At 46.3% G+C, this 72,089-nt stretch overlaps 1 protein-coding gene across 2 annotated transcripts; it reads right to left on the bottom strand.

Moving 5' to 3' along the window:
* Positions 1–16,498: 16,498 nt before the first annotated feature.
* FIBCD1 (fibrinogen C domain containing 1) lies at positions 16,499–69,971 on the bottom strand. 2 transcript variants are annotated; one of them, XM_066579733.1, is made up of 8 exons: positions 69,900–69,971; positions 67,483–67,560; positions 30,217–30,684; positions 27,812–27,956; positions 26,948–27,084; positions 21,547–21,643; positions 18,505–18,684; positions 16,499–18,423 (listed from the first exon to the last, which is right to left on the bottom strand). In XM_066579733.1, exons 2-8 carry the CDS (start codon positions 67,552–67,554, stop codon positions 18,164–18,166), a joined length of 1,359 nt encoding a protein of 452 aa, XP_066435830.1. In that variant the 5' UTR covers positions 67,555–67,560; positions 69,900–69,971; the 3' UTR covers positions 16,499–18,163. The 2 variants fall into 2 exon arrangements, with proteins under 2 accessions (XP_066435830.1, XP_066435831.1); XM_066579734.1 differs by lacking the exons at positions 67,483–67,560; positions 69,900–69,971 and adding an exon at positions 42,825–42,887.
* Positions 69,972–72,089: the final 2,118 nt, after the last annotated feature.

The raw sequence follows: 72,089 nt of genomic DNA, 5'->3' as shown, positions 1-72,089 counted from the left end.
TAGGGGGCAGTATTATAGTAGTTATATTCTTATACATAGGGGGCAGTATTATAGTAGTTATATTCTTGTACTAGGGGGCAGTATTATAGTAGTTATATTCTTGTACATAGGGGGCAGTATTATAGTAGTTATATTCTTGTACATAGGGGACAGTATTATAGTAGTTATATTCTTGTACATAGGGGGCAGTATTATAGTAGTTATATTCTTGTACATAGGGGGCAGTATTATAGTAGTTATATTCTTGTACATAGGAGCAGTATTAAAGTAGTTATATTCTGTACATAGAGGCAGTATTATAGTAGTTATATTCTTGTACATAGGGGGCAGTATTATAGTAGTTATATTCTTGTACATAGGAGCAGTATTATAGTAGTTATTTCTTGTACATAGGGGGCAGTATTATAATAGTTATATTCTTGTACATAGGGGGCAGTATTATAGTAGTTATATTCTTGTACATAGGAGCAGTATTATAGTAGTTATATTCTTGTACATAGGAGGCAGTATTATAGTAGTTATATTCTTGTACATAGGGGGCAGTATTATAGAGTTATATTCTTGTACAAGGGGCAGTATTATAGTAGTTATATTCTTTACATAGGGGCAGTATTATAGTAGTTATATTCTTGTACATAGGAGGCAGTATTATAGTAGTTATATTCTTGTACATAGGAGCAGTATTATAGTAGTTATTTTCTTGTACATGGGGCAGTATTATAGTAGTTATTTCTTGTACATAGGGGGCAGTATTATAGTAGTTATTCTTGTACATAGGAGCAGTATTATAGTAGTTATATTCTTGTACATAGGAGGCAGTATTATAGTAGTTATATCTTGTACATAGGGGCAGTATTATAGTAGTTATATTCTTATACATAGGGGGCAGTATTATAGTAGTTTATTCTTGTACATAGGGGGCACTATTATAGTAGTTATATCTTGTACATAGGGGACAGTATTATAGTAGTTATATTCTTGTACATAGGGGACAGTATTATAGTAGTTATATTCTTGTACATGGGGGCAGTATTATAGTAGTTATATTCTTGTACATAGGGGGCAGTATTATAGTAGTTATATTCTTGTACATAGGGGCAGTATTATAGTAGTATATTCTTGTACATAGGGGGCAGTATTATAGTAGTTATATTCTTGATACATAGGGGGCAGTATTATAGTAGTTATATTCTTGTACATAGGGGGGCACTATTATAGTAGTTATATTCTTGTACATAGGGGGCACTATTATAGTAGTTATATTCTTGTACATAGGGGGCAGTATTATAGTAGTTATATTCTTGTACATAGGGGGCAGTATTATAGTAGTTATATTCTTGTACATAGGGGCAGTAATATAGTAGTTATATTCTTGTACATAGGAGGCAGTATTATAGTAGTTATATTCTTGTACATAAGGGGCAGTATTATAGTAGTTATATTCTTGTACATAAGGGGCAGTATTATAGTAGTTATATTCTTGTACATAGGAGGCAGTATTATAGTAGTTATATTCTTGTACATAGGGGGCAGTATTATAGTAGTTATATTCTTGTACATAGGGGAGTATTATAGTAGTTATATTCTTGTACATAGGGGACAGTATTATAGTAGTTATATTCTTGTACATAGGGGGCAGTATTATAGTAGTTATATTCTTGTACATAGGGGGCAGTATTATAGTAGTTATATTCTTGTACATCGGAGCAGTATTAAAGTAGTTATATTCTTGTACATAGGAGGCAGTATTATAGTAGTTATATTCTTGTACATAGGGGCAGTATTATAGTAGTTATATTCTTGTACATAGGAGCAGTTGTTATAGTAGTTATTTTCTTGTACATAGGGGGCAGTATTATAGTAGTTATATTCTTGTACATAGGGGGCAGTATTATAGTAGTTATATTCTTGTACATAGGAGCAGTATTATAGTAGTTATATTCTTGTACATAGGAGGCAGTATTATAGTAGTTATATTCTTGTACATAGGGGCAGTATATAGTAGTTATATTCTTGTACATAGGGGGCAGTATTATAGTAGTTATATAGGGCAGTATTATAGTAGTTATATTCTTGTACATAGGAGGCAGTATTATAGTAGTTATATTCTTGTACATAGGGGGCAGTATTATAGTAGTTATATTCTTGTACATAGGGAGCAGTATTATAGTAGTTATACTGTTGTATAATGGGGGCAGTATTATAGTAGCTATATTCTTGTACATAGGGGGCAGTATTAAAGTAGTTATATTCTTGTATATAGGGGCAGTATTATAGTAGCTATATTCTTATACATAGGAGGCAGTATTATAGTAGTTATATTCTTGTACATAGGGGGCAGTATTATAGTAGTTATATTATTGTACATAGGAGCAGTATTATAGTAGTTATATTCCTGTGCATAGGAGCAGTATTATAGTAGTTATATTCTTGTACATAGGAGGCAGTATTATAGTAGTTATATTCTTGTATATAGGGGGCAGTATTATAGTAGTTATATTCTTGTACATAGGGGGCAGTATTATAGGAGTTATATTCTGGTACATAGGGGAGCAGTATTATAGGAGTTATATTCTTGTACATAGGGGGCAGTATTATAGTAGTTATATTCTAGTACACAGGAGGCAGTATTATAGTAGTTATATTCTTGTACACAGGGGGTAGTATTATAGTAGTTATATTCTTGTACATAGGGGGCAGTATTATAGTAGTTATATTCTTGTATGTAGGGGCTGTATTATAGTAACTATATTCTTATAAATAGGGGGCAGTATTTTAGTACTTATGTTGTTGTCCATACGGGCAGTATTATACGGTAGTAGTTATATACTTCTAAATAGGAGCAGTGTTATAATTTTCTTACTGTGCCATATTATTAGTTGTGTTGTGATTGTATCAGGGTTTGTGTTGGTTCAGGAAGTGTTTCAGCTTCTTCCTATAATTCAATTCTTGGCTGTTGCCTTGTGTCTTTTAGATTTACTTCTGATCCCGTGTAACTATGACTCCGAACATGCTGCTTTTATTGCTAGCCCTCCGCTGGGCGCTGTTATGTTGGTTCTTTTCATTGCGCTATCAATATTTCTTAAAACGCATTGTCGTCGTGGAGCCAGTAGACTTGTATAAGTGGCTTCTTGAACACTTCTCCACATTAAGACTCTCTCAGCCTTTTGTCTGCCTTGTAAGTTTTTCTGGAGAGGATTCTTCGAGTTGGCAGCTTAATCTACTCCAGATGGGAGTCGGGTGATGTCCCAAGGCTTTTAAATGGTGCTTTACCCACGCCAGCTGATGCCCTCATTAGCTGGTGGGAGCGAATGTGTTACTGTAAATTGTGAAAGTGCCAGCTCTTCTCATGCCCCCTGGTACTTCGGCATACTGTATGCAGCAACTACATGTTACATCATGTATTATACTCTAGCCAGATCCAGAGCTGTCCACTATTTTGTCAAATGCCATGAACATGCCACAATGCACTGCACTCTGGTGTACTGCAGTGTAGTATGTGTAGTAAGTTCTATATCAAACAAATGTACAGTACCGTGTAAATGCACTACATCTCCTACAATGCAGTACAACAGCACATGCTCTGCACCTTTTCTTTTCCGCAATGCTTTTTTGCCTCTTTTCCTCCAGCATGCATTCACACCAGCGTGCATTTTTGTCACCCCTGCGTACGGCACAACTCCTCTACATGGAAGTATGGGAAGACAAGGGAGAGAATTATTTGGGTAGTAACAATGCTGCAAGTGTGACAGCAATCTACAAGGTGAGCCATCTACCTCTGCAAATTCGAGAGTCCAGGGTTTTGTCAAATATATATTTCTCCTCCCCTTGGACTTTTACTGGTGGAGGAGTTGGCTGACTTCTTCCAGCAAATGTGTTCTCTATGAACGGTTTTAGTAGCGACACATGGAAGACCGGGTGAATCCTCAGGCTGCCCGGAAGATTCAAGTGAAATGTCACCTGGCTGATCCTCCCTGAGATTGGGAAGGGGCAGATGAATCTTTTGAAGGGGTACATTGGCCTTAAGATTCTTAGTCGACAACCACAGCTTCTCTCCAACCTGGAACATAGGGGCCACCTGGCGGTGTCTGTCTGACATTTCGGGTATACAGGCAGGTAGGAACTATTAGGGGTTGATCCAGGGAACAGTCTGATTGCCATTAGGGAGTCGGGAAGGAATTTTTTCACCCAAAAGGGCTAATTGGCTTGTGCTCTTGGTTTTTTTTTGCCTTCCTCTGGATCAACAAAACAGGAGGCTAGACAGGCTGGACTAGATTGACATTGTCTTCATTCAGCCTTACAAACTATGTTACTATGTTATAGACACCCTGGGCTTCCCATCAAATTTCCTTCAACCTCTTCTGAGTTTCAGCTAACTCTGTCAGTCTGTGATTGATAGTTGAGACAGGAGTGTTGATCCAAAGGTCAGGAATGAAGACTGGATGGGTACCATAATTGGCGTAGAATTGGCTCTAGGCGGTTGAACTGTGCTTGGTGTTATTGTAGGTGAACTCCACCGTTGGTAGGTAGTCCGCCCAGTCGTCCTGGAAATGAGAAATTAAGCATCCAAGATACTGCTCCAGTGTCTGGTTCGTCCTCTCGGTCTGGATGTTACACTGGGGATGAAAGGCATAAGACAGATTTACAGTGGCTCCCAGGGCTGTACAGAAGTGTTTCCAGAACTTTGAGCTGAACTGGACCCCTCTGTCAGAGACCACAGCATCCGGAATTCCATGTAAATGGAAAACTTCCTGGATCATCAACTCCGCGGTGTGTTCGGTGATGGGAAACGTTTCTATGGGGATGAAGTGAACCATCTTCGTAAGTCGGTCCACGACCACAAGGACAGTATCATCCCTTTTGAGGGGGGGGAGATCCACTATGAAATCCATGGATATAGATCCCCATGCTCTAGATGGGACAGGAAGAGGCTGTAGCAAACCCAGAGGGCGAGCTTGTGGCGTCTTCTTCCGAGCACTTATTTCGCAAGAGGTGACTTCTTCACATCTCTCCTGCAGTTGGGCCACCAGAATGAACAAAGTAAAAGTTCTGCAGTCTTTGTGACCACATGGTGACCAGCAAGCTTGGAATCGTGGACTAGTTTAAGGACTTTGAGTCGACCAGCCTCCAGAACATATAGTTGGTTTTCTCGCCTCCAACGTCCCTCTGTAAAGAAAAGCTTTACATCCTTACATCAAAAGGATGACTCAAGAACAAGTCTTTTTTTATATCCTCCCTTAAGCCTTTTTTAGAAGGTCTTCAGAGTGTAGGATGCCCCCAAAAATTTTTGAGGACTGAATTGTGTAGTCTGTATTTGCCATCTCTTCAGGCTCTGAAAATATCCTGGACAATGCGTCTGACTTGCCATTTCAAGAACCGGGACACGATTAAATCAAACCTGGAGAAGAACAAGGCCCATCGTGCTTGTCTCGCAGATAACCTATTGGCAGTAGAGAGAAAAATTCTAAATTCTTATGGTCTGTGAGAATCTTTACTGGATGATGAGCTCCTTCCAAGAGGTGCCTCCATTTGGTGAAAGCCACCTTGATGGCCAGAAGCGCCTTGTTCCAGATGTCATAGTTTTTCTCCCCAGGTGATAAGCTGTAGGACAGAAATGCACAGGGATGTAGTTGCATCTCATCTCCGACTCCTCATGACAGGATAGCTCCACTGTGGAGTAGGCGACGTCAACCTCAACAACAAAAGGCACTTCTGGTCTTTGGTGAATCAGTACTGGTGCTGCAGTAAACAGAATCTATAGTTTCTTCAAAGTGACTTTTACCTTTGGGGGCCAGGAGAAAGTACGTGCTTTCTTCATGAGGGAGGTAATGGGAGAGATGACCTTTGAGAAGTCCTTAATGCATTTTCTTTAAACTGGTTCTGGGAGGTTGTGGACATGCCCAAATGGAATAGAAGATCAAGGGAGTAGCTCAATAGGACAGTCATACAGCCGATGAGGTGGCAGCATTCTTGTTGCTGCAGACATCCTTGAACATCTGGTATTGAATCGGTAACTTCTCAAAGTCCTGTTGACCATTTGCGAAGTATTGTACTGGTTTAGGGGCAGAAGGTGCTATTTGACAATTCTCTTTACAGAGTTCTGAAGGGAAAGCTATGGTCCTTGATTCCCAGTTGATAGAGGAATTATGGGTAGAGAACCAGCGGATCCCGAGAATTACCGGAAATTTAGAGGACGAGATGAGCTGGAAGCTGATCATTTCTTAATGGTCTGGTTTCATGCGGAGCTCCAGTTCGACTGTCTCCTGTGTGACAGGTCCTGAGGACCAGGGTGAACCATCCATGGTTTTCATATCAATCGGTATGGGCTTCAGTCTGGTGGCAATGTCTTTGTCAAGAGCAAATTTTAAATCCATAAAGTTTCCTCCTGCTCCTGAATCCAACATTGCTGAACACTGCGTCATCTGATTACCTGTGAAGATTTCCATTGGGAGAGCAAGATGGTGGAGCGGTGGAAGGGTCTTCACACTGTCTTGAATTACTGGTGCAAAGGTATGTTTGGTGACATCCCCTTGTTCCGTGACAGCTAGATTGGTTGTGGCCTTGACATTGGCTTTGGAACTTGTTTGGACAGTTTAAAGCATATAAGGCACAGATTATCAACATACCGTCTTTCCTTGGTTCTAGTGCAGCTTCAGTCTTTGGCGCAGGACTCAATGTGGATTGGCTGAAGGAACAAGGGGTGTTAGTGCCTAAAACCCGCAGTCTCTCTTTTTGCCGTTCGGAAAGTCTCTGGTCAATCTGGATGCACAGCTGAATGAAGTCTTCAAGGTTTTCAGGAGTCTCCACTCTGGCAAGTTCATCCTTGACTCACTCAGATAATCCATGACGAAATTAGCTATGTTGTGCAGTTGGATTCTACGTGGCATCATTCGCCCAGCGATGAAATTCTACCGTATACTCTGCAACGGAATGTCGCCTCTGTCGTAGGTTATGTAACCTCCCTTCGGCCGTGGCACAGCAGTTCGGATAATCAAGGCATAGAGGCTATCAAGCAGATTACTGTTAGTCTCTATGTATGGCGAAGTCCATGCTCATCAGTGAGGGGAGGGTAATGCTGAAAAACACCTTCTTCGTGTCACTGTTAAACAAGGTGGGCTGCATCTGGAAATAAATCCGGCAGCAAACCTCGGTATTGGTGATGTTCTCCTGCAAATTTCAGTGGCAATGGCATGCGGATATCTGGCCCTGAATTGCACATCTCCAAGAGTTGCCTCTGTAAGCCTCAATCTCTCGTTGCATAGCAGCAACCCTTTCCTGGTAGGAGTCACAGAACTCTTGGAGCTCTGTGACCTGTTTCCTGAGCATGCCCACTACGGACTGCATTTTAGGGTGTCATTATCTTGTAGTGTCTTACCGGCACTGGATAGGAGCCATTGGTGTAATAGCCGAGCGAGACTGGAGAGTAGTCAGGTGGAAGCCGGAGTCATTATCGGGTAGTCTTTGTGGGAATAACAGAGGAGCAGGTAATGTGCAGCTTGACTAAACAGAGCTGTGAAGCAGAATAATCATGCACTGAGGGAGTGGTAGGGCCAGGCTTTTATAGGAAGTGCAATCAAGGCAAGAGGCGGGGTCAGGACCAGGAGGCAGGAACAAGATAACTGGGATCGAAGAACAAGGCTGATAGTCATGCAAGGAAAGTGTCCGCAGGCTGGATAGCTCAATAAGTAGGGCAGTGCAGGAGGTTATCAGTTTGAGTCCTGACACAGTCAATGTATTTAGTGTTGTGTCTGATCCTGTCAATGTAAAAAACAAACAAAAAAGTTTCTGCTGTGTTTCTGACCCTATCCTGTGGTCACCCCATCCTGTAGTCACCCACTCAATGAAAAACATTTTTTGTGCTTTTCTGGGTGCGTAATAAATGTATATATCAGTAGTATGTCCCACAGGAGGTTTATTGCAGAGGAGGCTTACGCAATTATTGCGTCTGAGTCAGACTCGGCTAGTAAGGATGACCCCACTTTTCTGGCATTATTCTCTTCACCAACAAGCAGGTCTGAACCACTTGTACCCCAGGGGTGTCCAAGCACTGCCACTTCAGAGGACCTCCATTCACCTGATGCTCATCGGATTACCACAGAAAGTTTTAGACCGCAGATCCGTGATTTTACTGGGAACTCAGAGATGCGATTAATTACAGCAGGGCTCAGAGGGGTGGAATCTTGTTACCCAAACCAATTTATATGCCCAGAATGTCATCCAAGAAAACCCCAACTCCAGTTTTGTAAAACCCCACAGGTGGACCCCCATGGGTGCATCAGAAATTGCAAAATTTGGGGTAATTCTATTATGTTATGGTCTACTGGAGCACAGATATTTTATACCACACCCAGATGTTCCCCATGACTATGTCAAGCACATGTCTTGAAGCGAACATACAATTTCGGCATTATAATGACAATATGCAGTGCCTACCCAGCGGTGACCCCAATTATGAGCGCTTATATAAAATCAGGCCGGTACTAAAGCATTTTAATGCCAAGTTTGCCGAGGCGTACACCCCTGAGAAAACATTTCTGTAGATGAGTTCCTTGTAAACTTCAAAGGTAGGCTTCGACTCCGCTAGTACCTTCCCAGCTGTGCGAGTGTACATCAGGGTAAACCCAGAAGTTCTAGATTTATGAAGGGTAGGATCCCAAAATGAGCCCCCAGAATGCCCCTCTTTGCTCGGAATTATAGGAAAAATTGTATGGGAATTGTTGCCCCCACGACAGGACCCGGGTTACCACCTCTACCTGGGCAATTACATGAGTGTTTCCCTATTCCAGAAGAACTGCGGCATGTGGCACTGTTAGAAAAATTAGAGAAGTCTTCCTAAGTTCCTGCTTGAGCAAATTCTCAGAAGGGGTGGGGGATGGGCACTATATAGCGACAAACTATTATGTGTCAAGTATAAGGACAAGGGGGATGTCATATCTGGCCATAGCAGTACCGCTGCCCAGTACGAGGTATTAGTACAGAGACCCCCAAGGCAGACTGCGTCCTTGACTACAGTAGGTACCTGGGAGGGGTTGACCTGTCCAATGAAGTACTAGGGCCATACAATGCCATGTGGGAAACAAGGGTGTGGCATAAAGAACTATCCGTGCCCATCATTTAGGTGGCACTGTATAATGCCTACATGTTATATCGATGTGCAGTCCAAAGGGGCATCTTTCTTGATTTCTGGGAGGAGCTCATCAAGCCCCTAATATTTTGGGACCAGGAAGGAAAGGGGGGAGGCAGTACTTCTGGAAGTGAGGCACCATGTACTGTACCAGGGTAACCCTTTCCTATTGACGTTCCATCCACTGGTAAGAATGGAAGGACCCAAAAACAGTGAAAGTCAGTTACATAGGAGGGACAAGGAAGGACTCCATTGATCACTGTGAAACCCTAAACAACCCATCTGTGCATGAAAGATCGCTTCACAATATATCGCATGTCCTGGGAATTGGAATCCTATTATAGCATTGAACCGCCGTTATATGATTTGCCCTGATGTACTCCGCACAGCTTATACATAAAGCCACGTGCTGCTCCTTCCCTTCTGAGCCCTCCCATGTGCCCAAACAGCACTTTACGTCCACATATGGGGCATTTCCGTGGTCAGGAGAAATTAGGTAACACATCGTGGAATGCTTTTTCTCCTTTTGACCCTGGCAAAAATTAAAAACCTGGGGCTCAACCTTCACATTACTGGAAAAACTGGGATTTTTAATTTTCAAATCGAACTGTTAAGACCATTCCCGAAACACTTGAGGTGTCAAAACGCTCACTACACCCCTCGATGAATTCCCTAAGGGGTATAGTTTCCAAAATGGGGTCAGTTCTTGGGGTTATCACATGTACAGGTGCTTCAGGGGCCGCAAACACAACTTGGCGTCTGAAAAGTATCCCAGCCAAATCTGCATTCCAAAAGCCAAATATTGCTCCTTCCCTTCTGAGCCCGGCCAGGTACCCAAACAGCAGTTTACACCCACATATGGGACATTTCTACAAAAAAAAACTGCCGAATCCAGGTAATAAATTTTGAGTTTTGTTTCTCGGCTAACTCCTTCTGTGTTATAGAAAAAAATTGGTTTTACATTGAACATCTGCAAAAAAATGGAACTGTTCTAATTTCTGATGCATTTACCTTTAACTCTTGTGAAACATCTAAGGGTTAATAAACTTCCTAAATATCCGTCTTATATCTGAACTGTTCCTGAAAAAAGTCAATGGTTGAAATTTGCTAGTAAATGTGAAAAATTACTGCTGAACTTCTATACTTTGTCCAAAAAAATAAAATAATAAATTAAAAAAAAAATGATTGCAATATAAAGTCGCTTATGGTAAATGTTAGTCACAAAATAGTCAATTATCTGTCTCACAAGGAGAAACACTCACTTTGACAATTTTGAATTTTTTCTAAATTTTCAGTAAATTTCAGTAAATTTAAATTGTTGTCTTTATTAAAAACAAAACTAGTAAACCTTTAAATCTGGTAAATTTTCAACAAAAAGATTTTATGAAAATTTACCAGATTTGAAGAATAAGGCTTGGTCCTTAAGGCCAAAATAGGCCGTGTCATTAAAGGGCTAAGGAACAGCCCCCACGGTCCTGGCGCCCTTGTAAAGACGTCCAGGAAGAGAACCCAAAATGTGTCACATGGAACCAGTATAACCTAGTATGTAAGGCCAAAAAAGATATCTGTCCATCTAGTTCAGCCTATTACCGCCAATGTTGATCCAGAGGAAGGCAAAAAAAACCCAATGAGGTAGAAGCCAAATTTCTCCATTTAAGGGGGAAAAAATTTCCTTCCTGACTCCAATCTGGCAATCGGAACAATCCCCGGATCACCGAGCCTTCTGACTTACTCAGTGAATATAACATGTAATATTGTATCGCTGAAGGAAGGTGTCTATGGCCCTCTTGCACTCTTACCAAATTTGCCATCACCACGTCCTCAGGCTGAGAGTTCCACAGTCTCACTGCTCTTACAGTAAAGAACCCCCTTCTATGTTGTGTTGAAACCTTCTTTCCTCTAAATGTAGAGAGCGCCCCATTGTTACAGTACAGTGTATAAATAGATGAAGAAAGACGGTAGAGCCATCATGACCAGGCCAAACTATACCCCACTGTCTCCTAGGCCGTGGCCTGCTCCTCGATCGCTGCACATGGTTATAAATAGATGATGGGAGAGATCTCTGTATTGTCCCCTGATATAATTATACATAGTTATTAGAGCGCCCCCTTGTTACAGTCTTGTGTATAAATAGATGAAGAAAGACGGTAGAGCCACCGTGACAAGGCCAAACTCTAACCCGCTGTCTCCTAGTCCATGGCCTGCTCCTCGGTCGCTGCACATGGTTATAAATAGATGATGGGAGAGATCTCTGTACTGACCCCTGATATAATTATACATAGTTATTAGAGCGCCCCCTTGTTACAGTCCTGGGTATAAATAGATGATGGCAGAGATCTCTGTACTGACCCCTGATATATCTATACATAGTTATTAGAGCGCCCCCTTGTCACAGTCCTGGGTATAGATAGATGATGGGAGAGATCTCTGTAATGTCCCCTGATATAATTATATATAGTTATTAGAGCGCCCCCTTGTTACAGTCCTGGGTATAAATAGATGATAGGGGAGATCTCTGTACTGACCCCTGATATATCTATACATAGTTATTAGAGCGCCCCCTTGTTACAGTCCTGGGTATAATAGATGATGGGAGAGATCTCTGTACTGACCCCTGATATATCTATACATAGTTATTAGGTCGCCCCTCAGATGTCTTTTTTCTAAACTAAATAATCCTAATTTTGATGACCTCTCTGGGTATTGTAGTCCGCCCATTCCATTTATTACTTTAGTTGCCGCCTTTGTACCCGCTCAAGCTCTGATATGTCCTTCTTGAGTACCGGCGCCCAAAACTGTCCACAATATTCCATGTGTGGTCTGACCAGTGACTTGTAAAGAGGAGGAACAATGTTGAGTGTGAGTCAGTCATGTGTGGCATGCATATAAGATGCAGCAGCTGCACCACATCACACCAACCTTCCACACTTCTGCAAGATCCTGTTCTCAGATGAGGCCATGGTTATATGAGCAAAGAGGTAAATCGGCAGGAACCCAAACTGGATTGTGCCAATGAAATCCCAGGATGGTGACAATGTCATGGTGTTGCATCTTGGACATTAGGCTGATTAGCCCCATCTTCATCGATGGCACACTCAATGGTAACTAATACTTACAAATGTCGCAGGACAAAGCAATGCCAAATGTCCTAAAGGAAGATGAGTTAAAAGGGTTGTCTAGCTGTGAACTACTGATGGCCTATCCTTACAATAGACCATCAATAATAAATTGGCACTGGCCTGTTGCTTACCGGTCCCGCCCCCCCCCCCCCCCCCCCACACACACTGATCAGCTGTTCTTTGGCCCGTTGTGATCATGCACTAAGCTGATTTCTGCTGGAAGTAGACAGCTCCATTCCCACTACAGTGGCCAGGCTTGGTATTGCAGGCCAAATCTTGAATGGCCTGTAACATCAAATCTGCCCACTACTGTGGAGATGGAGCTGTCTGCTTCCTGCAGAATTCAGCTCACTATGCAAGCACACTAGCCACGTAAACAGTTGATCAGCGTGGGTCCTGGGCAATAGATCACTGCTGATCTACTTATTGATGGACTATCCTAAGGATATTCCATCAATAGTTTGCAACTGGACGACCCCTTTATTACCACAGTTCTTCCAACAGGATGGTGCCCCACCACATTACGCATCAATGGCTGCAGCAACAATTCCTGGGAGTGTGGATTGGTCGAAGTCTCATGGGGTGGCTGCCGAGGTCACCTGACCTGACACCTCTTGATTTCTATCTGCGGGAGCACCTGAGGGCCATAGTTTATCAGGAAAAATCCAGAATGTGAACCACCTAAACTGTCATATCATGCGGGTCTGCAAACGGATCACCCCAGACATTTCAAATAGTGTGTTGCAGACTGGGAAGAGTGAATTGGCCTATATGTTGATGTTGGCGGTGCACACATTGAACACGTTCTTGAGATGTATCCTGTAAGGTCTGCATAGGAATAAACGTGTATGTAGACTGTGGAGTCTTCTAATTCACCTTGTATGGGATCATCTGTTACAGCACTGGTGGCCGAGTGCAAAGACCTCCCAGCAGGACGGTGGCCTAAGGGCAGAGCTGTCAGTCACTCTGTAGTACCGCCCCCGCGGAGCTGCTCAGCACTGCAAACACTGGGCAGAAGTACACCCTTTTCCCACAGAACCACATGGAACAAAAGACCTCGAATGTTCATTGTTTTTCTGTCAACATACCTTTAATTTGCACAAAAATCATTTTCATTTCATCTAATTTGAGAAATCCTCAAAACACTGAAACTGTGTCAATAAAAAAAACATCAGAAACAGAAATCGCTTGTCACATTTCGCATCTCTTCCGCCGTGTTTATCTCCCACACCTCACTGCACCTCCCCGAGCCCTCATAGTAATCCTAATTAGTTTGTTGCATGCCGTAAACAGAAATTAGTCAATTTCTTTGGGCACCAAATTCTACTCCATCTGCACCTCCATCCCTGGGATCGCCACTATCTTTCCCAGTCACCTGCCTGAGCCGAGGGCCATTTCACTGCTGCATTGTAAACACACGTCTTTAGTTTTTAGAGACTACATCCAGCTCCATCTGCATCTCCAGGCTTTGGCTGACAACTATAGTTGCAATCAAAATGATCCCCCCCTCCTTTACTAATTTGGTTTATTTGTCAATTTACACACTTTCAGCTGTTTACAGGAAACAATAAAAAAAACTATTTAAAGGGCTCAACACAACTGATATAACAAGCGGTTTCTCCAAATTCATCACAAAATGCCGCTCTTACCATCTCCTGCAGCCTCAGGATTACACCCCCTCCCCACGACAGGCGTCTTTAGTATTTAGTAGAGCCCCTTATGCTGTTATGACCGGCTGCAGACGTGATGTACAGCCAGGCAGCAGCTTCTGACAGCGTTCCTGGGAATCCTTGCCCGTTCCTCATGGACAACGGCCTCCAGGTCTCTAATATTCCAGGATTTGTGCGCTGCAGCCGCTGACTTCACGTCACCAGAGATTTTCTATGGAGTTCAAGTCAAGTGACTGTGATGACCACTCCAGAATCTTCCAGGACTACTTCTGAAGCCTTGGTGGACTTTGATGTCTGCTTGGGATGGTTGTCCTATTGGAAGGCCCAGTGACGTCTGAGGTTCAGCCTCCTCACAGAAGGCATGACGTTTTCCCCTAGGATTTCCTGACACCTGATTGAATCCATCTTATCTTCTGCACGTTGCAGGTTTCCAGAGGAAGCAAAGCAGCCCCAGAGCGTCCCCGAGCCACCGCCATGCCTCACTGTAGATGGGGATGTTGTCAGCGTCTTCCTCCTCCAGACATTACACCGATGCATAGTCCTCAAAAGTTCCAGTTGCATCGCTCCACAGAACAGAATCCCCAAACTTCTGTGGGTATTAATCTGGTTTTGACTATATTGGAGCGACTTTTCTTGTCTTTTGGATCAGTAGAGGTGAACGTCTTGGAGTTCGGGCATGAAGACCTTCAGCATTTAGTAGGCGCCTTACTGAGCAAGCAGAAACCTCAGTGCTGCTGCCACCAGATTTTGCAGTGACGGGAGGGTTTCCTCCCCAGGAATCCGCTGGTAGTCGGTGATGACTCTCGTTCTGCCACGTCCAGGTAGTGCAGCCAGTCTTCTGGTAACATTAACCTTGGGAACGACTTCCAGCTAGATCTCTAGGGACATTCAGCACCTTTCGTATGTTTTTGTGTCCTTTCCCTTGTTTGTACAAGACAATGATCAGTTCTCATAACTTCTTGCACTGCTCTCTTGACTCTAGGCCTTTTTAGGCGAGGCGGATTCCATGCATACCTGCTTTCTTGACCTTCATCTGTACTGTGGATGATCCACATGGCTCCTCCTGCTTTTCCCACGGAGTCTGCGGCCCATCTGAAATGTCAATTGTGGACGGGTTGCGGGTCGAACAGCTTCTGTAGACTTCAATAGAAGCCGTCCGTGCGGACACTGCAGGAAAATGGAGCATGCTGCGATTTTTCATTCGCGAGCGGAAACCGCATTTGGATTCCGCTCATGTGCATGAAGAATCCATTTTGCATAGCATGCTATGAGCAGTCGCCCACTCCGGATTCCGCAATTTAAATCCGCCCGTGTGTATTCAACCTTACACGGGCCTGATAGTTGTTTAGATGTCTGTACAAGGGCTGACATCACCGCTAAGGTCGTCGGCGCTCGTGCAGAGCATTCAAACAGAAAGACTTGTCGGTCACTCGCTGGCTTCTCGTCTGCTTCTCGCTCATTCCTCCTTCCTATGGGAAGCGCTGGGCTTGAAGCATTCACATGGAACGACAAGCCAGCAAGGTTTTTATAAGCTGACTTTTCAGTTAGCTCAAACAACCGCGAACAACAATTGAGCAATGGTTTTCCGCTTTCACACTCAACGATTATCACTCGCTTGAACAACTTTTGAGTGCTAATTGTTGTGTGTAAACGGGCCTTTAGTCATATTTCTAACTTGCAATCAAACATCACAGTCCGAAAAGCGCTCACCAGTCCAGGTACGTGATGTATTTGATCTCAAGCGCACCTGATGTAATAATGAAGCCCTTGATTAGTTACACTGGGTGCACTTGAGATACATGATGTGCACATGTGTGCTCTTATGAAGGGTTCTATTCAAGGGATGAATAACTCTGAGACCGCAGGAGTTGGTATAAGAGATATTTTGTGTAGCATTTGCTTGTTATATTGGTTGTGTTCAGCTATTAAAATTGTTCTTGTACGACTGTTTTTTGCAAACTGCCGAAAGTGTGAAATTTTTGCAAGTAATAGTTGTTTTAGTGCCGCATTAACACAAGTCTTCTCCATCTGAGCCTCCAGACTTGGGTCTGACAACCGATCTTCACAAGAAACATCGCACCTCTCGCATTCCCATTGTGATTTGTAGCGCTGCATTGTAAACAGAAATCTTTTTTTTAGAACCCAAATTCTACCCCATCTGTGTCTCCTTTCCTAGGTCTTGCTACTATCTTCCAGGGATCTACCTGGACCTTTTTACACCTTCAGTCCCTTTTGGTGTATCGTTTAGATATCGTTGGGCAAAACATCCTACCCCAACAGCGCCCTAGCCCTAGGAGCCTCCGACATCTTGAAGGATGAGTAAAGAAGGGCGGAGACAATGCTGCTTTCTTAGTTGGTGTCTCTCCATCTCTTACCCGATTCATCATCACTCTCATCCTCCTCCCATCTGCGCGTCTCTTTTTTTGGTACGTCTCGCTCAGTGTTTGTTTCAGCGAGTCTCTCTCCTCCATCTGTCTCCCTCCTTCCATCTGCATCTTAATTTTCCTTCATGCGCTGTAAACATGGCCCCCTCCCATACTTGTATATAACCCCCCGACCTCATTCATATGAAGCCCCCCCCCCATGTCCCTCATTGCCAGGGACCGCAGTTAACTCCATCTCAGGTGCTCACGCTGAGTTATGGCTCCTCGTACGTCTTAAGAACGGTCTTCATGCTCATTTAACCAAGACATTAAATGCAAATTATTTTACTTGTCAAGATTGGGGGAGGGAACATTCTCCGGTGCCAGGATGGGGTCTTTAATGAGGAGCCTGATAATGCAACGCTTTGGGCTTAACCAACCAGATGAGGCTTCGCTCCATTAAGTCCCGGGTTATATCTGCCTGGGTTCTTCTAATTTACAAAACACTTGTTTACAATATCGGCTGCCACGGAGCAGGTAACGTGAAGACTGACTGCTTGAAGGAGCTAATAATGGCAGCACGAATCCTATTCATTACCGAGATTCCGGCTGTGCGGTCGGGAGGTGAGCGAGCCCCCGTGGGCTTATTGATGTCCCCAAAAAAATAACAGCTTTCTCCCAAAGAAGCAGCTACCTGATGCTGAGGCGCTCGTGTTGTTTTCTTTTTATTCTTCTCTAAATGACCAACTAATTATCCGGCGAACGAACATGAAGACGATTGAGGACAACGCGGAGAAGGTTTAGCAAGCTGCGATGCAAATTGTATCTTGTCTTTGGTAATTGAGCTTGCGCTGATCATAAACTTCTGCATTAAGCAGCTGTCCACCTTGACTTCTCAATGTCATCCACAGAGAGAGTCGGAAAAAACAAAAATATCTAGAAACTCGATGAGGATATGGGAAATGACTGGGTCTTGTCAAAGCAGTTAACGAGCCAGAGCTGGGGGGGGATGAGGATTAGCGCCTCTCTCAGGTTCTGGAAGTCCTTTCATCCATTTCAATTATGGACGGGTCTCGAAGTCTTGACAAGAGCTCAACACACAGAATCCATTTCAATTTTCTTTGTGGTCTGGATAACCTGGCACATCTTATATCACTGAGCACCACTTGAAGCTGCCCGATCCCTCAACGATGGGGAAGTTTTTGAAAAGTTACAAAAAATGTCAACTTTGTAAACCTTTAGGAAAACTTTAAGAACTGAGTATTTTTGAACTCTACTTCTTGACTTTCGATGGCTTACTCGCCTGTGCTCTCTACCCAACCAAACCCAGTTTTCAGTTCCGCGTTAAGTAGCTCCTTGGACCCTGTTAAAAAATTTATCTTGTGCAAGTTTCAGAGGCAAAGACGACGTAACTAAATATTCATAGTGCAGTTGTGATGTAGGACGTATCAGGAGGTATCACCAAGGTCAACGGTAGAGGAGATTTTCATCGAAGGATCCACAAAGTCAACGACTTGTCTATCGGAGGAGATGCCAGCCACACACAAGGAGTCATCCGGACTACTTACAATATTAAAAAAAACATTGCACCTAGGACGTTGGGGAGAGTTGTGTGCGCAGGTAGAATCAACCGCAATCAATCCATGAACTCATCTACAGTCAGTGAGGAAACATCGAAGAAGGTCCATCCTGGCAGAGCATTCATTGTATGGTCACCATCTTTTCTGCTCCTAAAGAGTTGGCCAAGGAGATACTCCATCCACAACTCTCTGATTGAGTGCATTGGCATCAAACTGCCGAAAAAAGTCCCCCCTCCAAAGAAAAATGGGTAAGTCCGTAATCCCCCCATAAAAAAATAGAACAAAAAGTCCAAGAAAGAAGAGACGATCACTTATCTTCCCGGTGGGGACGGATCTTCATCTCTGTGAACTTGAGGGAATACTGCCAGCCTGTCCAAGAAGACCACTCGATACCATCGGCATAGGAGGCGTGGTGCCCGCGAAGATACTGCCCATTCAGGTTGGATGTGTGGCAGTTGCGGTACCACCAGGCACCATGATAAAAACTTGCACAGTTGTTTTCCGAGTGGTCATTGTCCAAGTCTTTGGTGGTGAACTTCATCCCTGTGTGCTTGCCCAAGGAATCTCCTGAGGAGACAAGGAGCACTGAGTCAATGGAAGACCAGGAATGTCCCATGGTGGAGGTCTGACCATGTATGGTGGACTTACCTGCTGTCCCGGAGTAGTCGGACACAGTGAGCGGGTAGCCATCGTCTTCTGGGTTCACAGAGTACAGGCCCACGCCAAATGTGTTATACTGGGCGTAAGCCGTGGAGTTCTCAAAGTCTGATAAGTCGATGCGGAGCTGGTAATGTGTCTGCATGGTCAACAAGTACAGTCGTTGGAGGCCTACAGTGGAAGGAGCAAAGCTTTAGTTGGTGGTAAATGACATTATGCGGTCCATAGACCCTGAATGACATGTAGATCAGCTTTATATTCTTCCACTCCCTTTTCTATGGCATTTCCTGTGTGTCAGTCTATACTGAAGTACTGATATTACATTCATAAGTCAAGAAACTTCAAACCACAAATCCCATTGTCTTGTATCTTCCTCTCCATAGACCTTGAATGACCTCTAGTTGTGTTATACAGATTGACATCCCCCTACTGCCATTTCTATTACTCTACCTGTGTGTCAGTCTACACTGAAATTCTGGCATTCGATTTACGACTATTATAAGCATAAGTCTTCTCATCTAACGTCTTCTGGAACTTTCTTCTCTGCACATATTATGTAACTGTAAGAAGTTCTGTGGCTTCTTGTAAGACTTTCTTATTCTGCTGCCGTCGCTGTCTGCACAGAAGTCCCAGCGCGGGGGTCGGACTCCATTTCCACCATCTTAATGAGGACGCCAGGTGAATGCTGAATGCAAATTGAGGTGCCCTCCCAGTCTGCGGCCTCCATCCCCCCGTTTACTGATTTCAATTAAGATTCCTTCCAAGGGTCCAGCGAGGTTGGCACAGAAATCCCTGAGCGCGCAGATCAGCGGCCAATGATGCCGCTGCCCTGAAACACCCGCTGGTCTCCTGTCACTACTGATGGAGAAGGCTGAGAACAGATTGATGGGTGAAGGGAGGGTACCCTGCATGGTGATCGGACCACCCAGAGCTTGTTAAAGGGGCACTAAACCTGCAAAATGGACCTTCTCTCCATTTCTTGTGCAGGTGAATTCAATTCACTGTTCCCTGTTATCAGCCATTTCAGATTGGGGACAGGTTGAATGTAGGACAGGAGAATACATTCTATTGCTCCCTGTTATCAGCCATTTCTATATGAGTAGATGCTGACTGTAGGACAGGTGAATACAATCTATTACTTCTTGTTATCAGCCATTTCAGGCCAGGGAGAGGGTGACTGTAGGGCAGGATAATGCAGTCTATTGCTCCCTGTTATCAGCCATTTCTGACTGGGGACAGTCAGGCTGTAGGAAAGGTTCTGTGTTCCTTTTTTTTTTAAGGGTGCCTTTACACTTGCTATAACGCTTCATTTTTTAACGCAAATGTGAAGATTACCACAGTTACGTGCAATAAAAACAGATCGCAATCACATCAAATGAGTGCAATCATTTTTTTTTAAGCACACCCATAGACTTAAATTTTTACTCTCATGATACAGACCGCCTACATCACCACGGATTTGCGCTGCAGTATTAAGTTGTACGTTTTTAATGCACGTTAAAAAAAAAAAATCGCAGCATGTCCTGTTTTGGTCCGAAATCGCTCATTAAAGTCTACTGGGTCGAGTAAAAAAAAGCAGCACACACAGTCGTGGGCGCATTCACTGCCGTTTTTTACACGTTGCCAGGTGACAGTGGGGAACAATAAAGTGACATCGACTGCGCCTTCTTGCATGCTTTTGCGTGAAAAATGCAGATGCAACACAGACATAAAAAAACCCACATACACGCCAAAACCGCACTTCCACATGCAGTAAATACGGTGCCTGTTTACATGGAGCAGAACGTCATACATCCGTGGGAATAAGGCCTCAGGCTGACTCACACTAGCGCTATGGATTCCGTTGCCCTGCTCAGAAATGGAACCCACGGTCCAAACGGAACCGTCATATGACGGATCTGACCGCGCTGAACGGACCCCGCTGACTATAACGGAGTCTGTTTGCTTTCCATCCGTCTGGCACTTTACAGGATGTGAATCCGGAAAATCCGCTGCAGTTTGCAGTGCAAGCCAAGTCAATGAGGTTTGGCGCAATGTGGTTCTCACGTAGCGGAAAATTTACGCCAGTTCGCAGTGCGGAAATGTTGTGGCGGTGCGGATTTATGATCTGCAGTGTGTCAATTTTGGTGACATTTCGGCGGCGTTTCTTGGTCCATAGGCCTCAGTAGAAGTTGTGAAATCTGCTGGTGATTCTGCATGTCGGCATTGTGATGCGGAAAGCATTGCGGATCGGCAATAAAAAAAAAAAAAAGAAAAAACATACAAGCAGCTGCGGATATAAACACTCCTTTCTGCTACGGAAATTCTGTGTGGAAAATACGCATAAAACACGCGCTAATTAATGCGGGACTCCTGCTGAAGTTGGACGCTGATTTCACTCGCATAAGGTACATGCGGAAAATCGGCGGGAGTTCAGGGTTGGAAAAAAAAGCAGCAAATCCGCCCATGTGAACCCCGTCCTAATACCCATTTACACGCAACGATGATTTTTAGTTGAGTTTAAAATCTATCCTTGGGATGGAGAGCTGATAGCAGGGACTGCACGCTGTGATTCTCCGCGGGAGTGCTGATAACATTGTATTCAGCTGCAGTCCCACTGCAGAACAAAGCAGACCACCTGCTGTTCTCTGCATACAGCTCAGGGAGGCTCATTTACATGCAAATAAAACTAATAAGCTACTAATAGGCATTAGTGCCCATTAGCAGCTTATGCAAAATGATCCCTCAAACTGTCATTCTCCCTATCTTTTGAACAAATTTGTAATGCTCATATTAGCGTGTAAATGGGCTTTACACACAAATATGTTGGGGAGAGGCTGACTGCACGCCATTTCATGCTGGGGAGAGGCTGACTGCAGAGTTCATGAATGGAAATGCAGAAACCTTCTTCTTTTTATTGTGTGACTGCTACTGCTCTTATTACGCTCCTGCACTATTATAAGCTATGTTCCGGTAACCGGCCCTTTAAGAATTGATGATGATATTAGAGCGCTGGATGTGATGCATCACCATGAAGAATTCGCAGCACCTTACCCAGCCAATGTTCCCCTGTCAGCTTTCCGAATCCATCCCTGTACTGCTCCCACCCACGGAAGAAGTTCACGGATCCGTCCTCCCTTCTCTGGAACACCTGGAAGAAGAGCGAGATTGACATGTAATGAGATGTACAACCAGAAGTCCCTGACACTAATGAGGCTCGGGGCACCTCGCGCCTCTCTGGATTTACGGGTTTCCACTGAATTGATTAGTCATCGGTTTATTAAAAACTGGATGAAGGGGGATGGGAAGTCGGACTTCCCCGCATGCTGCAGAATGGCTGATAACACAGAAAAATAGCTGTTATCTATTGGCAGCGCACGTGGACTGTGACAGAGGCCCCAGGCGACTTTAATAAGATCTCGGAAGGATCGATGTGACGGCCCTCTCGGCGGCCCATTACAAGCGGTCGGTATTTGTCATGCATTGTCTCCCCTCTCGCGGGCGCCGCGCTCTGCCTGATCCATCTATAAAAGGTGCGCAGGGAATTATGTATCAAAGATTTCCCGAAGCAAAGAGACTCTTCCATCTATCAGAGAAAATAATCTGGCGGCAGCGGCGGCGGACACGGTCGTTCCTTTGATTTATCGAATGTTGCTCCGCGCTTTGTGTTTAGCGTCGGGGACAATGGAGATTACATCTCGGGTGGGTGAAAGGGTTAAAGGTTTATGGAGTTTTAATGTAGCTGACATCGGCGCTCGTGTCCCAGAAGATTGTCGCGGCTTTGTAGGAGGTGGGGGAGGGATCCAAACGCACAGGTGTCTGCAGGACGGAGGAGGCGAGAGGAAAGCCCTGCTTAATCTGATCCGACCTTGTGCGGCTGAAGTAGGGCAGCTCAGGCCGTGGAATGGAGAAGGCAAGGGGGACGAGGCGGGGGAGGGGCAAGGGCGACATTTAATAAACACCGCCATTCATTAAGGGTTAATTTACACGGGTGTCTGCAAATCTGGTGCGTGAAAATCGCAGCGTTTTCGCTGCATGTGCGTATTTAATGTGGTTTTGGTGCGGATGCGTTTTTTTTTACCTGTTAGGCTAATTTCACACATGCGAGTGTGATATCGCGCTCGCCAACATGCGATTTTCCCGCGGATGCGAGGCGTTTTAATATCCCGCAGAGTTTCTCCCATTGTTTTCAATGTGAAACTTTACATTGCACCGTGCGCAGCTAGCGCGTGATGCCATGCTGCCGATGCCACCCTATTGACAACAATGGCAGATGCGATGCGAGACCACGCCCAGAGATGGGACATGCCGCGATTTGTTTCCCACATCGCTTCGCGTTGCCATGCGGGAAAACATCGCTCGTGTGTGACCCAATTCAAAAAAATGGGGTTCATATTTGTGCGAGATTTGTGTGACAACGGCCCAATTGATGCCGCAAGTTTTTTAACCCACTGTCTCCTGGCAAAGTGGGAAGATATAGTAAACGCGAATGCAACCGTGTGCTTGCTGCGTTTTTACACGTTCCCATAGACTTCTAATGGGCGCTTTCAGTCCGTGATGCCAACCACAATAGAACGGGCCGCGAGTTTTTGTCTGATTAACCCAAATCCATGGGGTTTACGCTGTCCAATCCAGGTCATAAAGGGACCGAAGACCGCGCCAGATATGGTTACAGGGTGGGAGGAGCCGACTCCTGTAAGCTCTCATATATATATATGTTTGTGTCGTCTATACATCCACAGTTCTGGTCCGATTTGAGTGACATTTTGCCTGAGCGTTCTTCAGCACCCGGCGACGAACACTGGGGGAATTAAGAATCAGAAACTCACCGACTTCCCCTGTAATTTTTGTTGCCCATAGCAACCAATCACAGCTCAGCTTTCATTTCTTATACTGCTGAGGTAAAATGAAAGCTGCACTGTGATTGGTTGCTATAGGCAACACAGTTTTTCTTCATACAAGTGCGGTGCGGGGCCCATTTTTGTGGCCCACTTTGTATATTTCAGGTCTGCTAGTCACTAATAATATCCAGCCATGATGTCACCGGTCACCACATATAACCTCCCTGAATTTGGCCTCCGCTATGAAAGCTGTCTCACAGTAACCACCAATCAGAGCGCAGCTTTCACTTTACCTCAGGAATGGGAGCTGTACTCTGGTTGCTACGGGCGACCAGGATAGACTTTACTGTTAGACAGGCTGATCAATGAGGCCCATAATGTAGATGAATTCCCTCCCAGATTATTGGAAATGGTGAATTTATGGTTGTTCGGACACCTGTAAATACATGTACATAATCTTAACCAGATCACTGATGGTGTCCCTGTAGCTCCGTGCTGTGCGGCTGTATAAGGTGCAGGTGTCAGAAGGCTAGGAGAGCTGTACAGCCGGTGCCAACGACTCTGCCCCGACCACTAGTAACCAGCTCGGCCCTGGGGCGGAATGAGCCTGTTAGGGAAGGAAAGGGCCCCTCCGAGACCTCCAGCGGAGAAACACTTTAAACTATGCTCAGGAACATTATTACTATATGAGGGCATAATAGGGGCACTATTGGTACATACTATAATTGTAAAGGGCACTATCACTATAGGGGGCACAATGAAGGCACTAAAACTATAGGGGGTGCAATGGTGCAAACACTATTACTATATGAGGGCATAGTAGGGCCACTATTCGTACATACTATAATTGTAGGGGGCACAATGAAGGCACTAAAACTATAAGGGGGCACAATGGTGCTAGCACTATTACTATATGGGGGCAATAATACTGTGTGTGAAAGCAATATTACTGTATGGGGTCCAATGGGGGCACAAATACTATATGGCGGCACAATGGGAACAATGTTACTATGTGGGAGCACTAATACTATAAACTGTCTCTGTATAGTGGGGGCACTTTATTATTACTACAGCATTGGGGGCAAAATGTATATATTTATATAAATATATGTAATGTATATTTGTGTAGAGATGAGGATGTGCTGGAAAAGCGAGGACCCAAAGACGACTGTGTGTGAATCTCTACAGAGACAAATCATGGCTGAAAGAAGTCATCATGGCGGTCTGGATGGGTGTAGAAGAAAAGGGATAGCGTACCACTGAGGAAGTCGCCTGTGATCACTGGAGGTAACTGCACTGTAATCACTTATAAAGTCAGTAGACTAGATGTGTTATGTGTATATATGTTGGGGAGGAGGCATATATCTTAATAAGAGACTGAGGCAAAACCTCTGGGACCCGTGCGTCCAAGCAACAATTTTTCTTTTGGGGGGGGGGGGGAAGGGGAGGTAGGTCCAAAATTTGCCCCGAAGAGCACATAGGACTTTAGTTGTACCCCTGCCACCCACACAGATCAGAATCAAACTGTCAGGTAACTTCCTACTAATTTGGCAATGAACTATTTTTGACCTGTGTCTGATTAGCAAGATTTCCGGATCCTTGTGCTGGATGAAAGGAATTTCACTATAAGGTATTGGTTGGTGGAGCCTGATGACATCATAGGTCTTATGTATATCCCTCAATCTTGATGCCCCCACTCCCCCTATAGGAGCCCCCAGGAACTACTGTTATCTCTGCTGTAGCACACCAAGAGTGGAGGTGATGAAGAAGGAGATGAAAGAAGGCGGCAGCGAGATCTGACATAGGAGGTGACGGCCAGAGGGGATCTGACTCAGGTTGATGGTTGATGTGATCAGTCGCGGCGGACGAGGGGGTGGCGCAGGGTCACACTTGTTTGTGTACTCATCATTAAATATGAATTCTACCCTAAAGCGAAATAAGATGGTTCGTGGACCGAGGCGCTGAAATATTAATCCGCTCCTTAGCTGACAGCGGTCATGGACCCGGCTCTATTGTTGCAGGAGCGTTATCCCCTCCTATGCTGAAAAGCAACAAAATCCCCTTTCCCCATAAGTCCAGGTGTACAGAAGATAATATATCGCCATCCTGTACTTAGATCCTAAATTTCGGTGGTTTGTAAGGGATTTTACAAAGTCATATTAGGGCCCCTGGGGCCCTTTCCAGCACTTACCTTACAGCTAAAGGGATTGAGGTTAAACTTTCCCTTAAAGTTGAGAAACTCTGCATTGACTTTGCTCCAGCTTCATTATATTGTTCAGGAGTTACATCATGGCTTCTACTCTAGCCACATCTAAAGCAGCATTTAGAATTCTGCCTGGTGCTTGGAATCCAACAGCATTCTGCTGACAGGCACAGTTCCTGGTGGATTTTGCTGTATGAGACAAGCCATTCTACTGTGCAGAATCACAACATCTCCTGCAATGCAATGCAGCTGAGCATATATAGATGGCCCACTACTGACCCACTACTGCTGACTGCTATGGTATTGGTCTGGCCCCAAGTATAAACCCCCTCCTAGCAGTGGCCAGAGTGCTTGGCAGTGTGTTCAGCGAGGGCGAAGACTAAACAGGAAAGTATTGAGATGGAGAGAGCTGTAATCATCTTCTGTACTATAATAAGGTTCAGGCTCCATGTTGTGTGTATCACAGGGTATCGGCCATAGTGAGAGAAATAGGAGATTTAACTATTGATTATCTTTATAAGCACCAACAGAGATTCTCTGGGGTGGAGCATATCTACTCAGAGGTGGAGCCCACATCATAATCATATCATCGCATGAACTGGACAGACCTGCTGGCCCCTGTATGTTTGTGTCTACAGGTTATCCCAGTAAAGCTGGCAGCCAATCAGGAGGCTAGAAAATAGCTTGTTATATTTGCCCCTCCCATGAGGACCCTCTCAGCAATTAATTAAGTTATAGGGTTACATAACACTTTTTATAACCCTTGTAGTTTAGAAGCAGGAAGACTCTTGGGTCTTAGGAGTCGTCGTGAGAGCACGGATTATGTCATATCCTCTGATTCCTTATATATTGGTGAAATTGCGCCCCCTTGGTTCAGCTTTGAGGTACCCACAAGAAAAGTATAATCTGCTTAATGTACATGTATGACGTTAAACTGCCTTTGAAATTCTGCCAGTTACCCCTGTCAACGTCTGCTGGCAGACATTTACTCCAGCAGCTTGGGTATGGATGCAGAAGCTAGAAGCAATATGAATGCAGCTCTAGCTATGACTGGAGTAAGGCTGGTCTCACATGACCGGATTAGAATTGTAGTTCTGTAGTAAAACGCGGGCATTAAAAGACATGCAGTTTTGAATTTTCCTTCACTTGCGATACGAATTGCGAATTTCGTGAGCGGAAGAAAAATCACAGCATGCTCTATTTAGTAAAAACTGTACTGCGCATGACTGCCTGTGAGCCTTGGGCAATACAATAAAGTGCCGTATGCAGGGTCACCGACTGGGCTCACAGCCAGAATCCGCCGCCTGTGTGACTCCGGCCTAAATCAGCATTTTGTTTGCAGCTTTGGATGTGACTGGAGTAGAAGGATGAGGAATCTCACCCTTAAAAAAAAGAAACGTTTGAGACTCACCGTCCAGCCTCCGCCGTCCGTCGTCATGTCACAGTAGACCTGGAATCCGGTAGGATAGTGAATGGGGAACACGGAATAGACGCCGTCCTCCTGCTGCCCGCTCATAAAGATGTCATAACAGTCGCGCGGTTTGGAACCTGCGGATAAAGTGGTGGTGTTATACGGTGCCAGGCAGAAAGTGATTTCATCATCTCGGAGTCACGGCGCTGGATAATTCTTTTCCCGGTCAAATGCGCAGATTAACTCATAAAAAAATTCCCTTGAAATTGCTACATCGCTGCGGAAGACTCCACCGCCAAGATTTATGATGCTGTCAAGATGGCAGAACTACCCGGAGTCGCAGTTTTCTGGTTTTACACTCAGAAAATCAGGAAGGGGAAGGGAAGCTGTGCTCTCATCTAGAAGACGATCCTGGAAAGGATCCGACCGTTTGTATTTACGGGGCAATGAAAGGGGCAAAGGAACGCTGCATATGCTGTTGCGCAATTTTGTATCCCCGGACGGCATCTTGCATACCCGTACTGAAAAGAGCCGCATCCCATAATTTACAATATATACGATAAGGCAAATCGCAATTTACAAAATTCAATAAAAAATAAGATGGCGTTACTTAGTTGCGCAGAAGAGTCATGCGGTATTATTGTATCTTGACTCCACCAGAGTCATGCCATATTAAACTTCCCCATTTTCACCCTGAATCCCATATAAATCTGAATCGCATCCGTTCTCCCAGTGTACACATTTTATTATGTGTTTTGTGTCAGTTTGTACCGTAGTTCTAGAGTTCTTTTCATACACCAGGATGAACACCGCTATAGGTCCTTGCCTATGGAGGCAGTAGATTACCAAGGATGAGGGTCTTACCGTTGGTGCAGCCGCGGGGTCTGGAGCTCTTCGCTGGCGTCCGTATGAGATCACCCTTTCCACGGGATCTTCCATGGACCGAGTCCAGGACTTCGCTTACGGAACTGACCAGCTGAGCCACGTGACTGTGACCGTCAGACAGAAGCTGAATGGTGGGAACAGAGGAGACTTGACAGCGAGAGTAACTTTGCAATCTTTCTATAATTATCGAGTTGTCAATGATAAAATCTCTGCTTGCTGGCATGTGCCACACATTGGTATGCAGCAGTGCCCATCATGACGCAGGCTAGGCTAAAATAAAAATTATGTTCAACAAACAGGTTCCACTGCCACCTCTGTTACAGAGGTGGTCCAGTTGCAAAACTATTGATAGCCTATCTGCAGGACAGGCCATCAACATTAGATTAACAGGAGTTTGCTGCCCAGGAAGCTCGTGGATCAGCTGCTCTCACTGTGCCAGGGTGCTTCTGCACTGAGCTGATTTATACCGGGTTTGGTATTACAGGTCAAGATCTCTAATTGCAGTGAATGACCTGCAATACCAAGACTGGCCACTGCAGTGGGAACGGCGCTGTCAGCTTCCTGCAGAAATCAACTCTGTGCATGAGCACACTGACACAGCAAACAGTAGCAGAACCCCACTGGACAATCCCTTTAACTTCTATACAGAGAAAAGGAAACGTGGGCAACCCCAACTCAATGAAATTTATCTGGTAGAAGACTGGCATAACATCGCGCTACTAACTGTGTTGTCAACCAGCTTTCTCCATACCCTGGATGACAAATAAATTTTTATTTTTATGTAGATTTACAATGTTCGCATCCCATGCTCCCTGTGTCAGTCTTCACTGTAGTGCTATCATTCCATTCACGATACCTACACATAAAGTGACACACCCTCGTGCAATTGGGCCGCTTTCACACGACTGAGAAAATCGCGCAAGATTTGTGCGCTACGAGATACACGAATCTTGCACGAATATGAACCCTATTCTTATACATGAGTGATTGTTTATTTCCTGCATTGCAGTGCGATAAACAATTGCGGCTTGTCCTATCTATGGGTGTTTCTATGGAACGCCTCGCCCATTATTTTCAATGGGGCCGGAAAAAGCATCGCTACTTCTCTGAAGTGATGCGAGGTGTTGTTTTTATGTAAAAAAAAAACTAAAAAAGTCTCATATCTGTGGGTGCCCAATATCGCCCTCGAACATGGGAAATTAGCTTAAGTGTCAAGCTCCACGCTTATGACTATAGTGGAAGTAAAAAGCTCCTTACACTCATCACCATGCTCTTCCCTCATGAGCAGGGTCAGTGAAAACCTCCGCCCATGCAGAGTGCGAGGCTCCACCCCCAAGGATCTTAGTGCGTAGCACTGCCCACACACAGTTTATATACATCGATAAATAGTGCCTTTACTCCCTTCCACAACGAGATGATTTATGCAAATTAGAAATGTTGACCCCTCCCATCTCATTAATATGTAAATTTAAAAAGGAACTTCTACCTATAAGTGGTAAGTCAGGGAACAAGGTTGTCATTTCCATAGTCAGAGTCCTGCAGACGCTTAGCCTGGGTGTAGGGTGACGCCTGACAACCTTTTTCCCACGCTCCTGCTGCAGCATCTTTCCTGTGGCGGCGCAGCGGGCACCTCTGGGCACGTTGTTCTCGTTTAATTGAAAATCGTTAATGAAAGTCATCCTGGAGGTTTCTGCCCCTCACTCACAACCTGCAGCAATTACTTGGCATTTGTCCTGAAGACTGTACCAAGTGCTTGTGCCAGATGCCGGTTGGCATAGGTCTGTTTGTATGGGCAAGGAGCCAGCATAGCCATGTGTTCTGTAAGAAGCGGCGTCAGGGAGCGCTGCACGGATCCTGCCGCTTCGCATCTTTGCAGAACATGTAGAGGAACATTATACAGGGTGTCTCAAAAGTTTGGAAACACCCATTGGAATGAAAACAGGTTGGCAGACGGTGATGCAATTTTGCATACAAGCTATGGGCGAAGGAGAAAACCATGTTAGGCCGTGTCACAGCCAAGAGTTGAATCCAACATGGCCGGCATATTGGTCACATGGCCTAATAGGTTTCCCCCTTCCCCCACAGCTTGTATGCAAAACTGCATCACTATCTGCTAAACGGTTTTTGTCCTATACGGGTGTTTCCACACTTTTGAGACCCCCTGTAGTCACTAAATTGAACTCTGACAACCGGGAAAGTATTTGGCAGAATTTCATCATCCAGTTGTCAAGGGGCTGTATCTCTGAATAACTGGATTGGTTTTACCGTTCAGGACTGTAGGCCAGCTGGATGACTACCTTTTAACAGTGCTGTGGGCAACCATATTGGTTGTCGTCCAGCTTTCACAGATATGACGAGGATGTGTTGTGATTTGGGGGTGATACCTGTATGAGTCTTCCCTGCTCACTCTGCAGCGTCCCGAGCTCAGACACCAGTCCATTCTGCCCTTTGCGCAGGCTCTCCCAGTCCACTCGCTGCCGGGACACTTGTGATAACATCTGTGACACTTGGTCAGCCAGTCCTGCCAGCAGTGCCCGCTCCTTGCCCACCGCCGCTTTCATCTCTAAGTCATGGTCAGCCATTGCAGACATCACGGAGGACTGTAAACCGTCAAGGCGCGGCATTGGGTCGGGGCAATTGGGGTCAATGAATATATTGATATGGGAGCTGTCTGCCCTCTCGATGGTGACCAGCGCGTTGGGGTCTTCCATGTTGGTGGTGATGACTGGTGGCGGCTCGGTGGAAGGGGCATGGTAATGATTCATAAACAGGACAGCTCCGGTAACGGTGACAGCCAGCAGGACGGCCACGGACAGCAACACGGTGCAGAGGATGTACCCACAGCTGGTCCTCTGCAAGAAAGAGAAATCAGAGGCTTAGTCAAGAGCTCTGCTACTGACTGCCCATCTTACTGCACTCACATCCAGAGCTGCATGCATAATCCTGGGCGAGAGTCACATACTAAAGAATAACAGAGTATGGCCCCAGAAAATTAGGGGTGCTGGATCCAGGGCCGTACCTCACCACCTGCAACTACAACCCTCGCGGTCAAGTTGGACAAGATTTGGTGTAGTGGTTGGTGATTACTGGAGCTGATGGAAAGGCATGTTCCTCTGGGGAAGTCCCTGTTTGGTGTACGCCCCCGCCTAACTAATGCGCAGGTGGAGTAACCTGTTACACTATGGTCATGTGACAATTCTGAGCCAATCATGAGCCTGTTTCCCTCTCTACATTGTTTTCAAGATGTTGCTGATGTCACTGGATGTCATCCAGGACTTTGGGGGGCTCCTGCCAATTCATAGGTTGTTCACTCAGACCCCGGTCACAAGATATCATCATAGAGAGTGCCAAAATATGGCAACAAGATGGCGACAGCGCTGGGCGCCATCACCATATTATCGGTCAGGTGCAGTTCCCATACGCAGTCATGCGCCCCAAATGATGTGAAGGCAGCCCCTTAGCTGTTGGGGGTCACCTGTGGTGCTCGGGCAGCAGTGGACGGGCTCCTTTATTTCAGTATTTCGTGTGCGTATGATATGACCGCGAGCGTTTGGGATTCTGCTTTGGTTTTTATTACTTTTTTTTCACCTTCTGTACCGAAATTGAGAGGATTCTGCTGAGCGGCTTAATAACGGGATCTGCAGGGACTCGCCGCCGACGAACGATCTGCCCTGAAGTTGCAACAACTTATAAACCATTAAGTATGTGTCCCCGGGGAGACCGCGATCCCAGAACGTATTAATAGTTATCGCCGCGGTATATTCTGAGTTGACACTTAGGATTTCTCTGTTTGTCTCTCTTCCTGACTCTCTATGGGGGGAGGGGACGCGGCGAACGCGTTTGGCACAGCAGCCGGTGAGATTCCAGTAATATCAGTTTTTTACGACGACATCACAAATCCGTTCCTGACAGCGCATGATGCAACGGTCGGCGTTGCTATGTTACGGCAGTCGGTAAAGTAAATGCAAGAACGCCATGAAAGCATCCGATGATCGCCTTTTCATGGAATCAACCATCTTCCCTGACAACCATGAGAATGACAGGTAGTCACGGCCCCGCCCCCTGGAGCGGTTATACGGTAATTATACTGGGGCAGAACCGGATCTTCGATGAAGTGAGAAACATCTGAGACTTGGCGGAGGTTTCGTGTTTTGAGGATCTGTTGCTGCGGGGCTCCGCAGGAGAAGTTGGAGCTGTCAGACAGGAGGGTAGAGGCGCTCGTTTCCGAAAAACAAAAAACGGACGGCGTACGGGCTGTATGGTCGCCATGTGTGACAGGTTTCATTAGTCAGGGAGTTGTCACCGCCCGCTGCTGAGCTGTCACATTTGCCATCCCTTCATCAGACGTCGTTACCTTTCCTCCACATCAACAAATCTACATGCGGCCGTTGATGTCTCTGCGCAAATCCCTTCCCCCATCCTCCAGACGTCTGCGACTGACAGGAGGTACCTCATCTCTCGGTTCATCTCTTGTCCTGAATGCCCCCCCAGCTACAGATCCGCCGCTACCGATGAGATGGAATGTATCCACGTTACCCGGCCGGATGACGAATGTTGGCGAGCTATTTTTTGTCAGCGATGAGAACAATTTTTTATTTCGATGTATGGCTAGAAAATAACGGCTGCCGTCAGAGTTCTGATTAGAAAGACGCTCGTTTACAGGTCGTGGTCACATGATCACAGACATCGCAGAAAGTGTACGTGGAGACCGCGGTAGCTGGTGATGGCGGCTCTAGATGACCATGTGAGTGAGTAATTCTGCATCCGGGACATTTAGGGTTAATGATGCTGAACTTTATAGCACCTGAACATAAAGACATTGTGGATTATCAGGTGCCGGACTGCTGGAATTGTGGAATAACGAGCAACAGAGGCGAAGCCTGACAACCTCCGAGATCAGAACCTGTTGGACGAATTATAAAAAGTTGTCAGTGAAGAATAACTGGGAAAATCTAAGTTGTGATGAAGGAGAAAAGGAGAGAATACTGGGGGGCGGGATACCTGATACTGGAGACCCCGGAGCAGCAGACGGGGTGGCAGCATGCAAGATTCATCTCTTATACTGACATTATTGACTCCTCTCCTGTCCCCCAAGTGTCAGCGTGTCATTATCCCGTCCCCCAAGTATCAGCGTGTCATTATCCCATCCCCCCAAGTGTCAGCGTGTCATTATCCCATCCCCCCAAGTATCAGCGTGTCATTATCCCGTCCCCCAAGTGTCAGCGTGCCATTATCCCGTCCCCCAAGTGTCAGCGTGTCATTATCCTGTACCCCAAGTGTCAGCGTGTCATTATCCCGTCCCCCAAGTATCAGCGTGTCATTATCCCGTCCCCCAAGTGTCAGCGTGCCATTATCCCGTCCCCCAAGCGTCAGCGTGTCATTATCGCACCCCCAAGCGTCAGCGTGTCATTATCCTATCCCCCCAAGTGTCAGCGTGTCACTATCCCGTCCCCCAAGTGTCAGTGTGTCACTATCCCGTCCCCCAAGTGTCAGTGTGTCACTATCCCGTCCCCCAAGTGTCAGTGTGTCATTATCCCGTCCCCCAAGTGTCAGCCTGTCATTATCCTGTTCCCCAAAGTGTCAGCGTGTCATTATCCCACCCCCAAGTGTCAGTGTCATTATCCCGCCCCCAAGTGTCCGCGTGTCATTATCCCACCCCACAAGTGTCCGCGTATCATTATCCCGTCCCCCAAGTGTCAGCGTGTCATTATCCCGTCCCCCAAGTGTCAGCGTGTCATTATCCCGTCCCCTAAGTGTCAGCGTGTCATTATCCCGTCCCCCAAGTGTCAGTGTGTCATTATCCCGTCCCCCAAGTGTCAGCGTGTCATTATCCCGTCCCCCAAGTGTCAGTGTGTCATTATCCCGTCCCCCAAGTGTAAGCCTGTCATTATCCCGTCCCCCAGTGTCAGTGTGTCATTATCCCATCCCCCCCAAGTGTCAGCGTGACATTATCCCGTCCCCCTCAAGTGTCAGCGTGTCATTATCACATCCCCCAAGTGTCAGCGTGTCATTATCCCGTCCCCCAAGTGTCAGCGTGTCATTATCCCATCCCCAAGTCTCGGCGTGTCATTATCCCGTCCCCCAAGTGTCCGCGTGTCATTATCCTGTCCCCCAAGTGTCCGCGTGTCATTATCCTGTCCCCCAAGTGTCCGCGTGTCATTATCCCGTCCCCCAAGTGTCAGCGTGTCATTATCCCGTCCCCCAAGTGTCAGTGTGTCATTATCCCATCCCCCAAGTGTAAGCCTGTCATTATCCCGTCCCCCAGTGTCAGTGTGTCATTATCCCATCCCCCCCAAGTATCAGCGTGTCATTATCACATCCCCCAAGTGTCAGCGTGTCATTATCCCGTCCCCCAAGTGTCAGCGTGTCATTATCCCGTCCCCCAAGTGTCAGCGTGTCATTATCCCATCCCCAAGTCTCGGCGTGTCATTATCCTGTCCCCCAAGTGTCCGCGTGTCATTATCCCGTCCCCCAAGTGTCAGCGTGTCATTATCCTGTCCCCCAAGTGTCAGCGTGTCATTATCCCGTCCCCCAAGTGTCCGCGTGTCATTATCCCATCCCCAAGTCTCGGCGTGTCATTATCCTGTCCCCCAAGTGTCTGCGTGTCATTATCCCGTCCCCCAAGTGTCAGCGTGTCATTATTCAGTCCTCCAAGTGTCGGCGTGTCATTATCCCGTCCCCCAAGTGTCGGTGTGTCATTACTCAGTCCTCCAAGTGTCAGCGTGTCATTATTCAGTCCTCCAAGTGTAAGCTTGTCATTAGCCCGTCCCCCATTATACATGTAGTCTCTTCCTGCTCTCTGCACTTATCCCCAACTTCTTGTCTTATGGCCCCGGTGACTTATCGGCAGCGGCCTCTATATTGGGGTGCAGTGACGGCTCCCCTGCAGCTTTAATGCTTTTTCTTAGCTGCAGCAATGTAATTACTATAACGAGGAGATGGGATTTAGTGTACCGGAGTCGTTTGTTTTTCACCGCTGCCCAGTAATCCACCGGCGCCTGCCGTACCAGCAGTTCTCTATTAGCGCGGCTGAACGACGGCGGGTCTGCTGCTGGACACAAATCATTCTGGGGTCTTCAGGAGCCCCAAAACAATAGCCAAACGAGGACCCCCGACACTGGTTCATGGCAAGAGAAGGCCCATAACACTAAAACCACTTATGGGTGAAGTGAATAGCGCCGATTATCTGGTGATGATGGTGCTCAGTCAGATGTACCAGCCAGCGAGGGATCAGCCAGTTCTTGAAGATGGAAGGATCTGAGTGACTGTGACAATAGTGATGTGCAGACGGGGCCGGATCATCTCCAGAACAGCCGGCCTTGTGGGGTTCCTGGTATGTAGTGGTTAGTACCTACCATAAGTAGTCCAAGGAAGGACCGGTGACAGGGTGAGTTCTCCTCCAATGGAAGTCTTCAAACAAAGACTGGACAGACATCTGTCCGGGATGATTTAGTGATCCTGCACTGAGCAGGGGATCTGACGCTTTATTAAAACCTTACCAAACTCTTATAAGTAACCGACACAGACACCAATATTGGATAAAGAAGGTCGCGGTGTTTATTAACGGGGTTACCAACATTTGGGGAGAAATGTAACCAATAATAACCATAACATTCCCTGTAAACTCTGTCTTACAGACACGAGCTTACCACCACCAAACTCTCCCCAAGTTACCTGCCCCCCCGCCTAATGCGGGCAACAATCCCCCATAACTACACCGCGTCAAACCTAAGGGAGGGAGGGCGGGATGCTGCTTCCCTTCTAGATGATGATGGCCCACATCTCTGCACCTCCATATCTCACTGCTGCTCCTCACAGCCTGCTCCTCTGGACCAATCACCAGCCACTGTTAGGCCACCAGATTCTGCCTGACTACCACAGGCATTTCCCGCCATTATTCTTCAGCCAATCATTAGCTGCTGCCAACCAGTCCATCACTGGGCAGAACTCACTCTGTGCCATCTCATCTGAACCAGTAATGACCTTTGTAACATATCTTCTCCATAGAAGGTGACATATCATCCATCCATCATGTACATAAAGCTCCCAGATCCCATGAGGCTCCATAGAAGGTGACATATCATCCATCCATCATGTACATAAAGCTCCCAGATCCCATGAGGCTTTCCCTCCTAACTGTCCCTCAAGCCTTACATGGGGTTGGACCTGATGACCCCGGATGACCCGATGTCCCTTCCAACTCTAACATTCTAGGATTCTATGAGGGTGATGGACACCCAAGGCTCAGTGATTTGTGGTGTGAAGGCCGCCCGTCTGGTCTGATCTCACAGAAGAGCGACTGCAGGGCGCATTACTGATAAAGATCCTGCTGGCGATGAGAGAAGGGTGTCCGATCACAGAGGACATCGCAGCGCACTATGTACGGGGCTGCAGACCGGTCAGAGTGCCCATGTGACCCCTGTCCACCACGGTAAGTGCCTACAATGGGCACATGAGCATCAGAACTGGAGCGTGGAGCAATGGAAGGAGGTGGCTGGTCTGATGGATCACGTCTTACATCATGTGGACGGCCGGGTGTGTCACTTACCTGGGAAGAGATGACACCAGGATGGGAAGAAGACAAGCTGACAGGGGCCGTGTGATGGGCAATGTTCTGTTGGGTACTTGTGTCCTGGCATCATGTGGGCGGCCGGGTGCGTCACTTACCTGGGGATAAGGTGGTATCAGGATGGGAAGAAGACTAGCCAGCCGGGGCCATGTGATGGGCAATGTTCTGCTGGGTACTTGTGTCCTGGCATCATGTGGACGGCCGGGTGCGTCACTTACCTGGGGATGAGGTGGTATCAGGATGGGAAGAAGACAAGCCAGCGGGGGCCATGTGATGGGCAATGTTCTGCTGGGTACTTGTGTTTTGGCATCATGTGGGCGGCCGGGTGCGTCACTTACCTGGGGATGAGGTGGTATCAGGATGGGAAGAAGACAAGCCAGCGGGAGCTGTGTGATGGGCAATGTTCTACTGGCTATTTGTGTCCTGGCATCATGTGGGCGGCCGGGTGTGTCATTTACCTGGGGATGAGGTGGTACCAGGATGGGAAGAAAACAAGCTGGCAGGGGCCGTGTGATGGGCAATGTTCAGCTGGGTACTTGTGTCCTGGCAGCAGGTGTATGTGACATGTAGTACCTACCTAACATTGTACACACAAGTACCTCCTTCATGATAGCAGTATGCCCTAATGGCAGCGCCCTCAGCAGGATAATGTGCCGCACTGCAGGAACAGGACAGAGATGATGGTGATGACTTCTCGCAGATCTCATCCGATCCAGAGATGCCGGACCGCGCAACTTCCAGGATCTGCTGCAGATACCGCAGGACTCCTGTGAGGAGTCCTGCGGTTCAGAGAGGAAGACGTATATAATATTCAGAGGGGCTTTAGTGCTACGGCTGACGGTGTAGGTATATCGCCTCTCCCATGATTATGTTCCCGCACTATAATAGTGTTAGCTCCTGACTGGGGGGTTAGTGGCCCTTTAAAGAGACAGAGCAGCCAGCGTGAGGTTATAATCACCGGGGGGATTATTAATGGCGCCGGTAGAAGTGCTGATGTTGTTGTGTTGGTGACTGACAGCGAGCGGTATAATACAGCAAATTATTATGGACGGATACACAAGGAAATGACCGCGCAGCACGGGGGAGACGAGAACACCTACCGGGGGATAAGTGACCTTGTGCAAATCACTGCGTCCTGACAATCTCCATCTCCGCAGATCGCGCACCGGCTGACTCATAGATTTACTTACATTATGCTTAAAGGGACAAGCGCCTACTTATCACAATCTTTCGATGCAGTGAGGATTTTGCAGCATATTGACTTATGGCCGCCGTGTTCTCACCTGCTGAAGCAGCAATCCGCACTTATACGTGGGCGCCATTTATATGTCCTCCGTATCATCACGCTGCCCGTAGACATAATACAGCCATCAACCGGCTGACAGCCATGTTCTCCGACTCCATATTAACGTGTCTGTTCTGCTCTGCTGAGCGCGCCTATTACTTTTAGGGAGGGAGATAAGTGGCTGTCAGACATATCTTGCGTCGCTTATCTCAATGCAAACGGAGGAACCCTGTAAGAAAGACGGGTGGAGATTGCTGATGGTTCCCCTGACTCGTCGCAGATGATGGGAGTCCTAGTCGGTCTGCTCCCCAAGGAGTAGGGGCAGTGCCAACGTGCCAGCAGCCAAAGCACTGCCGTCAGAGCCGTACATCACAGTAGAGGAGGTATCTGGGGACTGGGAATATACAGAACCGCCATCGCCTCGACACTACCCGCCCGGCGTCAGCAAGTTTCAAATCACTTGAGTGGATACATATTAATCAAAGCACAAAATATCGGTGACGAGCGAACGCTGCGTCCGTCTGCTCCGCGGAATGAGATGCATATGGGAAGAACACCAAAAAGTTAGACTTATCCCTTAAAGGGGAACTTCATGCAACCAATCGATCATAATGCTAGGTGTGCATCATGTGGCGGTACTATATTATTATGTTTGCACCATATGGTACAAGTGTGAAGGCACTCTGATCTACTGTGATGCTTCTAATATATGGCGCTACTATGTGAGCAGTTACGGTTATGTGCACACTGTATTTCTTGTGTACTGCTGTATGTGCACTTTGTGGCAGTATTATGTAGGTACTGCAAGATGCTGTTTTCTTTGCACTGTATGGTACAAGTATGAAGGAACGCTGAAGTACTGTGATATAATGCCAACATACGTTGTTCTAATATGTTATTACATGACCAGTGTGTGGCGATATTCTGTGGGTACTATTGAGTGGCAGATGTTGCAAAATCCTATTATGTTTCCACCATATGGTATAAGTATGACGGCACTGAAGTACTCTGATGCTTTTAACATATGCTGCTATTATATAAGCAGTGTGTGTCGGTGTTATATGGGTACTATTATGTGTGCACTGTGTGGCAGTAATATGTAGATGGTGCAAGATACTATTATGTTTGTACCATATGGAACAAGCATAAAGGCACCCTGACATCCTGTGATGCTGTTAACATATGCTACTATTATGTGTGCACTGTGTAGCGGTATTATGTAGGTATTGGATGATACTATTATGTTTGTACCATATGGAACAAGCATAAAGGCACCCTGACATACTGTGATGCTGTTAACATACGGTACAATTATGTGTGCACTGTCTGGCGGTATTATGTGGGTACTATAGGATACTATTATGTGAACAGTGTATGATACGATTACCTGTACAGTACTAGTATTCATTGTGCACATCGGCTCATCCCCCCCGTTGCACACTAAGCCCGAGCGTCCGGCGCTCGTGGCGAGGAACCCGCATGACTGATCACGGACTCCGCACTCCAGAGGATAGAATTAGATGATTTCTGCTTAACTGCTGATAAACAGGAGACACAAATATAACTGCCACACCGGTCAGAGCACTTAAAGGGGCCGAGACTGCGCCAAAGTCATCCTGTGCCCGAGAATGGCCGGACTTCATGCAACGTAGTAGATGTGACCTACAGTCCCAAGTAACACCACAGGTATCACGGTGCTAACTCTCTGAGTACAGATAGTATAGTAGATCTGACCTGCAGTCCCAAGTAACACCACAGATAACACAGTGTTAACTCTCTGAATACAGATAATGTAATAGATGTGAACTGCAGTCCTATGTAACACCACAGATATCACGGTGCTAACTCTCTGAGTATAGATAATGTAGTTGATGTGACCTGCAGTCCTATGTAACACAACAGATGACATAGTGATAACTCTGAGTATAGATTATGTAGTGGATGTGACCTGCAGTCCTATGTAACACCACGGATAACATAGTGATAACTCTGAGTATAGATAATGTAATAGATGTGACCTGCAGTCCTATGTAACACCACAGATATCACGGTGCTAACTTTCTGAGTATAGATAATGTAGTGGATGTGACCTGCAGTCCTATGTAACACAACAGATGACATAGTGATAACTGAGTATAGATAATGTAGTGGATGTGACCTGCAGTCCTATGTAACCCCAAAGAGAACACAGTGACAGCTGTACAGCACATGCACTGAAGTGGGTTAAGTGCAGTCCCATGTAACGCTACAGCTACTGTAGCACAGGGCTGTTCCGTTGAGCTCTGCTACATCTGTGTATGATTTCATATCCCATTACATTATATCTCGCACACTTTGACTTTTTAATTGTTTTGCAGTTGATACCATATGGAGAGCGGCGCGGGTGATATGCGGCGCACCGGAGCACGGAGAGGAGATGATGGAGCGTGGCGCATTGTCTGTGAGTGTGATCCATCTGTCTGCTGGAAGGATCCATGATTGCTCTGTATATGTGACCCATCCCCCCTGCCATTCGTTATGTGCCCGCAGCGATGAGCCTGGCACTGCGGGGGTTAACCTAAAAAATGAATCTAGCACTTAGAGGCGACACGAAGAGTGAAGGCTTTCTTGTTGGTGGCGCAGAGCTCCTTGTAATACATCTTGCCAGCCGGAGGCAGGTTGATGCCAGGGGCTCCATATTGGCCCATATGGCCCTCATTTCTCTTCTGTATCTGCAGTCTCCTCCTGTTCCCGCGAATCTGCACCCACCTTCCCGATGTGCGGGTTTCGGTTACGTAAATACGCTGCATATTTTCATGAGTGAAAACCGTATTTGCCTGCGTGCTTCGCCCGCTGCCGCGGGGTTTTGTGCGTGCAAATACACTGGGAAAGTACGCAGAACGGCCCATTGATTTTTTGCACAAATACGGAGGTGTCCTGTATATTCACTGTATTCATGCCGACCCGTTCACTTGTGGCATGTAATACGCACCAAAGTAGGTCATGTCACATATTTTTGTAATGCGATGGAACACCGCATGAAAAAATACGTGAATGTGAATGACGCCACTGACATCAATTGGCTTTATACACTGTGTATTACACGCATGAACATTAAAAGCCTATTAATACGCCCGTGTGAACGAGCCCTAATGCTTCAGTTATTAGTGTCATACTGTGCCGGTTATATTTACCACAGCAGTCACATAATACCGCCATATAATAAATAATACTGCCATATAGTGTAATACCGCCATACAATAAATATAGAATACTGCCATACACTATCCACATAACATTGCCATATAATATTGGCTTTTACCTCATTGGAGTTTTTTTTTTACCTTGCTCTGGATCAACATTGGGGGGTAATAGTCTGAAATGGATGGAAACAGGTGTTTTTTCAGCCATACACACTATGTTATTATGTTAATATGATTCTGCCATCCAGTATCCACAACACATTGCCATACAGTAAATATATAATACTGCCATGCAATGTCCACATAATTTTGCCATACAATAATAATGCCATGTAGTATACATATAACAACACCATAGAGTAAGTATATATAATAGCAGTGTACTGTATGACATAACACTGCTATAAAGCAAATATATACTCCCACATAGCAACCACATAACATCACCATACAATAAGCATATAATAATACCATACTATTAGATAACTCTGCCACACAGCAAATACAAAATACTGCCATACAGTATCCACGTAATACTGCCACCCAATAAATCTATAATATTGCTACACAGTATTTACATAACATCGCCATACAATAAACACCCAATGCTGCGATACAGGCAAACAATATCCACGTAACACTGCGATCCAATAAATATAGAATACTGCCATATAGTATCCATGTAACACTGTCATAGAATAAATATATAATACAGCCAAACAATATCCACAACACTGCCAACCAATAAATACATAACACTACCCATTAGATGTTTATATATATATATGTCGCCATACAATAAATACTACTTAATAATGCTCACATAGCACTGTCATCCAATAAATATATAACACAGCCACATAATGCACATAAAATGCTGCCATTCAATTTATATGTAACCGCACCATATAGTATATACATACTACCGCCATACAGTGTCCATATAATTAAGGCCTCATTCACATCTCTGTTGGAAGTTGCGTTTGGAGCCTTAGATTCCAAAAAAATTACTGGAAACATTAACATTGGAGATAGCGCTATTTTTTTTTGGCAGAACGCAGCACACCCTGACAGTAACAACACGGACTCAATTATATTCAGTGGGGTCCGTTAGGCATATAATGCATCTGTTACCGCTATTACTTTCATTTTTCAGCTCCTATAACACAGCAGAGCAACTGAAATTGCTAATGGCGAAGTAAACAAGACCATAGTAGCGCCACACAGTGCCCACATCATACCGCCATACGTTGCTGACATAATTGTATCATTAAGTGCCCAGGCAATGCCAGCGTGTGACTGCAGGTAGCACTATTATTACCGCCCTGTTTCCAGATGGTGTCCACCAATATGACCACCATAAAGGGATTGTCACCCAGCTTTCCCAGAGACCTGAACAGACATGTGAGGGGCGGGGCTTATCTGATGAAGGCCTCTGTCAGACCGGTCCTTGCAGCCGCGGATAACCCTGGACACAGCTGCACCGTCAGTAAAGTCGCGGTATCGCAGCCTGTCAGGATATTATTCTTCGCCGTACGGTATACATAAAAACCGTAAAGCGGTCCCAGCGTGCGCCTGCCATTGCCTCCACCTCTCCCTGGCGGGGTCATGCCGCACGGCGGAGCAGATTGTTAGCACTGGTAAATGTTAGTCTTCCAAAGGAAGCTTTTAGCACTGCAGGAGCGGGCTGGCGATGATGGGGGTTAAGGCGGCCCCCCGCTGCTGTTTGACACCGCCATCACGCCACTCCCCAAGACTATTAGGCGGCACATGCTGGGCAAAGCTGTTATTACAGGAGCCGGACGATCAGCCAAGCAACGGGAAAGGCATCAGGCGCCCAAGTGAAGGAATAATACACGGCGAAGCTTGACAAGGCGGCTGTCAGCGACCGGGCGGGGGAAGAGGACGCCGCCAGACAGCGGGCTGTGTGCTCTGCACCGTTAAGAAGACACTCACCTTCATCTCCACAGTCACACCGCGCTTACATGACATTGCAATCCACCATGCTAAACCGACCGGAAAAAGCAAGCGTCTCACACAGCAGAGGCACCTTGTGCCTCACGCCTCGCGAAGACTTTCAGTAGGGCAAAAATCTGGAAATTCCTGCTGGGTCGGAGGGTACCGCATTCTACCCGTGCGCCCGGTGGCTGCAGGTCACCCAGCAGAGACACTTTGTGCCTCGCGCCTCAAAACGTCAGTTCATACAGAAGTAACAGTCTTAGCGGCTGCAATAATGTCCAGTTGGGGAGCAGTGATCTCCTTCAGTTCTCGCGGCGGAGGCATTGTTTACCTCGCGCCTCAAGTAGATGGAAAGATCCAAGAGTGAAGTACTGGTCGGAGGAGTTTCATCGGAGTCTGAAACTAACGGCTACACCGTACCCCCCGTGCATGGCACGGCCAATCCATTTTGGAGGCACATTGGACCTCGCGCCTCAGTGATATCTAGTCGGAATTTATTGTGTTCTGCTTGTGTAGAATAGTTGCTTCCGTCCGGTGAGCGAGGCGCCTCGGTAATATCTACAGTGTTAGCGGAGTCTGAAGTCCTGCGTGTTGGCGGGCGGCTCGGGGCGCAGCATTACAGTTGGACATCACCGGTGTTATGTGTGTGGAGTAGGAGGGATAAGCGGCGCCTGCACAATATGGCAGCTCAGGAGTGAAGCGTGGCAGCTCCAGCAGTGGGTGCCAGTCCCCTGTAGCAGGGTGTGGGGCAGTGGGGAGGCATACACCCGCTTGCACGCATTCACCCCCGCGGTTTTTCCTGATTTGTTGCGTTGCATTCTGGAATTAAAGTGATTTTAGATTTGATTTCATGTAACGGACAACATAGTGCAAACGAGCTACAATGTAGCGAGCGCATGAGTAGTCACCGCCATCATGAGGAGCCCCGCCTTCATTAGTATTCACCGCCATCATGAGGAGCCCCGCCTTCATTAGTAGTCACCGCCATCATGAGGAGCCCCGCCTTCATTAGTATTTACCGCCATCATGAGGAGCCCCGCCGTCATTAGTAGTCACCGCCATCATGAGGAGCCCCGCCTTCATTAGTATTCACAGCCATCATGAGGAGCCCCGCCTTCATTAGTATTCACCGCCATCATGAGGAGCCCCGCCTTCATTAGTATTCACCGCCATCATGAGGAGCCCCGCCTTCATTAGTATTCACCGCCATCATGAGGAGCCCCGCCTTCATTAGTATTCACCGCCATCATGAGGAGCCCCGCCTTCATTAGTATTCACCGCCATCATGAGGAGCCCCGCCTTCATTAGTATTCACCCCGTAAATTAGGTTCAGTCCAACCAATTAACTTCAGAAGTCTCAAAATTAGTGAAATAAGACCCCTTTGTGAGCAATCAAAGTGTCACATGACATCAGTATAAATACCCCAGTACTGCAACATGAAGACCGAGGAGCGAACAGGTGAGAAATAAGAGACCGTCCACAGAGCGCCATAACACCCCGTACTCCAACATGGAGGGAGAATGTGCCGCCAAACCTCACCGACTGGGGAAGAAACTATAGAGACAAAAACCAGAACCCCAAAGAACCTGTATATAGGACGCTATAAGCCCTACACTATACAGAGGAGGCGGAAGGATCTGTATATAGGACGCTATAAGCCGTACACTATACAGAGGAGGCGGAAGGATCTGTATATAGGACGCTATAAGCCGTACACTATACAGAGGAGACGGAAGGATCTGTATATAGGACACTATAAGCCCTACACTATACAGAGGAGACGGAAGGATCTGTATGTAGGATGCTATAAGCCCTACACTATACAGAGGAGGCGGAAGGATCTGTATATAGGATGCTATAAGCCCTACACTATACAGAGGAGGCGGAAGGATCTGTATATAGGATGCTATAAGCCCTACACTATACAGAGGAGGCGGAAGGATCTGTATATAGGACACTATAAGCCATACACTATACAGAGGAGGTGGAAGGATCTGTATATAGGACACTATAAGCCCTACACTATACAGAGGAGACGGAAGGATCTGTATGTAGGATGCTATAAGCCCTACACTATACAGAGGAGGCGGAAGGATCTGTATATAGGATGCTATAAGCCCTACACTATACAGAGGAGGCGGAAGGATCTGTATATAGGACACTATAAGCCATACACTATACAGAGGAGGCGGAAGGATCTGTATATAGGACGCTATAAGCCGTACACTATACAGAGGAGATGGAGGGATCTGTATATAGGACACTATAAGCCGTACACTATACAGAGGAGACGGAAGGATCTGTATATAGGATGCTATAAGCCCTACACTATACAGAGGAGGCGGAAGGATCTGTATATAGGACGCTATAAGCCGTACACTATACAGAGGAGGTGGAAGGATCTGTCTATAGGACGCTATAAGCCGTACTCTATACAGAGGAGGTGGAAGGATCTGTATATAGGACGCTATAAGCCCTACACTATACAGAGGAGGCGGAAGGATCTGTATATAGGAAGCTATAAGCCGTACACTATAAAGAGGAGATGGAAGGATCTGTATATAGGACACTATAAGCCCTACACTATACAGAGGAGGTGGAAGGATCTGTATATAGGACGCTATAAGCCGTACACTATACAGAGGAGGTGGAAGGATCTGTATATAGGACGCTATAAGCCGTACACTATACAGAGGAGGTGGAAGGATCTGTATATAGGACGCTATAAGCCGTACTCTATACAGAGGAGGCGGAAGGATCTGTATATAGGACGCTATAAGCCGTACACTATACAGAGGAGGCGGAAGGATCTGTATATAGGACGCTATAAGCCCTACACTATACAGAGGAGGTGGAAGGATCTGTATATAGGACGCTATAAGCCGTACACTATATAGAGGAAGTGGAAGGATCTGTATATAGGACCCTATAAGCCAGACACTATACAGAGGAGACGGAAGGACCTGTATATAGGACCCTATAAGCCCTACACTATACAGAGGAGGTGGAAGGATCTGTATATAGGACGCTATAAGCCCTACACTATACAGAGGAGGCGGAAGGATCTGTATATAGGACGCTATAAGCCCTACACTATACAGAGGAGATGGAGGGATCTGTATATAGGACGCTATAAGCCGTACACTATACAGAGGAGATGGAGGGATCTGTCTATAGGACGCTATAAGCCCTACACTATACAGAGAGAGTTTTATAGAAGAGGTCAGTAAATAGCCACTGCTTAAAAGAAAACACATTTGGAGGTCACTTAACAACAGGTGACGCCTCCCTGATACATGGAAGAAGGTTCTCTGCTCAGAGAAGGCCATCAAGAAGCCTCCATGCTTCCTACCATCACCCCCAGAGCACCGTCCCACAGTGACACCTGATGGTGGGGCATCATGGAGGGAGAAGGAGAGATGGACGCCTTGAAGTACAGGGCAGAGAAAACCTTGTGTCATCTGCTGGACATGTGGGACAGAGGGTCACTTTCCAGGAGGATGAGACCGGCCAGACTTACGGTTAAAGCCACACTGAAGGGTGTAAGAGGGGGCGAGCGGAGTAACAGCGCCAACCTCAGTCCAATGGAGAATCGGTGGCAGGAAGAGCGGAAGAGGACCGGACACAAACACAGTCATCTAACTGGAAGAACGGGTAGAGATCCGCGTGTTGATATGCGGAGCTAAGAGACATAAGTCAAGAGAAAAGGGTCTCCACCAAGTAGTGGCTTTCAGGGGGTGAACACTTACACATAGTAACGTCCTGCCTTCAGTCCTCATTATTTGTGTTTTGCACCTCTCAGCGTTCGGCAGGTTGTGTGGATCAGAAGGTACAAACTGTCCAAAAATACTACAAATTGTTGTAATGCAACAAAAACAGGAAAGACACCAGGGGTGTGAATACTTCTGCAAGACGCTGTAACACGGTGAGATAGCCTGCATCAGTAATGGCCCAGAGGTGGGTCCTGAGCTCCCCGCTAACGCTGCATCTGCAGCCATTTCAGCGGGTTGGGCGTGACTTTGCATTTCCCTGGTTTCTCATTTCGGTATGAAAGGTGAATGGCGGCATCAAACACTCCGGGAGAGCACTTCAGACGTGGCAGAGCGGACGGATCATATCTGCGAGATGAGAGGACATCTTTGTTCCTACCCTTGACATCAAATAGATGGGAGAAGATAGAGGAGTGTAATTATATGCATGGAAGATGTCGGATTCGTGTTCGCGCCGCGGCTGTAAGCTGATTCACGCCTCCTGTTTTTATGGTGGTTTGTATTGTGCCGGATCAAGGATGATTGGAGCCGCCTGAGCAGAGGATCTGGGAAATAGATGTCAATATGGCCCAAATAATTGTGTCATCTAGTGCCAAAGTAACAGAACCATATACTACATGTGTAATCCAGCCATACACCACTCATATAATACAGCTATATAGACATCAAACAGCCATAGACCACTCCTATAATACAGCATATACTGCCCATGCAGCCATACACTATGCATGTAATACAGCCATATACAACTCATACAGCCATACACCACTCATATAATACAGCTATATAGACATCAAACAGCCATAGAGCACTCCTATAATACCGCCATATACTACCCATGCAGCCATACACTATGCATGTAATACAGCCATATACAACTCATACAGCCATACACCACTCATATAATACAGCTATATAGACATCATACAGCTATAGATCACTCCTATAATACAGCATATACTACCCATGCAGCCATACACTATGCATGTAATACAGCCATATACAACTCATACAGCCATACACCACTCATATAATACAGCTATATAGACATCAAACAGCCATAGAGCACTCCTATAATACAGCCATATACTACCCATACAGACATACACTATGCATTTAATACAGCCATATACAACTCATACAGCCATACACCACTCATATAATACAGCTATATAGATATCAAACAGCCATAGACCACTCCTATAATACAGCCATATACTACCCATACAGACATACACTATGCATGTAATACAGCCATATACAACTCATACAGCTATAAACTACACATGTAATACAGCCATATACCACTCATATAATACAGCTATATAGACATCATACAGCCATAGATCACTCCTATAATACAGCCATATACTACCCATACAGACATACACTATGCATGTAATACAGCCATATACAACTCATACAGCTATAAACTACACATGTAATACAGCCATATACAACTCATACAGGCATATACTACACATGTAATACAGCTATACACTACGCATGTAATACAGCCATACACCGTCCATATGATATGGCCGTATACAACCCATCCACTGTACATATACTCTTTTTAACAAAAACACTCCCCCAGAAGAAGTTGCCATTTTGCTATAAAACTCGTCCTGCAGTTCCATCTCAGGCGGATCTGTAAATGATGAGAATTGTGGTGATTAGATGAACGGTCTTGTCACCGGAGGCCCTAAAAATGGTTCCCCCCTTGGCCTATAAGAGGCTCTCGGAGGCTCCTTGTGTGTAAGGACCTCTTCTTCCACTTGTGTAGAGCTTGTTGGCCACTAGACGCCTCTACGACACAGAGGAGAGATTTCACCCCGTTACCGGAGGGGGGCGCATTATTGGGATAGGAGAAGCTGGATGGTCGTATCGATGAATTGTCCCTCACCAGCAGTTCTGACCAGACTGTTAGGGGGTGTTGGGACCAGTTGATATGTAAGGGGAAACAAGGTGACCCGGCTCAGGATCCCCCCTACAGACCACCAGTAGAGAGGAGTGTCTGACCAGACTGTTAGGAGGTGTTGGGACCAGTGGATGTGTGAGGGCACACCAGGTGACCGGGCTCAGGACGCCCCCTACAGACCACCAGTAGAGAGGAGCATCTGACCAGACTGTTAGGGGGTGTTGGGAGCAGTGGATGTGTGAGGGCACACAAGGTGACCAGGCTCAGGACCCCCGACAGACCACCAGTAGGGAGGAGCATCTGACCAGACTGTTAGGGGGTGTTGCGACCAGTGGATGGGAGCACACAAGATGACCGGGCTTAGGACGCCCCCTACAGACCACCAGTAGAGAGGAGCGTCTGACCAGACTGTTAGGGGGTGTTAAGACCTGTGGATGTGTGAGGGCACACAAGGTGACCGGGCTCAGGACCCCCACAGACCACCAGGAGAGAGAAGTGTCTGATCGTCCGACAAGCACAAGCCACTTCAACTGTTTTGTTGTCCATCACCCAAAGACAGGTGGCGCCATCGTTACCCCCTGTGTCTGCTAGGACCATTTCCAGGTACTTTACTGAAGAACATTTGGTCTCACGGCCCCCATTACATGTACGGCCTTTGACACCCACAGTCGCCCCCGTTCTCAGTAAAGTCGTGAACAATGAAACTGGACGCTACGGAGTGGAACCTGGATTGTCTTCAGTGATGAATCCAGGTTTAGTTTGGCTGCTGACTATGGCCGTGTTCGTGTCTGGAGACCTTGTGATGAGCGCCTCACTCTTGCCTTTGCTGTGGAGCGGTACGCTGCCCCCTGCTTGTGTGATGGTTTGGGGGGCCATCGCATACGACAGTCAGCCCCCCTAGTAGTGGTATGAGGGGCAATGACAGCTCAGCGATATGTTCAGGACATCCTGCAGCCACATGTGTTCCTCTCATGGCGGCTTCCAGCAGTATAATGCTCAGCCACACACACAAGGGGGTCACAGGAGCCCCCACAACATTGTCACACTTCCGTGGCTGCCTAGTTGCCATATTGATCACTAATAGAACCTATATGGGAACATAAGGGACACGAACCTCCAAAGCCTACAAGTTTGCACAATCTACAGGCTCAGTAACAGCAAATGCAGAGCAATATGCAACAGGGTACTACAGCCTCCATGCCCCCTGTATCACATCTTGTATCCAAGCTAGAGGCGGTACAACAGGGTACTAGAGCCTCCATGCCCCCTGTATCACATCTTGTATCCAAGCTAGAGGTGGTACAACAGGGTACTAGAGCTTCCATGCCTGCCCATATCACATCTTGTATCCAAGCTAGAGGCGGTACGACATGGTACTAGAGCCTCCACCCCCCCCCCCCCCCCGTATCACATCTTGTATCCAAGCTAGAGGTGGCACACCAGGGTACCAGAGCCCCCCTACAAGGGGTTGGTTCTCCACAATGAATGATGCTTTTGCTCTGATACTGTAATCACTTACTTCGCAACGTTACAATCAGACAGAGGAGATTCCATCCATCCGACAACCTCTAGTGGGGGGGGGGGGGATGTTACTGACGATGATACAACCATATATAACTCACACAGCCGTAGGCCTCATGGTGTATCTGGGTCTGTGTGCTGCCTGGATTCACTATTACAGCCTACCGGACTATACACACTGCTGTTTTTTTACATGGACAAAACTTATCGTATATCCTATTCTTGTTCGTATCGCAGACAAGAATAAGGATATGCAAATGCATGTAAATGTGCGGCCCGTCCATATATTGGACAGCACACAACATATAGCAAGTGTATCTGAGACCATACACTGCTCATATAATATAGCCAGACAACTCGGACAGCCATACTAAGTTCTGCCATACAGTGCCTATTACATAGTAGCCTCATGAAGTTCAGATATGTACAGGCAAATACTACCATATAGTGCCATCAGTCCTCACATAAAAGCTACATCCAGTGACCGCATAATACTGCCACATGGTGTCCATACACCATTCACATATACTGCCTATATAATAGTGCCATTCAATGCCCAAATAGCACTGCAATACCACAAGGCAAGCTTCTGTAACACACCACAAAGGGAGAAGACAGAGCTGTGTCCACTGAGCATGATGGGAGTAGTAGTACACAGTCATCGTGCTCAGCCAGAATACAAGCACTGCGACGGCATCCCGATATCACCGTGCATGACTCAGGGAGATTGGCGAATATTAATGTTTACACAGATTATCACCAATCAAAGGAACATAAAACCGCCAAGAACGATCGCTCCGCGGTACCTGCCGCTATCAGACGTAATCACATATATCCCAGGAAATGTGTGCATAAAGCGTAAACCGTCATTTAAAGAGACAGTACACCTATAGTCTTCTTTACCGTGGCTATGCAGTGGAATACAATCTATTGCTCCCTGTTATCAACCATTTCTGACTGTGGTGTTCTTCATTAAGATGTCATAAGAAGTGCAGAAAACGCCTGACACTGTAGGTTTATTACACGTCACCCAGCTTTCCCAGAAGCAGAGTAGACAGCAGAGGGCGACTCTGGGGCTCATATGTACAGAGAGGAAGCAGAGCTGAGCGTGCGCAGCCTGTAATATATAACGCCGCTCAATCAGAAGGTATGGCAGCAAGTTAAAGCCTGCGGGTGTGTGCTGTCACAGATAGGCAGCAGTATTATTAATGCCATGTTATAATGAGTGATGACAGCCTGGCCACCGCACGCTGCCACAGGGCGCTGCAACTAGGGGTCCCACCTGTCTGTGACATTGACGAAGAGGAGGGAGGTGGGAGATGGCATGTGTGTCTCTCTCTATAGCTACAGGGAGGGACATGACCCCTCTGCAGACCCCCATAATGACAGCTCTGGTCTCATCAAATACACTGCAGCTCCTGTACAGAAGACAATGGTGACCCTACCTCTCCTGAAGTGGCTGATAGCAGAGAGCAAAGGAGTGACTGTCCTTCAGCCAGCCTCTCCCCAGTCTGAAACAACTGCTATCTGGAAACAATAGATTGTATTCCCCTGTCCTACAGTCAGCCTCTCCTCCCATGTAATGGCTGATAACAGGGAGTAGTAGATAGTATTCACCTGCCACATAGTCAGTTTCTTCCAGCTTGAAGTGACTGATAACAGAGGACAATAAATTCTATTCCCCTGCAGCACATACAATTCTGTCAGCTGAGGGTTTGCTGTGTCTCCAGGCTGATACATGTTACCTGCACTGATACATTGTAGCAAACTATCAGGACAGGAGAGAGAAATGTGCAGCTGATGTGTTTACCTCACAGAGGATTGGTTTAGACTAGATACATTGTAACAAACCCTGAGCTGTGAGAAGTGGCAGGTCAGGAGGGTTTCAGATCTGGATGTTCCTCTAGCTCTTCTCTGTGGATTCAAGGACGTGGCTGGCAGCCCTGCAGATGTAATGTAATGGCTGATAACAGGGAGTAGTAGATTGTATTCTGTGTCTCAGACTCATTCAGGAGCGCTGACAACTCTGCCTGTCCCTGACCTCACTCTGACTACCCTTAAGGGCCCTTTTACATGGGACACTCTGTCGGACGCAGATACTCCACGGCTCGTCCCAGTGATGATCGCTCCTCTGCTTTTACACAGGAACGAGCATTGTTGATTGGATGGAGGTGGAGCGCCCGGAGATCGGAGTAAACATTTCATAGGTAATCGACTGCCTGTTTACACGGATCGATCCGCCGTCACGTTTTCTGAATGACGAATAAGAAGCGAATGACAGAGTTGGCTCATTCGCTCGTACAGCCTGTTCACACACAACGACGTGTCGACGAGCGAACGATTATTTTTATGCCTTTCTAAATTGACGAACGAGAAGCTAATTAATTCTCATTCGTCGTTAGACTGTTGGTCGCGTTTTCACTTAACGATTATTGTTCGGATTCGCACAATCCAATGAATTTTTTTTCAATAATTATCATTCCATGCGAAAGGCCCTTAGCGTTTCGGTATTTGTTGTCCCCCAGAAGCGGTCATCAGAGCTGCTGTGACATCAGTCTGCTTACGGGGACAAACTCTGTGAGGGTCCCACATTGACACCCTGACTGTAGAGGCTGCCGACTCTGGAAAAGCATCAGAGCCGCCCAAGGATCCCCCGCACAGAATACAACGCCGCTGCAGTCAGCTGTAGGTGGAGATCCCCTTTAAATGCCCCAGACAGACACAAGTGGCCCGCACTGACACCAAGCCCCCGATTGTTCCAGCACAATGGCTCTGCTGAGTGTCTGCCAGTGGAAATAGTGCGAATCACCGCACACCACTGCTGAGATGGAGAGACGGTACGGGGCAATGCCAGTCAGCAGTCATCAAGCCCTCAAACACATCACTCACATCTAATAAGTGGCTTACCTGTAGTGGAGGAATCGCAGCTCCTCCTGACCCGACAATAAGAAAACTGTAGAGGGCAGATACTACACCTTACGAGAGGCGCGCTGTTCCTGTGATGAGTAGCAATCTTACATGACAAAAGAGAGAAAAGAAGAGGAAGGCGCTGGGGGAAGAAACAGGACAAGCCACAGTATGAAGGGAGGAAATAACGTTACTGGGACATGTCTACTACTGTATGCCCTCTATACCAGTTTTCTGATGTACAAAAGTCACTAGGTTAGTGTTCACACTAAAATCGCAACTTTTTGGACATTTACTGTGGGGTTTGCTACTTTTTCAAAAAGTGGGTGGGACCTATCCGTACACAGCTAGTCATATTTATTATAATATACACCAGAAATTGGCATATACTGTATTATACAGGAAACCTACTTCATGCCATAGCTGTCAAAGGCCTTCACCTGGCACATGGAAGTGCCACAAGTGGAGACATAGATAAGACGGAAGCCTCTTAATACATATCTATCTATCTCTCTCTCTCATATCTATCTATCTCATATCTATCTCTCTCATATCTACCTCTCTCATATCTACCTCTCTCATATCTACCTCTCTCATATCTACCTCTCTCATAGCTACCTCTCTCATAGCTACCTCTCTCATAGCTACCTCTCTCATAGCTACCTCTCTCATAGCTACCTCTCTCATATCTACCTCTCTCATATCTAACTCTCTCATATCTATCTCTCTCATATCTATCTATCTCTCTCATATCTCTCTCTCTCATATCTCTCTCTCTCATATCTATCTCTCTCATATCTATCTCTCTCATATCTATCTCTCTCATATCTATCTCTCTCATATCTATCTATCCATCTATCCATCCATCCATCCATCCATATCAGATAGATAGATATGAGATATCTATCTATTAGATATTAGAAAGGTGGGTATGAGATAGATAGATATAAAATACATACCGGTACATATGAGATATAAATATCATATCTACCTATCTCATTATCCATCTAATAGATATTAGAAAGGTAGATAAAAGATAGATACATATGAGATATGTACATCATCTATCTATCTGATATTAGAAAGTTAGATATGAGATACATAGATGTGAGATAAGTAGATAGGTAGATAGATATATAAATAGTTGTGAGATAGATGTTAGATAGAGAGATAGATAGATCTAATCTATATTATCTAACTTATCTATATATATATATCTTATCTATCTTATATTATCAATCTTTATCTTATCTATCTAATATCTATCTTATCTATCTAAAATCTTTTTATCTCTTTCTTATATCTATCTATCTTATATATATTTCTTATCTCTCTACCTTATATCTATCTAATATATCTCCTATCTCTATCTCTCTATATTATATCTATATCTAGTTATCTCATCCATCTATCTATCTGTCTATCTCCTATCTCATGTCTATCTCCTTTCTTTCTTTCTCTATCTATCTAGATATAAAATACATACCGGTACATATGATATATAAATATCATATCTACCTATCTCATATCCATCGAATATATATTAGAAAGGTAGATATAAGATAGATAGATATGAGATATATAGATAGATGTGAGATAAATAGATATGAGATAAGTAGATAGGTAGATAGATATATAAATAGTTGTGAGATAGATGTTAGATAGATAGATAAAATAGAAAGAAAATTTGAGATAGATAGAGAGCTAGATAGATAGAGATATGATGTATAGAGATAGGAGATATATATATATTAGATAGATATAGAGATATATAGAGAGATAGAGATTGGAGATATATATTAGAATTAATAGATATATCTATCTCATATCTATTTATCCTATCTATCTCTCTCATATCCACCTTTCTAATATCTATTACATAGATAGATAGATAGATAGATAGATGGATATGAGATAGATAACTATATATAGATATAATTTGGAGAGATAGGAGATATAATAGATAGATAGATATGAGATAGGAGATAGATAGATGAGATAACTAGATATAGATATAATATAGAGAGATAAAGATAGGAGATATATTATAGATAGATAGATATGAGGTAGAGAGTTAAGAAATAGATATGAGATAGATATAAGATAGAGATAAAAAGATAGATATCAGATAGCTAGATATTGGAGAGATAGATCATCTCATATCGATCTATCTATCTATCTTTCTCATATCTCTATATGTCTTTAGATAACAGAAGGATGGATATGAGATGATCTATCTCTCCAATATCTATCTATCTGATATCTATCTTTTTATCTCTATCTTATATCTATCTCATATCTATTTCTTAACTCTCTACCTTATATCTATCTATAATATATCTCCTATCTTTATCTCTCTATATTATACCTATATCTAGTTATCATATCTATCTTTCTATCTATCTAATATATATTTCTTATCTCTATCTCTCTACAACATATCTGTATCTATCTATCCCATATCTATCTATCTATCTATCTCATATCTATCTATCTCATATCTATCTATCTCCTATCTATCTATCTCCTATCTATCTATCTCCTATCTTTCTCTCTCATATCTATCTATCTCTCTCATATCTATCTATCTATCTATCTCATATCTATCTATCTATCTCATATCTATCTATCTATCTATCTATCTATCTATCTAATATCTATCTATCTATCTATCTATCTATCTATCTCATATCTATCTATCTATCTATCCCATATCTATCTTTCTATCTCATCTATTTATCTAATCTATCTTAGCTATCTATCTTATCTAACTTATATATCTATATATCTTATCTATCTTATCGTATCTACCTTTATCTTATATATTTATCTTCAATAGGATTCAGGTTTGGGATTTGGCTGGGCCCTTTCAAAACTTTGACCTTCTTCTGGTGAAGCCATTCTTTTGGTGATCTGGGGGTTTGCTTTGGGTCGTTGTCATGCTGAAAGGTGAATTTTTTCTTCGTCTTCAGCTATTTAGGAAAGGCCTTATGGTTTTGTTCCAAAATGCGTTGATATTTGGAACTGTTCATAATTCCCTCCACCTTGACTAAAGCCCCAGTTCCAGCAGCAGAACCGCACCACTTGGAGGTTTTTCTTAGTTGGAAAAGGCTTCCGTCTTGCTCCTCACTCTGCAATCCAGACAGATAAAGAATATGGGAGATGGTCGTCACATGACTCCACAACCAGTACTGCCAAAACCCCTGCTGCTCCTCTAGGCTCACATGGGGCTGGTTTCCAGTGGAATGTCCGCAGTGGGCCATGGAAAGCCTGCCTCCAAATCTGTACCACGGGTGCGGGTTTTGAAGCTGGTTTCATTGCAAATTCCTGTGCAGAATTCATCCCCTCCTTTAGGGGCGGTGAATTCCGCACTGGAGACGGTGATACAATTGACATGCTGCAAAATTGAATTCCGCAACGCAAGTCTATTTCTGTGCCGGTTTTGTGCGGGTTATTTCCACTACTTGTGGGCGAGGTTTTCAAAATCCACTTTGCTGCTACCGTAAATGTCACGTAATTTCCATGTGGAGGCTCTGCACGGAAATTTCGTGGCAATTCTGCCCCGTGTGAACCCCAGCTTAATAATGCTGTCGGTCTCTTAGCAGCCTCTCCGACCAATTATCAGGCCTTTCTGAGGGCCGTCCAATTCTTGATGATGTCACTGTTGTACCAGATTTAATCTCCTTCTTGATGACGTCTTCACTGTGTTCCATGGTAGATGTAATGCCTTGGAGATGTCTTGGCCTTCTTCTCCTGACTGACACCTTCCAACAATCAGACCCCTTTGATGGGCTCTAAGATCTTTATGGACCAACCAAAAAAATGTCAGGAAAATCCTCCTAGAAGAACCGAACTTAATACGGGGGGGGAATCGAGGTTACTGTAAATACTGGCAGTGGAGCGCTGACTACTAGTTATCAGGAGGGTAAATGTGATTGGCTAATAGTGAACACAACCGCATCCCCAAATATAAGAGGGTGTGAACACTTATGCAATCACATTATTGTAGTTTTGTTATTTTGATTTTTTTACCCTAAGGGCAACTTCGTACGAACGTATGAGCACTTGCACGCGTCTCAGGGCTGTTTTTGCGTAACGAACAATGCTTTTTTTTTTTGCGTTCGTATTGCCGTATTTTACTGTACTTTTTCTGCCCCGCAAGGCATGTACATTTGTGAGCAGCAAACAAGACGCGCCGCTTGCAATGGTTCCAGATGAGTTCTTTTTCTTGCAGAATTATGCAGCATATTACGCATCTCCTAGCGTATCACGTACGCATTTCCGCACCCAACATTGACTTCTATGGGGACCTTGTGTGTGCAAATACGCAAAAAGTAGAGCATGCTGCATTTTTTATTTTTTGCGCAATCAAAAGGTGTGCACGAAATACGGAAATATGAATGAGCCCATTTAAATCAATGAGTTCTATTCTCTGTGCACAAATACGTCGCGGTGAAGGAGCCCTAGAAGATTTTGGCCTTTTTTCAATGGAAGTGTATAGAGAATGGGTCACATTGAAGGTGGATTTCCTAACATGACAAAGACCTGGCCTTCTAACGGGGGTGCAGACCTTTATATCCACTGTATCCATCTCATTATCTATTTATCTATCTGTCTCATATCTAATTGTCTTGTAGCAGCCTTGTGGATCCACAGTCCTTCCAGCCTCTCTGCTGGGTTTAGGCGCCGCTTATCCCCCAGATATCATCTCACTCAGCAGACTGGTGGCGGGGTGGGCCGGTCTCTGCAGAGGATGTGGTATTAAGTGGATATCGCAGGGATTCCCATTCTGCACCGCAGCCCCCCCCCCACCCCCCACCGACGCTCCTAAAAGCCGTCTTTTATTAACAGTCAGGACCTCAAATCCAGACTTGATTGTTTGTAAACCTTCAGAACAAATAAAAATGCGCAGTTAATATGCAAAGCGCCAATTACCAGCATGAGCTGGAGTACCGTCCAGGTAATGATGGATGAAAGGCTGACAATCTAAATGGGGGTGCAGCCACAGTGGTGGAGACTGAGAGGATGGTGGAATGTTCCAGAATTACTGCAGATAATAGAATTCATGGAGAGATAAATCCATGTTAGTTTTCTACAGATCAGAAACAAACGAGAAAACAGACACAGAAAATCCAAGGAAATGCCTCTGCATAAATGTGTCCCCAAATCCTGAGGAAAGAAGAGGAACCTGGGGTAGGCCCCAAAAGTCAGCGTGTCATTACCCTGCACCCCAAAGTGTCAGCATGTTATTACCCTGCCCCCCAAATTGTCAGCGTGTCAATATCCCGTCCCCCAAGTGTCAGCGTGTCATTATCCCGTCCCCCAAGTGTCAGCGTGTCATTATCCCGTCCCCCAAGTGTCAGCGTGTCATTATCCCGTCCCCCAAGTCTCAGCGTGTCATTATCCCGCCCCCAAGTGTCCGCGTGTCATTATCCAGTCCCCCAAGTGTCAGCGTGTCATTATCCCGTCCCCCAAGTGTCAGCGTGTCATTATCCCGTCCCCGAAGTGTCTGCGTGTCATTATCCCGTCCCCCAAGTATCAGCGTGTCATTATCCCGTCCCCCAAGTGTCAGCGTGTTATTATCCCGTCCCCCAAGTGTCAGCGTGTTATTATCCCGTCCCCCAAGTGTCAGCGTGTTATTATCCCGTCCCCCAAGTGTCAGCGTGTCATTATCCTGTCCCCAAGTGTCAATGTGTCATTATCCCGTCCCCCAAGTGTCAGCGTGTCATTACCCTGCACCCCAAAGTGTCAGCGTGTCATTACCCTGCACCCCCAAGTGTCAGCGTGTCATTACCCTGCACCCCCAAGTGTCAGCGCGTCATTATCCCGTCCCCCAAGTGTCAGCGTGTCATTATCCCGTCCCCCAAGTGTCAGCGTGTCATTATCCCGTCCCCCAAGTATCAGTGTGTTATTATCGCGTCCCCCAAGTGTCAGCGTGTCATTATTCTGCACCCCAAAGTGTCACCCTGTCATTATCCCGTCCCCCAAGTGTCACCCTGTCATTATCCCATCTCCCAAGTATCAGTGTGTTATTATCGCGTCCCCCAAGTGTCAGCGTGTCATTATCCGGTCCCCCAAGTGTCAGCGTGTCATTATCCGGTCCCCAAGTGTCAGCGTGTCATTATCCGGTCCCCAAGTGTCAGTGTGTCATTATCCGGTCCCCCAAGTGTCAGCGTGTCATTATTCTGCACCCCAAAGTGTCACCCTGTCATTATCCCATCTCCCAAGTATCAGTGTGTTATTATCCCGTCCCCCAAGTATCAGCATGTCATTATCCCATCTCCCAAGTATCAGTGTGTTATTATCGCATCCCCCAAGTGTCAGCGTGTCATTATCCTGTCCCCCAAGTGTCAGCGTGTCATTATCCGGTCCCCCAAGTGTCAGCGTGTCATTATCCTGTCCCCCAAGTGTCAGCGTGTCATTATCCGGTCCCCCAAGTGTCAGCGTGTCATTATCCAGTCCCCCAAGTGTCAGCGTGTCATTATCCTGTCCCCCAAGTGTCAGCGTGTCATTATCCGGTCCCCCAAGTGTCAGCGTGTCATTATCCCGTCCCCCAAGTGTCAGCGCGTCATTATCCCGTCCCCCCAAGTGTCAGTGTGTCATTATCCTGTCCCCCAAGTGTTAGTGTGTCATTATCCCGTCCCCCCAAGTGTCCACGTGTCATTATCCCGTCCCCCAAATGTCAGCGTGTCATTATCCTGTCCCCCAAGTGTCAGCGTGTCATTATCCTGTCCCCCAAGTGTCAGCGTGTCATTATCCTGTCCCCCAAGTGTCAGCGTGTCATTATCCTGTCCCCCCCAAGTGTCAGCGTGTCATTATCTCGTCCCCCAAGTGTCAGCGTGTCATTATCCCATCCCCCAAGTATCAGCGTGTCATTATCCTGTCCCCCCAAGTGTCAGCGTGTCATTATCCCGCCCCTAAGTGTCAGCGTGTCATTATCCTGTCCCCCAAGTGTCAGCGTGTCATTATCCTGTCCCCCCAAGTGTCAGCGTGTCATTATCCCTCCCCTAAGTATCAGCGTGTCATTATCCCGTCCCCGAAGTGTCAGCGTGTCATTATCCCGTCCCCCAAGTGTCAGCGTGTCATTATCCCGTCCCCCAAGTGTCAGCGTGTCATTATCCCGTCCCCCAAGTGTCAGCATGTCATTATCCCGTCCCCCAAGTGTCAGCGTGTCATTATTCCGTCCCCCAAGTGTCAGCATGTCATTATCCCGTCCCCCAAGAGTCAGCGTGTCATTATCCCGTCCCCCAAGAGTCAGCATGTCATTATCCCGTCCCCCAAGTGTCAGCGTGTCATTATCCCGTCCCCCAAGTGTCAGTGTGTCATTATCGCGTCCCCCAAGTGTCAATGTGTCATTATCGCGCCCCCTAAGTATCACTGTGTCATTATCCTGCACTTCACGTGTGTCAGACTGTCATTATGCTGCACCCCAAGTGTCATTGACCAGTACCCCAGGTCTCCCTTCCTTTTGGACCTGTGTACTATGTTACTGCTTAGTTCGGATGTGCAAGGCATCTCACCAATTTTCTGACTTATTTCTTCCCTCTGGAAATCTCGGTGAATTGCTCACATTTTTGCTGCTCCTCCAGGTTGCAGAAATTAATTGTTTGCCCTAAAGCACACATTTTTTTACAACTTTGTTTCAGAAATCCATAACTTGCCCAGGAAACATCCCATAAATCCTATGATGTTCGGGAAGGCAAGAAGCAACACAGAGCACAGTTACACTTTGCTACAAACCTGCGTGGATTTCCTACCTCATCCCCAGAACCTGAAACGCGTTGGTAGCCAGAATCCAACAATCAGCCTTTTCCTCTAAGCCAAAGAAAATCCCACCATAAAGTTCCTCCCAGCAGAGGGAGACGGGACGGAGAATACGCGGTGACCGGATTTTAGAACACAGAGGTTGTTATGGATACAGAGAGGAAAAGAACAATGGAGCGAGCACCTTGGGAGGAGTTAATTTTTTTTAGGCCCCTGTGTTTTAACAACTGATGTCAGTCCATTAACCCTGTAAATCTTTGAACATAACGGTCCATCCATGATTGCCGGAAAGGATTCAGGTGGCGGCGAACGGTTTGAACAGATGATGGAGGTTGTGGTGTCATTACTACTCCCATGTTCTCCGAACATGACAAGGTAATGATGTGGAGCGATGATGACTCTCGGTGACTCACCAGATACAGCTACCGGGGGAGCATCTGTTCCGGGCTCCCCACTGTTACCTGCTGCCCCATATTACAGGTGGACAGATCCGGAACCAGCCCCCCCCCCCCCCCCCCTTCATGCAGTATCAGGATACATTGTATCTGTGAACAGTTCCCATCAGATGGAGATCAGTCATGAAGCCCGGACAGCCCGCTCCCCCTCCTTCACACAACCTATCGGAAAAAGGATTCACCTCTGGTGCAGATCAATACTGGCTCATCCCCGCAGCTCAGACTAGAAGATACTCCACATATTCTGCATTTTGAATTCAATGTAAGTGAATATTCCTACACAGCGAGGCCTTAATACTCAGGTAGTCACTACAATGTGCACCATGCAAAAGATTAGCATAGATCTGGAACTTAGAACCTTCCGTACCGAGCTCCAGGACATACAGACCACACACCATTCACAACGGACATTTGAAGAGCTCCTCAGTATGGAAGCACTCCAGAGTTGAGTTATCCAGAACCCTGTGCTGAAAAGTCGTCAGCATGCGAACTTTACAAAACTTCAAAGAACAAGCAAGAACCTTTTTGTACAGAGTTCCAGAGTACACAGACCACACAGCACTCCAGATTGAAAGTATCTAGAACAGTAAGTGAGGCCATAACCCTCAGTCATGACAATATGCTCCACAAACATCACCAGCAGGGAGGAAGCTAGAACCTTCTGTCCAGATCTCCAAGGCAAATACACCATACAGAACCCACAGTTGGCGTACCTAGAACCCTCTGCTTATAACTCCTCAGCAAAGTTTTATAATGGAACAATCTGGAACCTCCTGTATAGAGCTCCAGAATATATGGATCAAACAAACTCTATGACCGAAGTATCTAGAACTTGATGTAAGTGACTATTGCTACACGGCAAGGTCATAAGATTTAGGTAGTCACTACAATAAGCTCCTTAATATGAGAGAACCTAGATGATTCTTTACAAAGCTCTTAAACATACAGACCATACAGCACTCCACAATGGAACCTATAGCACAGAGCTTCTAAACATAGAAGCTTGACAGGACTCAATAACGAAAATGGTTACAATTTTCTGTACAGAGCTCCAAAACAAATAGATCATATGGCTATCTACAGTTGGGATACCTGGAACCCCCTGCTTAAAAGTGTTCAGCATGGGAGCTTTACTAAACTACATAATAGAACAACCTAGAACCTACTGTACAGAGCTCCAAAATGAGCAGACCATACGCACTCCATAATAGAAGTATCTAGAACTCTCAGTACAGAGTGCCAAGACCTATGGACCATAGAGCTCTCCACAACATAGATATTTAGTATCTCCAGCATAGAGCTCATAGCATAGAAACTTTACAGAACTCCATAACATAAGAATCTAGAACTTTGTGTCCAGAGCTATATACAATACATCGCTCCACAGTATGAGTATCTAGAACCTTCTACTGAGAAGTCCTCAACGTGGAAGCTCATAATAGAGCAAGTTAGAATCTTCTGTACAGACCTCCAGAGCAAATGGACCACATAGCACTCTATAGTTAGGGTAGCTAGAACCTTCAAGCACATAGCTCAACATAGAAACTGCAGAGAACTTCACAGTAGAAGAAGCTTGGAACTTTTTGGATAGAGTTCTCTCAAGAGACCTTCTGCATATTGCTACACAATGAAGTATCTAGAGCTGTCAGTACTGAGCTCCTCCAAAAGGACCTTCTCCATTGAGCTCCAAGGCATACAGCTCTCCACAATGTAGGTGTTTACAACATTTGCTTAGAGCTCCTCAGCACAAAACTTAATAATGGAAGAAGCTAGAATGTTCCGCTGAAAGTTTCAAGGCATTCAGAACCTATATGCAGTGTAGAAACCCTCTGTTTGAAGCTCCTCATCATAGAAATATAACAGAACTCCACAATAGAAGGATCTAGAACACTCAGTACTGAGCTTTAGAACATGTTAACTATACAGCACTTTACAGTGTAGTTATGGGAGCTCAACAGCATAGAAGCTTTACACCTAGAATTTTCTGTACAGTGTTTCTTCATGGGATTTTCTACACAAAGGTCCCCAATGAAAGAACCTAGAACGTGTAGTGCACATCATATGTAGTGCCCTGTACATAGCTCTTTTATTGAAGCATCTAGAACTTCGTACAGAACTCTCTGCATTGTGCTCTCCGTACATAACTCTCAACGGCACTACTTGCAGTTGAAGTTCCCTATACTGAACTACTTGGAACAATCTCCACATAGGACACAAGACTCTTAAACGGAACACGCTAGAAGCTTCTGAGCAGAGCTCTTATCCATATGTAACATAAGGGCTCATCAGTGTAACCAAAAATCACCAGTAACCAGAACTCCTTGCACAGAGCTCCCCGCGGTTAGTACCTAGACTCCCCACACAAAGCTCCCTGCAGTTAGTACCTGGACTCCCCACACAGAGCCCCCTGGTGGTAGTACCCTGGCACAGAGCTCCCTGTGGTTAGCACCTAGACTCCCTGCACAGAGCCCCCTGGTGGTAGTACCCGGACTCCCTGCACAGAGTTCCCTGTGGTTAGTACCTGGACTCCCCGCACAGAGTTCCCTGTGGTTAGTACCTGGCCTCCCCGCACAGAGTTCCCTGCAGATAGTACCTGGACTCCCTGCACAGAGCCCCCTGGTTGTAGTAGCTGGACTCCCTGCACAGAGCTCCCTGGTGGTAGTACCTGGACTTCCCGGACAGAGCCCTCTGGTGGTAGTACCTGGAATACCACTGCAGAGCTTCTTGGTGGTAGTACCTGCACTCCCCCTGCAGAGCTCCTTGGTGGTAGTATCTGGACTTCCTGCACAGAGCCCACTGGTGGTAGTACATGGACTTCCCGCACAGAGCCCCCTGGTGGTAGTACCTGGACTTCCCGTACAGAGCCCTCTGGTGGTAGTACCTGGAATACCACTGCAGAGCTTCTTGGTGGTAGTATCTGGACTTCCTGCACAGAGCCACCTGGTGGTAGTACCTGGACTTCCCGCACAGAGCCCCCTGGTGGTAGTACCTGGACTTCCTGCACAGAGCCCCCTGGTGGTAGTACCTGGACTTCCTGCACAGAGCCCCCTAATGGTAGTACCTGGACTCCCCGCACAGACCCCCCTGGTGGTAGTACCTGGACTTCCTGCACAGAGCCTCCTGGTGGTAGTACCTGGACTCCCTGCACAGACCCCCCTGGTGGTAGTACCTGGACTCCAGCTCCAATTCTACACATTGCTCTTCGTCTCACAATTGCTTTCAATTCCACTAATATACAAGAGACCAAAACAAGCGAGGTGCTCACACCCCCAAAATCCACCCACGTAGCTCAATTCTAGTACCTGGACTCCCACACTGAGCCCCCTGATGGTAGTACCTGGACTTCCTGCACAGAGCCTCCTGGTGGTAGTACCTGGACTTTCCGCACAGAGCGCCGATGGTAGTACTTGTACTCCCTGCACAGACCCCCCTGGTGGTAGTACCTGGAATCCCCGCACAGACCCCCCTGGTGGTAGTACCTGTACTCCCTGCACAGACCCCCCTGGTGGTAGTACCTGAACTCCCCACACAGACCACACTGGTGGTAGTTCCTGGACTTCCTGTACAGAGCCCCTGGTGGTAGTACCTGGACTTCCCGACAGAGCCCCCTGGTGGTAGTACCTGGACTTCCCGCACAGACCCCTGGTGGTAGTACCTGGACTCCCCGCACAGAGCCCCCTGATGGTAGTACCTGGACCCCCGCACAGAGCCCCCTGCTGGTAGTAGTTCCTCAACTTCCTGCACAGAGCCCCTGGTGGTAGTACCTGGACTTCCCGACAGAGCCCCCTGGTGGTAGTACCTGGACTTCCCGCACAGACCCCTGGTGGTAGTACCTGGACTCCCCGCACAGAGCCCCCTGGTGGTAGTACCTGGACTTCCCGCACAGAACCCCCTGGTGGTAGTACCTGGACTTCCAGGACAGAACCCCCTGGTGGTAGTAGCTGGACTTCCCGAACAGAGCTCCCTCCTGGTAGTACCTGGACTTCCCGCACAGAACCCCCTGGTGGTAGTACCTGGACTTCCAGGACAGAACCCCCTGGTGGTAGTAGCTGGACTTCCCGAACAGAGCTCCCTCCTGGTAGTACCTGGACTTCCGCACAGAGCCCCCTGGTGATAGTACCTGGACATCCTGCACAGAGCCCCTTGGTAGTAGTTCCTCGACTTCCTGCACAGAGCCCCCAGGTGGTAGTACCTGGACTTCCCGCACAGAGCCCCCTGGTGGTAGTACCTGGACTTCCCGCACAGAGCCCCCTGGTGGTAGTTCCTGGACTCTAGCTCTAATTCTGCATTGCTCTTCGTCTCACAATTACGTTCACTCCACTAATATACAAGAGACCAAAACAAGCGAGGTGCTCACACCCCCAAAATCCACCCACGTAGCTGAGTTCTAGTACACACAATAGCATGCAGGTCACAGCTGATATTTCCCATAATGCTTTGTGTTGTTATTCTGGACTCTGACAGGTAGGATAATATTTATAAAGCATGAACATTGTATCAGAGAGTATTTTCCAAGCCCCAAAGCCCCGAGACTGGAAGTGCTGGAATGTTCTAGATTATCAGAAGCTGCCAACACGCTCCTGCCATAATTAAATAACATTATCAGATTTAATGACTATAAAGGATCTGCTGGTAATGAGGGGGGAGGGGGACGGGGATCTGTCTGTTCCTTGCATCTCTTTGTTGTTGAACAGAATAATTTCTAATCAGATGACATTATTACAGGGGGCGTGGCCTAAAGTCATTTATATACAAGATAAGACGAGCAAGAAACAGAACGCAGAACTCAGGCGGCTAAATCGTCATTTATCCGGTTTGGAAGATGGAAACTTAGAGTATTGACTGAGCTTACTGAATACTAGCCGTACCTCCTACATATTGGCCACACCCACTAAGTATTGACCACCCTCACTAAATAATGGCCGTACCTCCTACATATTGGCCACACCCACTAAGTATTGACCACCCTCACTAAATAATGGCCGTACCTCCTACATATTGGCCACACCCACTAAGTATTGACCACCCCACTGAATAATGTCTGTATCTCCTACATATTAGCCACACCCACTAAATATTGACCACCCCACTGAATAATTGCTGTATCTCCTACATATCAGCCACACCCTTTGAATATCTGTATATTAGTCAAGCCTCAAGAGCAATAGTCAGTCCTCACGAATATTGATCAGTCCTCATGAATATTAACGAGCGCTCCTGATTAATAGTTAGGCCATAATTACCAGGAAGAAAATCCCCTGTAAGCCATTAAATGCACAAGCGATTCATCCCCCATGGTCCCGACTCCCCGCAGGGTCAGCCATAGTCTATACTTCACATCCAAAATAAGGCAAATTCATTTTGGTTACGATAACAGCAATTAGGCTAATTTACATGCAGCGATTACTAAGAAATGCAGCTGGGCTTCTAAAATTAGACACAAAGAGTAAGTCCAGTTGGTAAAAATATAAGACCCGTAACCTTACCCAATAGGGGGGGTGCAAACCTACTGCCCCTCCACCAATCAGGAACTGGCATGGGGTTGTGTAGTAAAGGGAGAAGGGGGCCACAAGCTAACATCAGTAGGGGGCGCTGTTGATTTCATTATGCCTCCCATATGTATATTCACAATATAAACTATTTGCTGTCTTCTTATGTTTTTCAGGACGGGCGTGAATTCCATATTAAACAAAGCCACTAACGATGCCATGTATTGAAAGCGCTCAGAGGGTCGTGTCCCCTTTAAGACACAAAGGTAAAAAAATGGTGCCCAGATATATATGGGGGGGGGGGGGCAGATGGTGAAAGTGGTCATAAAACCCTAATAAAGGCATCAAAAAAGGCAGATGCCCCCTAATGCCCAGAGTTGCAATTCTTCTACAAAGTTATGCCAAAATTGGGGGGTCCAGCACTATGATTCCCTGTAACCATCGGGGGAACTGACACAAGCCAGAGTGGAATAAACATCAGCTATGTAAGAATTGAGCCGCATGGCTTAGGAAAGGGGATAATAAATGGGGGGCAGGTAAAAGGGCTATAAATACTGGGGGCACATCCTATAATAAAATGGGACATGGGGTCCCCGTATGTGAACAGCGCCCCCTGTGTAGTCAGAGGACATCCTAGAGCACACTTGCATGTTTGCAGGGGTTTCAGAGGACTCCTTGTTTTGGGGTTTTCTGCAGCAATTGCGTCTTAGAAGTAGAAGGAATTTTTCATGTTATGACTTTAATTTGTATTCAAAAAAACAAACTCGGCTCTGCTACATAAGTAAAGCACGCTTCTAGTCAGCGGACATTAATAAGTGTTTACTCACTTGTGACTTCTCCTGAACCGCGTCCTCCATTTGCGATGAACCGCCAATATTTTTCCACCGGTCGCTCCCCATGGTCGGCTATTGGGAGGAAGAGAATCCGCGTTAACAGTCACAGAACTCCACCAATCACCCACTCCTACAACCGATGCCTTACATATAGAATAGCTGTCTGCTTCAGGACCAAGGACAGAGCCAAAGCTCTGCTACATCCATATCAACTAGGAACAGACACAAACTAAACTCTCTAGCAGCTGACAAAATAGGCGCAACAGATGCGGCAGAGCTGAAATTCCTGCATGCAGCAGTCTTCCTATGGTGCACGAGCAACAGAATGAAACAACAGCGTCGGCTCTGCTACATCTGCAGCCAGGACTTCCCCAGCACTTCAGTCTCTGGGTAGCGCATTATCACTTCACCAGCACTTGACATCTCACAATCAATAGAAATGAGTGAAGCGGCAGCAGAGAGCGGGCACCACCGCACCGAGCACCAAGGGGCACTGGCGCTACATCTCCACTGATCACTGTACACACCGCCACCCCACACTCACTACATACAGAATATACGCTGGAGGTGGACATAGCGGTGGGGGTACAACAGCACCATGGATGATTCAGAAAGGAGATAGATAGATAGATAGATAGATAGATAGATAGATAGATAGATAGATAGATAGATAGATAGATAGATGATCTCACCCAGGTTTCTCATGACCCCCATACCCGGTTCTCAGGCTCTCTAACCTCGGCTGTCCCCTCCTTGTTGGGACCTTTCAGTAAGGACATTGTAGTGTGAGCCCTTCTTGATCTTCTGCTCCCATAGATGATCCGCTGGAGGTGCCGCTCTCCCTGTCACCCCTCTCTCTAATCACTTCTCTTCTTTAGGTCTCTCCCTGTCACCCCTTTCCTTGGTCATCCCTATTCCTGTCACTCCTCTCCCTGTTACTCATCTTTCTCTATTTCTATGTCCCCCCTCTCCCTGCTCCCCCTTTCTCTGTTTACCCCTCTGTGTCTCTCTGCTTACTCCTGTTCGTTCACCCCTGTCCTAATAATCTCTTCCCTGTTGCCCCCCTTTTCTGTCACTCCTCTCTCTGTCAGCTCTCTCACTGCCCCATATCTCTCTCCAACATACCTTTCTGTCCACTTTTTCTAACCCCCCTCACCCAGTACCCGCTATTTTGCTGTCCTCACTATCTCCCTACTCTTTCACCTATGCACCACTTCCCCCTGTTGCCCCTAGCTTTCTTTTCTTCCTGTACCCCCTATTTCTTTCCTCTCTGTCCCCCATCTCTCCCCTCTCCCTATTCCCCTAACTCTCCTATCTCTATCTCCCCTCTTTCCATGTACCCCCTATTTTTCTCCTCTCTCTGTGCCACCAATCTTTATCTCCATGTCCCCTCTCTACTCTCCCAGCCTCCCATTTCTTCCCTGTCTCTCTCCCTGTATCCCCTATCTGCCCTCTCTTGTCGTACCCCCTTTCCCTTTCTCCTTGTACCCCCCTCTCCTCTCTCTCTCCCTGTCCCCCTTATCCTCGCCTTGTACCCCTGTCTCTTACTCCCTTCTCTCTCCCTGTACCCCCCTGTCCCCTCTCTCTCTTCCCCTGTCCCCCCTCTCTCCCCTCCCTCTCCTCTCCCTGTACCCCCTATCTCCCCTCTCTCTCCCCCTACCCCCCTCTCTCCTCTCCCTGTACCCTGTCCTTCTCCACCTCTACCCCTATCTCCCCTCTCTCTACCCCCCTGTCTTTCTCTCTCCTCTCCCTGTACCCCCTATCTTCCCCTCTCTCTCCCCACCTGTCCTCCTCTTTCTGTACCCCCTATCTCCCCCTCTCTCTGTACCCCCTATCTCCCCCTCTCTCTCCCCCTGCCCCCCTCTCTCCTCTCCTTGTACCCCCTATCTCCCCTCTCTCTCCTCTCCCTGTACCCCCTATCACCCCCTCTCTCTCCCCACCTGTCCTCCTCTTTCTGTACCCCCTATCTCCCCCTCTCTCCTCTCCCTTTTCCCCCCTATCACCCCCTCTCTCTCCCCACCTGTCCTCCTCTCTCTGTGCCCCCTATCTCCCCCTCTCTCTCCCCCTGCCCCCTCTCTCCTCTCCTTGTACCCCGTCTCTGTCCCTGTACCCCCTATCTCCCCTCTCTCTCCTCCCCTGTCCCCCTCTCTCCTCTCTCTCTTCCCCTCTCCGGTGCCGCTGAACTTCCCGGTAATCTCTGCAGTCTCAGCTGTTAATTCACAAATCTCTAATCTTCTTTTCCGTGGAATGCAATGAGCGGAACAAGCGGGATGCGGGGCGCCGGGGATCCCGGGGCTGCAGAGAGCGGGGCTCCGGTCCTCCCCCGGCACATCTCCGAGCCCAAACCCAACTGGGCTGCAGCAGACGGCCGGCACCGGGGAGCCGCACACTGCGGGGGGCGCAGAACTCACCTCAGCGCATCCACAGCACCGGAGATGCGTCCTCCATCAGCGCTGCCTCATCTGTCCCAGCCCGGAGTACACTGCTCGCCGGCCGGGGGCAGCACTGAGCTGTCAGTACAGGGGAGCGGGAGTGTCATTAACCCCTTACCAGCCAGAGGGCAGCCTGCAGTCCCGAGGAGCAGGCGGAGAACTCCGCGTACAGATAATATAGTGGATATTCCCTGCAGTCCTATGTAACCCCACAGATAACAGTGATAACCCTCATATAATATATCATATAATGTAGTAGATATCACCTGCAGTCCTATGTAACAACAAATATAACAGTGATAACCCACATATAATATATCATATAATGTAGTAGATATCACCTGCAGTCCTATGTAACCCCACAGATAACAGTGATAACCCTCATATAATATATCATATAATGTAGTAGATATCACCTGCAGACCTATGTAACCCCACAGATAACAGTGATAACCCTCATATAATATATCATATAATGTAGTAGATATCACCTGCAGTACTATGTAACCCCACAGATAACAGTAATAACCCTCATATAATATATCATATAATGTAGTAGATATTCCCTGCAGTCCTATGTAACCCCACAGATAACAGTGATAACCCTCATATAATGTAGTAGATATTCCCTGCAGTCCTATGTAACCCCACAGATAACAGTGATAACCCTCATATAATATATCATATAATGTAGTAGATATTCCCTGCAGTCCTACGTAACCCCACAGATAACAGTAATAACCCTCATATAATATATGACATAATGTAGTAGATATCACCTGCAGTCCTATGTAACAACAAATATAACAGTGATAACCCTATGAGTACAGATAATGTAGTAGATGTTGCCTGCAGTCCTATGTAACGCCACAGATAACACACCATGATAACTTTCTGAGTACAGATAATATAGTAGATGTGACCTGCAGTCCTATGTAACACCGCAGATAGTACACAGTGATACCTCTCTGAGTACAGATACTGTAGTAGATGTCACCTGCAGTCCTATGTAACATCACAGATAACACAGTGATTTTTCTGCAGTCCTATGTAAGTGTCTGCATTTCCTATTTCCAGGTCTCTGATGATTTGCTCACTGCACCATCATAAGTCCACAGTACCCCAATAATAGTAAAATGCGCCTGACCTGCCCTAGACGGAGGGTAGTGACCCCCCTTTTTCATGAAGGACAGACGGGGACTGGTGACACGTTCGGTGGAGAGGATGCAGCGTCTGGTCCCGTCCGGTCGGTGCCGCAGCAACAAGTCCAAACCAGGCAAATATTTGCTTTATTGATTGTGAGGAGATGAAGATTCCCGAGGTGTGAGCCGTTCCCTGCCGAGCACATATCTGCCATTTATACACCCGCAGCACTGCAGGGAGGACATCTCCACTCCTGTCTTGTCCCGGGAGCTCACAATCTAATCTCTCTACAGTAACATTGGCAAATAATACCCAATGGGGCAGATGCCAATTTTCCTCATTTAGGGGGAAAAAATGACACAATATATCACACTCATCATCCCTGATCCCAGGAGCTCACAATCTAATCTTTCATCACACAGTGTATCACTCCCATCAGAATTTAATCTCCCTATTACACACAAGATATCATTCTCATCATCCATGAAACCAGGAACTCGAAATCTTGCAATTACTACTGGCATCATTAAGGGGGTCACTCTTTTTATTGGGGGCCATTGAGGGGGTAAATATTACTACTGAGGCCACTAACGGGGGCACTACTACTATTTAAACCACTATGGGAGGCACTAATACTACTGGGGCCATAACTGGGGGTTAATATTAATACTGGGAGATCCCTATTACTAATCGGGCCTCTACTAGAGGAGCCTCTATTACTACTGGAGCCATTAAGGGGGAGAACTATTACTACTGGGGTAATTTAGGGGCTACTATCACTTCTAGAGCCATTAAGGGAGTCACTATTACTCCTTGGCCCATTAAGGGGTCACTATTACTATTGTGGCCATTATGGAGGTCACTGTTACTACTGGAGCCATTAAGGGGGCACTTTTACCTACTGGGACCATCACGGGGGTACTTTTACTACCGGGGGCAGCTTTACTCTTGGGGCCATTAAGGAGGTCATTATTACTATTGGGGCCACTAATGGGGTCGCTATTACTATTGGGGCCATTAATGGTA

Source organism: Eleutherodactylus coqui, chromosome 10 (genome assembly GCF_035609145.1).
Source record: "Eleutherodactylus coqui strain aEleCoq1 chromosome 10, aEleCoq1.hap1, whole genome shotgun sequence".
Classification (NCBI taxonomy): domain Eukaryota; kingdom Metazoa; phylum Chordata; class Amphibia; order Anura; family Eleutherodactylidae; genus Eleutherodactylus; species Eleutherodactylus coqui.
Note: the sequence above shows the minus strand (reverse complement) of the source record. Positions and strands in the feature narration are given on the sequence as shown.

Excerpts from the sequence above, each read along its gene's own strand:
- FIBCD1 (XM_066579733.1), bottom strand. The coding sequence starts at position 67,554 with ATGGGGAGCGACCGGTGGAAAAATATTGGCGGTTCATCGCAAATGGAG. Across the intron at positions 18,685-21,546 it reads GACAGGGGAACATTGGCTGG|GCCTCCAACGACTGTACTTG; the intron begins GTAAGGTGCTGC and ends CTTCCACTGTAG. Across the intron at positions 18,424-18,504 it reads CGACTACTCCGGGACAGCAG|GAGATTCCTTGGGCAAGCAC; the intron begins GTAAGTCCACCA and ends TTGTCTCCTCAG.